The sequence below is a fragment of the Carassius carassius genome, chromosome 7, assembly GCF_963082965.1.
Source record: "Carassius carassius chromosome 7, fCarCar2.1, whole genome shotgun sequence".
Classification (NCBI taxonomy): Eukaryota; Metazoa; Chordata; class Actinopteri; order Cypriniformes; family Cyprinidae; genus Carassius; species Carassius carassius.
In genome coordinates, this window is record NC_081761.1 from 19,144,811 (window position 1) to 19,216,899 (window position 72,089).

The window sequence follows — 72,089 nt, forward strand, 5'->3', positions numbered from 1 at the left end:
AGCTGCAAGCAGCGATGGCGGGCTCAAGCCATCAGTGCAACGCCACCCCGGTGGCATCAGGTAAACTGTGCCCAGCGGGCACATGCATTCACAATAGCCCTCTGGCAGTCAGATTTTAAGGGATACGGCAGTTAAAGGGTTAATTCGAATCATCTAGACTTTGAAATCACATTCACAGAACAATATATATAACTTTAGTAACACATTTTTCAATCTGAGTTAAACCTCTTTTTTTGGGCTTATTTTATCGGTAAAGGACAAAATGCCTACTAATTCTTCACACCTGAATATAAGGAGTTTTGTTTTTCTCTTCCAGGCTTCATGGTCAACTACATATATACCACACTCGTTGCTTTCTATAGTGCAGCTCAACCAATTCTCATCCCATTCGTCCATATTTGTGATATCACAAATCCCGGACAATATTTGTTGTAGTCCAAACTATTTGTTTATTATAGTTTTTAAAAAGTGTTTTTTGTTAAATGAAATATTTCCTTTTGAACTGGACTTTCAGCTTAGTAACTTTGGAGAACTTTTTTTATGCTGAAACAGCAATATTACAGTATAACTAAAGTTGAAAAAGTGAAAAATAATAATAGCACTCCTTTAATAGGCATTATTAAGCAGTTCATAAATACAGCTATAAATGATTTGTTCTTGAGCTATAAAGTTCAATCATTGTATTTTCATACTTTAAGTATAATAACGTTATTCTAGTTGTCAGCAGGGGCGCTGCACAAGATCCCGGGAACCTATGCATAGGCAGTCCTAATGGTAACAGTCCTTTGTGAGCTCATCTAAAGTGAAGACTATTTATACATTTAAAGCATTCACAAAGGAGATTTAAAGGAACATTCATCTACCAAATTAAAAAGTCAGACACAACACAGAGGGATACAGAACACAGAAATATTTTTTCAAGATGGATAAAATGAAACTGTACAGTTGTACACTTGATAAAAATATATATACATGTGTGTGTGTGTGTGTGTGTGTGTGTGTGTACTGGCTTTCCAATGCTGTTGATAATAGGGGTAAGCAAGTTTAAAACACGTACAAGCAGAGTCCATGCAGACGGATGTAGATGCATAACAAATGTCTTTCTTTATTACTTGAACACCATTAAAAATGATCTCAAGCCATACCTTATGGACTGCATACAACCAGAATCCACCTTGAGAGCAAGTCTGCAGTGCACTCAAAAACTGTGCTTCCCAAATACCAACACACACTTTCTGCTCAGGTTCTCTAATTAAATATATCCACAGCACCACCCAGTGGACAAAACCTTTACCATCCCCAAAATGGCTCCTAATATACATACACACATATATATATATATATATATATATATATATATATATATATATATATATATATATATATATATATATATAACATATATATAATTCAAGTGTACGGTTTCCTTTTATTGCATATTGAAATAAATATTTATTTATCAATCTGTGTTGTTTGTTTATTTTTATTTTTCTTAGGAAGATAACTGACCATTTACTCTCCTTTTTTAATATATGTCCTTATAAACCAAGAAAAAGTTTTTTATAGCTGTATTTATAAGCTGCTTACTAATGACTATTAATGCTGGGACAAGACTTTATAAAGCATGAACTGACTATTTACTAATGAGTGCAGTTATTATAAAGTGTTACCAATGCATTTACTCATGTTAGCAAATAAGACATTATTTTACAGTGTTATCAAATCCTTAAATGATTTATAAGAGTTTTGTAATGATTTTATTGACCTATAAGCATTTGTGAAAGTTCTGCTTGCATTACAGCTTAGTCTTAATCTGTGAGCTGAACAGATTTACTGTTACATCCATGAGATCATGTAAATTCAAATAAATATCATGTCACAGGATGTCATAGGTCAGTATCAAATTAGTTTGAAATTATTACTTGCAGCACAAATAAGGTTTTTTAGGATTTTAAAAAATCTTTAAAACTGTCAGAAAAGGATAAGGCCTAAGATATTTCTATGTGGGTGTCTAAATTTATTTTTGTTTTCATAATTATAATACATAAACTATGAAATTGTACAAAATGTATAAAAAAGTAAATAAATAAATACGTACACACATAAAAAAAAGCAGCCAAGACGAATGAGTTTCCTTTTTTATATATATATAGATTAAAATTGAAGACAGAAGCAGCTGGTAAATGCGCTCACTTAATATTCAAATCCAGTAGATCCACTTCAGATTTATTTCTCAACAGTTTATGTTCACGTGGCTGTTTTCGTTTATATTCGCCAAGCTATTATGTATTTTGAAATAATCAGTGTTGGGAAGGTTACTTTGGAAATGTAATAGGTTACAGATTACAAGTTACCCTGTTTAAAATGTAATAGTAGTGTAACTTTTTCAATTACTTTATTAAAGTAATGTAACTTATTACTTTTGAGTACTTTTTGATTACTTTTCTAAATTTGTGAAAATTAAAGAATAGTAAATAAAAGCATATACATCAACTTAAATACAGTTATCTAATAAGCATGTGACGTATTCTGTGTAGTAAACTCCTGAAACGTTGGTGTTTTTTTTCAAACTGCTGTCTCTTTGTATATGATGATAGTTTTCTCAAAATAAGTAAAATGCACATGAAGTGACACAAAGCAGTTCTAGAAATTATGTTTATGTGCTCGTGTACTCCTATATTGAGGCAGCAGAGGTTGAAAACACTGCAAGCTTCAGTAGGCCTTTGTGTAGTAAATGAAACCATGTCTTTGCCATTAATTTACAGGAGGGGCGGACTGGGAAAAAAATTCAGACTGGAAAATTCAAACTCATACAAACAAATTCATGGACAAAACTATTTTTTGTATGGACCTGACATAAAAAAGGTTTAAATCTTTAATTTGGGGACATGCTAAATAATTAAAAGTTCTCTCCTGAACTGCACCTTCACTTCCATTTTCTCTTCAGTCTCTTTATTTTGCCCTGTTATCCATCTCTCTCATGACTTTAATACTCACGATTGAACAAAACTATACTTTACAATACAATACTCCACAATACTACAATATCTTTATAGAAAAATCCTAATACTGTACACGAGTCAGGTTTTTCCCTTACAAAAATTGACCATGCTTTTATTAGCCTATATAAAAGTAAAATAACCTTGGTTTTTTTTTTTTTTTGCAAATGGATTTGTATTTATTTTTAAATAAATACATTTGTAAAATAATTTTTAATTTTTGGTTATCACAGTTAAACAATAGTAACCATTTTCTCTGGATTTATAGTTAAATATTAAAATGTTAATTTTCGTAAGGGTTGTGTTGTTGTCTGTCGTAGCTCCCCCTAAACCTATAAAAAAGAAATCTGATTTTTTTCAGCTAAATTACTACTGTAACATTACAACAGATAATAATGATGTCCTTTATATAGTATTTTGAGTCATAGGCGCCGATTTATGTTTTTCTCCGTGGGTGCTCAAGGGCGCACGCCATTTAAAAAATAAAAAAAATAGACTAGGCTATTCAAAAAATATTGCATTTCAGAACCTTAGGCTAATGGACAGCGGCCGATACAAACAAACACAACAGCGTCACTTCTCAAAAATACAAACAGGATTGGAGATGAAAAGTTTAACTGACACGTAACCGCTAATGCGTTCAGCTTCTTGGGAAATTAATGTTTTGTAAATATTGATTAAAAAACTATTGCGAAAGGACAGCGTTTCCATTAACCGATTGTTGCGACTAAAATAATGAGTTTCTGGGAATGTCTACCTCATTTATGTTTCGAGGTTTCTTTTGATAGTGGCATGGCTTTTCTTTGAGGTTTCGAATCCATTATTCATATATGCTAAAAAAATATATTTTTTATTTTATGTATTTAACAAAGAACTCGTATTCTGTCCAAAAGTAGGCTACTTTTGTGTCCATTACTTTTTCCTCTTTTAAACCGTATATAGGCCTATACTTGAGCAGAAAAATGTTCCCATTTAAACCCTGTTACGAACTTTAAGGAGTCTAGGGAATGTACCATAACATTTACATATTAACGTACTGCTGGGTATGAAATGAGGTGGAAGAACATGACAGACAAAACTTTGAAAGAGAAAAAATACTGGACGTTTATTCACAAAAAGACAAAGCCACTAGATCCAGTAAAATAACAATAATAATGTGCGCTATGTACAAGGTGAAAATGTAAACAAACAAACAATAAAATGGGAAAAGAACGAAAGCGGCGCCAAAGGAAAGAACAAAATATAAGAAAACAATCCTTAATCTAAACCTAATCTAACCCATTGGCGCCCCCAGAAAATGTTAACAGGGGTGGCCAAATGAGGCCACAGTAAATTTTGGGGGTGGCACATTAAAATAAAGAAAGAAAATTAAGGGGTTTGCAAGACAAAAAGTTATATCTCTGTAACTTCTAGGATTTTATCATACTACACTAATAATAATTACACTATTTTGCTGAGTGTTATTGTGCTGATATCTTATTTTTAATTGTGCTGACACCTGAGGTTTTTTTTTTTTTACCTTTACACCATTGTTTCTAAAAGTGTGCACCATATTTTAGGCATTTGGGCTGTTACCAAGCAAATGCAATCAGTATCAACAAAATTGATCTTTGCAATGTAGATAAAACAGAAGCTGCATCTGAAGTGCCATTTAGATGTTTTTACACACTGTTTAATGCAGCTCCGTGGAACATGGAATACTTTAACCTGCAGTTACAAATGAATAAATAATGTTTTGATATTTTAAAGATAAAACATTGAAAACTGATGTTTGAAATTATTAAAAAAATGAAAAGGTTACATTAAATGTGAAATTAAAACCGCCAATAGGTGGCAGCGAGTCACCGTTAATAAGTGAGTCATTGCGATTGAACCGAATCATTTAAACGGTTGATTCATTCAGGAACGAAACACTTTAATGTCTCTTAGACAGGGCCGGCCCTGACCAATTTGCTGCCCTAGGAAAGATTTTACCTGGCGCCCCATGCATCACAGCCCATTTCACCCTGTCATTGTGTTCATGATTTAGCATATATATATATATATATATATATATATATATATATATATATATATATATATATATATATATATATATATATATATATATATATATATATATACACACACACACACACACATTACAGCAGAACTGTTTCCAACACTCATAATAAATCAGAATATTAGAATGATTTCTAAAGGATCATGTGATAGACCGGATGTCACATGTGACACTGAAGAATGGAGTAATGATGCTGAAAATTCAGCTTTGCATCACAGAAATAAATGATAATTTAAAGTATAATAAATTGAAAACAAATTATTTTAAATTGTAATAATATATCACAATATTACATTTTTTTTCTGTAATGTTTCCAAACTTTTGGCCTGTACTGTATCCCCTGCACAACTGTAGAGTAAAACATTAATAAAAAAGTGATAATAAAAAATCCGTCTTAAAACTGACATGATTGTACAAAATCACAGTCTGGGGACTCAGAACTCAGAACAACTGCTAACATTAAGTTTAAGGTAAAAATAACTGCAATGAAATTATAGTATTTTACTCCTATGCAATAAATTGTTCTTTCACTGCATCTCTTTACCTCTGTCTTTATCCTCTTCTCTTCTTTTCGGCACTGTATCTATCGCAGACTATGCTCATTTATAATGTGTCATGTAAATTCGGCCTTCCGTCACAATCAGGAAACTTTCACCGTGTCTAGAACTGGCGCGAGCTGCCAGGCCCGTTTCTACGAGCTGTGTGTTAACAAAAGCAGTGCTGTCTACATTGGATGCGGGGTCGGGCACGCTACACAACAAATTACCAACAACTGATCGTGCGCGCGCTCTGTTTCTGACGCACTTCAAGCACTCAATGGGCGGGGGAAGATTGAAGAGCCGGATAGACATTGTATAGACCAGGGGTTTTCAAACTGTGGGTCGCGACCCACTCGTGGGTCACGGAATGGAACAAGGTGGGTCGCACAAAGTCACTTGGCTGCAGCTAATTTTGCGTTTCAATGACACACAGACACTAACACAGTTCAGTCTAGGGCTGCACGAATGTGACGAGTGGGGCGGGGCCTAGTGCCATGGGAACAGAGCTAGGCCGGTGGAGTGATTGGGAAATGAGCAACACTCACCGGTCTCAAGAACCACGGAGGAGATCGGAAAGATACAAAAGAGGAGCGATGACAGTGAAGGACGAGAGAGGACCAGGCCTGGGTTTTATTTTGTGTTTGTTTTTTATTTGTGCACGGCAGTCATCCGAGAGGGGCTGTCGCGCTGTTTTGTGTTTATTTGGTTATTAAAACTTTGTTTGATTGTCCGCCGGTTCCCACCTCTTTCCACGAAGGAGTCATCGAGGCGGTGGGCTGGAGTGAGTTCGCCCCCCCCCCCCCCCCCCCCCCGGCAACTCACTCCAGCCCACCACATCGAGCACCCTCGGCGGCAGACTCCTTCGCCCTGCTCGATGGCACTGCGGATTCACCCCAGCGGCGAAGGATCTTCGGCAGCGCGCCCCTCCTTCCTCCCTGGCTTCGGCACCAGTGTAAAACATTAAAATCTTCACAATCACAGGAAGAAGGAGGCGGGAACTGGGAACCCACTCATCACAACGATATAGCCCACCAACATTAATAATGAACTGCAATATCCTTAGTGTGATTTTCAAATTGCAATTAAGTCCGTGTGCGTTGCGTGTTTTGAAGGTCTCAGAGCAATGTCATTAAAAGGTTCAATCGGTCTTTTTTTACCTATTTCACAATTATTTTAATCTCCAAACTGTTTTAGATAGTTCTGCTTTGCTTCTTATGCTTTTCTAAAAAAGTGTTGGATTGTGCTCCGTTCTCGCCGACACACACGGAAGGATCATGAATGCAACAAAACACAGCAGCGCAGATCACACTTCACTGGAGTGAGCCTGCTTCACGTTTTTATGGACACTACATATTTTAACGCCAGTAAACAAAAATTAAAACTTGTAAATTTGTAGTGAAATTTTCAGTTGTACTCTAAAATAAAATGGTTATTTTTCTTAAATACTTAATTTCTGTCATAAAAATTTTAAGTAAGATTAGGTTTAAAGTAATTTCACTCGTTGTTTTTTTTTTTTTTTTAATATTTTGGTGGGTCGTGAAATATATTACACTTGTCTAGGTGGGTCGTGGAATGGAAAAGTTTGGGAACCACTGGTATAGACACACTAGGTAAGAAGTGAGCGCCACACATTGTATTTCTGTTTTTGTTAGACAGTTTAGTTAAGGTGCCGGATGCACTGAAGATTTCGGTTTATTTTCTACATTTTGCTTTTGGTTAGATGTATAAACTCTGGCCAGTGGCCACCCCTGCGGCCAACCCTAGTATTATTTACAGTGGGTCCTATTAATTTAAATGCAGAATGTAAATTCACAATAGTTTAAGAAGTGAAAAAAAGTGCAGCACCTGCTGCAGCCACAGTTTTGCGTCTCTGAGCACAGGTCCGGCCCGCGGCATAGGCGGTATAGGCAAATGCTAAGGGCGCCACTCATCCATAGGGGCGCCAGAATGAGTGAACGAGTGAATTTTTTTTTTTTTTTTTACATATTTTTTTTATAATAGGCTACTATTTAAAAACCATTCATTCGAAATACTACCAAATAAAGCAAAAAAAAAAAAAAAGTCCGGCTCTTCAATCTTCCCCCGCCCATTGAGTGCTTGAGGTGCGTCAGAAACAGATCGCGCGCACGATCAGTTGTTGGTAATTTGTTGTATAGCGTGCCCGACCCCGCATCCAATGTAGACAGCACTGCTTTTGTTAACACACAGCTCGTAGAAACGGGCCTGGCAGCTCGCGCCAGTTCTAGACACGGTGAAAGTTTCCTGATTGTGACGGAAGGCCGAATTTACATGACACATTATAAATGAGCATAGTCTGCGATAGATACAGTGCCAAAAAGAAGAGAAGAGGATAATGACAGAGGTAAAGAGATGCAGTGAAAGAACAATTTATTGCATAGGAGTAAGATACTATAATTTCATTGCAGTTATTTTTACCTTAAACTTAATGTTAGCAGTTGTTCTGAGTTCTGAGTCCCCAGACTGTGATTTTGTACAATCATGTCAGTTTTAAGACGCATTTTTTATTATCACTTTTTTATTAATGTTTTACTCTACAGTTGTGCAGGGGATACAGTACAGGCCAAAAGTTTGGAAACATTACTATTTTTAATGTTTTTGAAAGAAGTTTCTTCAGCTCATCAAGCCTGCATTTATTTGATCAAAAATACAGAAAAAAAAATGTAATATTGTGATATATTATTACAATTTAAAATAATTTGTTTTCAATTTATTATACTTTAAATTATCATTTATTTCTGTGATGCAAAGCTGAATTTTCAGCATCATTACTCCATTCTTCAGTGTCACATGTGACATCCGGTCTATCACATGATCCTTTAGAAATCATTCTAATATTCTGATTTATTATGAGTGTTGGAAACAGTTCTGCTGTAATGTGTGTGTGTGTGTGTATATATATATATATATATATATATATATATATATATATATGCTAAATCATGAACACAATGACAGGGTGAAATGGGCTGTGATGCATGGGGCGCCAGGTAAAATCTTTCCTAGGGCAGCAAATTGGTCAGGGCCGGCCCTGTCTGAGCAACATTAAAGTGTTTCGTTCCTGAATGAATCAACCGTTTAAATGATTCGGTTCAATCGCAATGACTCACTTATTAACAGTGACTCGCTGCCACCTATTGGCGGTTTTAATTTCACATTTAATGGAACCTTTTCATTTTTTAAATAATTTCAAACATCAGTTTTCAATGTTTTATCTTTAAAATATCAAAACATTATTTATTCATTTGTAACTGCAGGTTAAAGTATTCCATGTTCCACGGAGCTGCATTAAACAGTGTGTAAAAACATCTAAATGGCACTTCAGATGCAGCTTCTGTTTTATCTACATTGCAAAGATCAATTTTGTTGATACTGATTGCATTTGCTTGGTAACAGCCCAAATGCAAGTATTTGACCTAAAATATGGTGCACACTTTTAGAAACAATGGTGTAAAGGTAAAAAAAAAAAAACCTCAGGTGTCAGCACAATTAAAAATAAGATATCAGCACAATAACACTCAGCAAAATAGTGTAATTATCGTTATCGATAAAATCCTAGAACTTACAGAGATATAACTTTTTGTCTTGCAAACCCTTAATTTTTTTTCTTTATTTTAATGTGCCACCCCCAAAATTTACTGTGGCCTCATTTGGCCACCCCTGTTAACATTTTCTGGGGGCGCCAATGGGTTAGATTAGGTTTAGATTAAGGATTGTTTTCTTATATTTTGTTCTTTCCTTTGGCGCCGCTTTCGTTCTTTTCCCATTTTATTGTTTGTTTGTTTACATTTTCACCTTGTACATAGCGCACATTATTATTGTTATTTTACTGGATCTAGTGGCTTTGGCTTTTTGTGAATAAACGTCCAGTATTTTTTCTCTTTCAAAGTTTTGTCTGTCATGTTCTTCCACCTCATTTCATACCCAGCAGTACGTTAATATGTAAATGTAACGGTACATTCCCTAGACTCCTTAAAGTTCGTAACAGGGTTTAAATGGGAACATTTTTCTGCTCAAGTATAGGCCTATATACGGTTTAAAAGAGGAAAAACTAATGGACACAAAAGTAGCCTACTTTTGGACAGAATACGAGTTCTTTGTTAAATACATAAAATAAAAAAAATATTTTTTTAGCCTATATGAATAATGGATTCGAAACCTCAAAGAAAAGCCATGCCACTATCAAAAGAAACCTCGAAACATAAATGAGGTAGACATTCCCAGAAACTCATTATTTTAGTCGCAACAATCAGTTAATGGAAACGCTGTCCTTTCGCAATAGTTTTTTAATCAATATTTACAAAACATCAATTTCCCAAGAAGCTGAACGCATTAGCGGTTACGTGTCAGTTAAACTTTTCATCTCCAATCCTGTTTGTATTTTTGAGAAGTGACGCTGTTGTGTTTGTTTGTATCGGCCGCTGTCCATTAGCCTAAGGTTCTGAAATGCAATATTTTTTGAATAGCCTAGTCTATTTTTTTTATTTTTTAAATGGCGTGCGCCCTTGAGCACCCACGGAGGAAAAACATAAATCGGCGCCTATGGTACAGTGTATATCGCGATATACTGACCTGCGTTCTCTTCCCTCTGTACTACCAGCTGTTACTCAAGGTCTCATAGCGAATGAATAACTCTTAGTCTGATTAATGATTAGTGATTACGGAAAGCAGTAAATGATTACATATTCGCACGGCACTGTATAGTGGGGGATGGGACGTTTTCAGAAACGCTGTGATTGGTGGATAGGATATGGAACATGCATGCGACTGATTATGTCACTGTCACTGTCAACAACATAACCAATCACAGTGTGGCAGACGCTTCATAGCGCCAACTGCAATGTTTAATTTTAAATAAATGTAGCCTACTGGCAGTCTGGCACTGGCACACGTGGGTGCTCATTTTCCGTGGGTGCTCGGTATTTTCCGTGGGTGCTCGAGCCCCGGAGTACCCACGGTATCGGCGCCTATGACAACAACAACAACAAAAATTACAGTATATTAATACTTCTTTGTAAATTATTGTTTGAAGTAACAAAACCATGGTTAATTTGCAGTTACCATGGCTACAAGAACAATGATTTGTGGTGTTATTGTTAAAGCCATGGGTAATTTTCCTAAAGGAACCTGAAAAAAAAAAAAAAACGTTCACAGGATATAGCCTGAAAGTGATAAACGGGACTCATTTTTACCTAAATGATTTGTAGTTTATTTTAATACATATTAAAAATGTATAAGGTGTGCATTGTAGCTGACACCTAAATGAACACATTTCAATTGTTTTATGATTGCAAATTTGTGTTTGAGCCCATGTGAAAAAGTAGAAGAATTTAAATATGATTTACAGTGTATTTTAATAAATATCAAACATTCAATTCAATTGTGCATTATTCATTTACAAACATTAACAATATTTATATAGCATTCATTCATGTCAGTTAATATTTCAAACTTAAACATTAAAACATTGTTTTATTATGATTTTTTTTCCAAGCACATTTTACCAATTCCAAACCATATCAATCTTAATAACTACCATTATTTTTTATTTAATCATTTATGAGTGATATACAATAGTCCAGGAAAGCTGGAAGAGAAAAACTCTTCGAGAGTTTTTAGGCGTATTTTCTTTTACAGATGAAATGCGCTAAAAAAGAGTTTTAACTCAAACTGTAAATTCGAAAAATATGAAATCCCCATGAGAAATATCAAACACAAATGCAATACAGAAATGGATAAGTTAAGACTTGACCATTGTGCAAAAAATGCTGACTGGGTCATGAGGTCACAAAAGAAAAAGAAAAAAAAAAACAGGTCGAGAAGAACTGACAAAAAGAATTGCAAAAGAATTAGGAATTAATGTGAAGATTAATTTTTAGTCAATTCTGCAAGACAAACTTTTCAGGAAAGGAGATGGAATAAAAATGAGCTCCTAAATCTTAATCCCAGATTCTGGAAGATATATTCCTCAAACCATCGGATAAGAGGAGGTGGTGCTGGTCCTTCACGAGTCACTCTAATCTGTTCATAAAGCCTATATATAAAGTCTTAATATATAGTATTTCACAGTACTTCATGGTATTCTAATTAAATCATTTTTTGGTATCTTAAGTCTCTCAGAACCTGACACAGAGTAATTCTGGAGGCTCCGGGAAAGTGGCAGTTCTGTAAAATGTTGGCGCTGGAGACTAAATGCTCCCTGATAGTTTCACGCCTAATTCTTCACTTTAATTCTTAATTCTTTTCCAGTTAATGTGTTCTGTAAATTAATTAAATTAACTGGTTTAGGATTACAAATTAACTTGTACTATTTTTTTTGTCCCTAAAACTGACAGAAAATGATGAGGCCTAAGATATTTCTTAAGCTGTAATGATGAAAACAACAACAATAACAACAACAACACAAAATTACTGATTTTTTCTGCTGGTGATTAAAGAGATGTTAACTCTGAGATGTTTCTCTCTGTCTCTCTCTCTCTCTCTCTCTCTCTCTCTCTCTCTTAATAATTTATTAGTGTTTTGTAATGATTTTATTGACCTATAGTTCTGGTGATTAAGGAGATGATTAAGTCTCCCTCTCTCTCTCTCTCTCTCTCTCTCTCTCTCTCTCTCTGTTCTGTAAGATAAATTCTTTAAACAGTGGTAAAAGAGGATGTGGTGCTGATCCTTCAAGAGTCACTCAAAACTTATCTGTCCATAAAGCCTATAAAGAACTATTCTTAATATACAGTATTTCACAATACCTCAGCATGTTATTCTAATTAAGTGAAGGTTATTTCATCAGTAAAATACATAAAATACATATTATTTTTCTTTGAAAGATTTCTATAAATGATTTAAATCATACTCGTTTCTACAATAATTATTTAAAAGTAAACCTATAGCTCTATCAGGTGGCCATTATTGGTACTAAGAATTGCAAGCTTGATTTATAAGTTATGATAGCTTTAATTTTATGATGGCTCTTGAACATGATAAAGCTATGAAACTTACTGTGCTTCCTTCAAATGATAACTTCTACGTATAAAAAAAATATGAAGAGTTAGAATGACAAATTTTAAAGATATAGTAAAATAACTATTGTATTGTTTCATGTTACTTTAATAAATCGATATGGCCACACCATTTAAGTAATCCTAAACCCATTCGCAATTTAACATCTTCAGTATATTAGCATCATGTTGAAAAAGTTTGGTGTGAACTACTTGTGTCTTCTTGGAGGAGTATGAATTCATTTACAGGCTGATTTTATCATAAATCCACAATAAAATTTCTGAGTTCTGTATCAATCTGTGTTGCTGTTTGTTTATTTTTATTTTTTTATTTTTGATAGGAAGATAACGGACCCTTTACTCTCCTTTTTAATAAATGTGCTTATATACCAAGAACAAGCTATTTATAGCTGTATTTATTAACTGCTTACTACTGACTATTAATTTTGGGACATGGCTTTATAAAGCATGAACTGACTATTTACTAATGAGTGCAGTTATTATGAAGTGTTATCCATGCATTTGCTAATGTTAACAAATTAGACATTATTTTACAGTGTTATAAAATCCTTTAATGACTTATAAGCATTTGTGAAAGTTCTGCTTGCATTACAGCTTAGTCTTAATCTGTGAGCTGAACAGATTTACTGTTACATCCATGAGATTATGAAAATTCAGATACATGTCATGACACAGGGTGTCAGAGGTCAGTATCAAATGAGTTTGAAATTATTATTTGCAGCACAAATAAGGTGTTTTAGGATCTTTAAAAATCCCTAAAACTGTCAGAAAAGGATAAGGCCTAAGATATTTCTATGTGAGTGGCTAAATTTATTTTTGTTTTTATAATTATAATGCATAAACTATGAAATTATACAAAATGTATAAAAAAAAGTACAACAGTTATTGTTTTCCAATGTTTTTTATTTATTTATTTAATTTATTTTTTTGAATTTACATTTAAAAAAATTAGCCTACTTCAATCATTCTAAACAGCTTGAATAAAACCCGTTAATATTTATTATAGACCACTGTAACTGTCTATAATCTAACAAACAAGTTTATTATGAAAATAAAAGTGTGTACACCAGATAAATTGGACGATAAAGAAATTGCTAACAATAGTATAATAGAGCATGTTTTAGGTTTTTAGGCGTTTAGATGCAGAAATGGACAAATGTAAATAAAATGTACTTGATTTAATTAAATATAGATTAATTCTTGTTAGAGCAAAATAAATAAATAAATACGTACACACATAAAAAAAAGCAGCCAAGACGAATGAGTTTTCTTTTTTATATATATATAGATTAAAATTGAAGACAGAAGCAGCTGGTAAATGCGGTCACTTAATATTCAAATCCAGTAGATCCACTTCAGATTTATCGTTCAGATTCTCGTATTTATCACGTATCACTGACCTCACATCAGTTATTAATGAGCCCTGACCCGGTAATAATCAAATATGTTGGTTTAGCCTGTCAGTGTGAATTAAATCTAAGTATTTATTTGTATTTTTAACCGATTTAAAAGAGAAACTAAAGGAGAGTCAGGGGGCGCCGTAGAGCCCCTGTGCCACGCCCGGGTCCCAGCCTCTGCAGGCTCCTAAAGGCCACAGATTCCAAAGTGTGCGCAAATTTCAAGAGCTTTTGAGTATGTTAAGGACCCCAAAAGCCCCCACAACTTTGACGAAAAATATGAATACTAAACCCTAAATAGCCAACTTCCTGTTGGGCGGAGCCTATGATATGCAATACGAAAGTTGTTTGGATTGATGAGATTTATATGTGTACCGAGTTTCATACGTCTACGAGCAAGTATGCATGATATATGGCCCTCCATATTCCAGGGGGCGCTGTAGAGCCCCTATGCCACGCCCATGTATCAGTCTCTGCCCGGTCCTAATGGCCGCAGGATCCAATGTCCAATTTTCAAGACTTTTTAAGCATGTTAAGGGCCCCAAAAGCCCCCGAGACGTTGGAAAATAATAATAATTAAAGCTGCAAGCAGCGATGAATGGGCCCTCGCACCCGGGCTCACCACCAGCGAGTTGCTTTAGTTGCTTTAGTGAATGGTGAGAAATATGCATTTAATGTCATAAATATAAGTGGAATATATCAAAGTGTGAGCCAATCTTTCTGTTGCCAGCAGGTGGCGCTATAATTATAATGGTATATTGGCCATCAGATGTGTTCAGAACAGGACTCTTATCGAACATGCGGAGTCTGGGGAAGATTGAACATTTTATGCCTGAGTTACAACAACTTCTCTTGCTGTGGCGAGACATCAAATTTTGTCATGGTGCCATGGACACGCCCTTTAACAAAAACTGAAGATCTCCACAATTTAACATTGCACAGGCCTTTAGATTAGACTGACCACAAAAAGTACATTAATGTCAAAAGATTTCTAGGAGTAGTCTGTCGAAGAGTAAAATATGTCACTTCCTGTTGCCTGTAGGTGGCGCTATGACTATAACTGAATATGGGCATGTAAATATGTTCAGGTCAGGAGTCTTATTAAACATGTGAAGTTTTGGGCACATTGGACATTGTATGTCTGAGTTATAGAAACTTCATGTTTCATGGCGAATCATCGAAATTCGCCAGGCCGCCACAGACACGCCCTTTAACGAAAACTCAAAATCTTCGTAATTTAACATCGCAAAGGCCTTTAGATTAGGCATACCCACTCTGGTGTTGATCTGAATTAATCTCTAGGAGGAGTTCGTTAAAATACAACGCATGGAAATGACAAAAATGACACAAAATTTGCTCATAAAATTGAAAATAACCGACTTCCTGTTGGGTTTCGGATTTTGCTCCAAGAGACTTTTTTGTAGGTATTGGAGAGATACATGTGTATACCAATTTTCATACATGTACGTGAAATGTAGCTCGAGGCGCACACCGTTGAACGTGTATAGGTGGCGCTGTCGAGCCATTTTGCCACACCCACTTCTGAAACCCATATCAGACGTAAATTTTCGCCAGTTCTGAGGTGTGTGCAAAGTTTCATGACTTTTCGAGCATGTTTAGGCTCTCAAAAATGCGATTCATCTTGGAGAAGAAGAATAATAATTAAAGCTGCAAGCAGCGATGAACGGGCCCTCGCACCCGGGCTCACCGGCAGCGAGTGGCTTTAGTAAATAGGTGAACGGTGAGAAATATGCATTTAAACTCATAAATATAAGTGGAATATATCAAAGTTTATTCCATATATGTGCCAATCTTTCTGTTGCCAGCAGGTGGCGCTATCATTATAATGGAATATTGGCCTTCAGATGTGTTCAGGCCAGGACTTTTATCACACATGTGAAGTCTGGGGAAGATCGGACATTTTATGCCTGAGTTATAACATCTTTTATTCCCATGGCGAGACTTTGAATTTTGTCACGGTGCCATGGACACGCCCCTTAACGAAAACTCAAGATCTTCACAATTTAACATTGCACAGGCCTTTAGATTAGACTGACCATAAAAAAGACATTGATGTCAAAAAATTTCTAGGAGTAGTCTGTCGAAGAGTAAAATATGTCACTTCCTGTTGCCTATAGGTGGCGCTATGACTATAACTGAATATGGGCATGTAAATATGTTCAGGTCAGGAGTCTTATTAAACATGTGAAGTTTTGGGCACATTGGACATTGTATGTCTGAGTTATAGAAACTTCATGTTTCATGGCGAATCATCGAAATTCGCCAGGCCGCCACGGACACGCCCTTTAACGAAAACTCAAAATCTTCGTAATTTAACATCGCAAAGGCCTTTAGATTAGGCATACCCACTCTGGTGTTGATCTGAATTAATCTCTAGGAGGAGTTCGTTAAAATACAACGCATGGAAATGACAAAAATGACACAAAATTTGCTCATAAAATTGAAAATAACCGACTTCCTGTTGGGTTTCGGATTTTGCTCCAAGAGACTTTTTTGTAGGTATTGGAGAGATACATGTGTATACCAATTTTCATACATGTACGTGAAATGTAGCTCGAGGCGCACACCGTTGAACGTGTATAGGTGGCGCTGTCGAGCCATTTTGCCACACCCACTTCTGAAACCCATATCAGACGTAAATTTTCGCCAGTTCTGAGGTGTGTGCAAAGTTTCATGACTTTTCGAGCATGTTTAGGCTCTCAAAAATGCGATTCATCTTGGAGAAGAAGAATAATAATTAAAGCTGCAAGCAGCGATGAACGGGCCCTCGCACCCGGGCTCACCGGCAGCGAGTGGCTTTAGTAAATAGGTGAACGGTGAGAAATATGCATTTAAACTCATAAATATAAGTGGAATATATCAAAGTTTATTCCATATATGTGCCAATCTTTCTGTTGCCAGCAGGTGGCGCTATCATTATAATGGAACATTGGCCTTCAGATGTGTTCAGGCCAGGACTTTTATCACACATGTGAAGTCTGGGGAAAATTGAACATTTTATGCCTGAGTTACAACAACTTCTCTTGCTGTGGCGAGACATCAAATTTTTTCATGGCGCCATGGACACGCCCTTTAACAAAAACTGAAGATCTCCACAATTTAACATTGCACAGGCCTTTAGATTAGACTGACCACAAAAAAATACATTAATGTCAAAAGATTTCTAGGAGTAGTTTGTTGCAGCGTAAAACATGTCACTTCCTGTTGCCAGCAGGTGGCGCTATGACTATAACTGAATATGGGCATGTAGATCTGTTAAGGGCAGAAGTCTTATCTAACATGTGAAGTTTGGGGCAGATTGGACATTGTATGTCTGAGTTACAGCAACTTCCTTTTTCATGGCGAAACATCGAAATTTGTCAGGCCGCCATGGACACACCCTTTAACGAAACCTCAAGATCTTCGCAATTTAACATCGCAAAGGCCTTTAGATTTAACTGACCAAGTTTGGTTTTGATCTAAATAAATCTCTAGGAGGAGTTCGTTAAAGTACAACCCCTGAAAATGGCAAAAACAACGCCAATTTTGCAGAGAAAATTCTAAATAACCGACTTCCTGTTTGGATCCGGTTTCATACCAAGAGACTTTTTTGTAGGTATTGGTGTGTTACATGTGTGTACCGATTTTTGTACATGTACGTGAAACATAGCTTGAGGCGCACTCCGTTGAAAGTGTATATGCACTCAGTTGAAAGTGTATAGGTGGCGCTATCGAGCCATTTTGCCACACCAAATGGAATATTGGCTTTCAGATCTGTTCAGGCCAGGACCCTTATCACACATGTGAAGTTTGGGCAAGATCAGACATTTTATGCCTGAGTTATAACATCTTTTATTCCCATGGCGACACATCGAACTTCGTCACGGCGCCATGGACACGCCTTTTAACGAAAACTCAAGATCTTCACAACTAAACATCACACTGGCCTTTAGATTAGACTGACCACAAAAAAATACATTAATGTCAAAAGATTTCTAGGAGTAGTTTGTTGCAGCGTAAAACATGTCACTTCCTGTTGCCAGCAGGTGGCGCTATGACTATAACTGAATATTGGCATGTAGATCTGTTCAGGTCAAGAGTCTTATCCAACATGTGAAGTTTGGGGCAGATTGGACATTGTATGTCTGAGTTACAGCAACTTCCTTTTTCATGGCGAAACATCGAAATTTGTCAGGCCGCCATGGACACGCCCTTTAACGAAACCTCAAGTCCTTCGCAATTTAACATCGCAAATGACTTTAGATTACACTGACCAAGTTTGGTGTTCATCCGAATAAATCTCTAGGAGGAGTTCGTTAAAGTACAACCCCTGAAAATGGCAAAAACAACACCAATTTTGCAGGGAAAATTTAAAATAATCGACTTCCTGTTGGGATTAGGATTTCGTACCAAGATACTTTTTTGTAGGTATTGGTGTGTTACATGTGTGTACCAATTTTTGTACATGTACGTGAAACATAGATCGAGGCGCACTCCGTTGAAAGTGTATAGGTGGCGCTATCGAGCCATTTTGCCACACCCGATGGAATATTGGCCTTCAGATCTGTTCAGGCCAGGACTTTTATCAAACATGTGAAGTTTGGGGAAGATCTGACATTTTAGGCCTGAGTTATAACATCTTTTATTCCCATGGCGAGACTTTGAATTTTGTCACGGCGCCATGGACACGCCCCTTAACGAAAACTCAAGATCTTCACAACTTAACATCGCACAGGCCTTTAGATTAGACTGACCACAAAAAAGACATTGATGTCATAAAATTTCTAGGAGTAGTTAGTCGCAGTGTAAAATATGTCACTTCCTGTTGCCAATAGGTGGTGCTATGACTATAACTGAATATGGGCATGTCAATCTGTTCAGGTTCGGAGTCTCATCAAACATGTGAAGTTTGGGGCAGATTGGACATTGTATGTCTGAGTTATAGCAACTTCATTTTTCATGGCGAATCATCGAAATTCGCCAGGCCGCCACGGACACGCCCTTTAACGAAAACTCAAAATCTTCGCAATTTAACATCGCAAAGGCCTTTAGATTAGGCATACCAACTTTGGTGTTGATCTGAATTAATCTCTAGGAGGAGTTCGTTAAAATACAACGCATGGAAATGACAAAAATGACACAAAATTTGCTCATAAAATTAAAAATAACCGACTTCCTGTTGGGTTTCGAATTTTGCTCCAAGAGACTTTTTTGTAGGTATTGGAGAGATACATGTGTATACCAATTTTCATACATGTACGTGAAACGTAGCTCGAGGCGCACACCGTTGAACGTGTATAGGTGGTGCTGTCGAGCCATTTTGCCACACCCACTTCTGAAACCCATATCAGACGTAAGTTTTCGCCAGTTCTGAGGTGTGTGCAAAGTTTCATGACTTTTCGAGCATGTTTAGGCTCTCAAAAATGCGATTCATCTTAGAGAATAATAATAATAATAATAATAATAATAATAATAATAATAATAATAATAATAATAATAATAAACGGAGCAATTCCAAGAGGGTCCTCACACCATCGGTGCTCGGGCCCTAATTAAAGCTGCAAGCAGCGATGAACGGGCCCTCGCACCCGGGCTCACCGCCAGCGAGTGGCTTTAGTAAATTGGCGAACGGCGAGATTTATGCATTTAAAGTCGTAAATATAAGTGGAATATGTCAAAATCATTTATATGTGCCAGTCTTCCTGATGCCAGCAGGTGGTGCTATCATTATAATGGAATATTGGCCTTCAGATGTGTTTAGGCCAGGACTCTTATCACAAATGTGAAGTTTGGGGAAGATCGGACATTTTATGCCTGAGTTACAACAACTTCTTTTCCTGTGGCGAGACATCAAATTTTGTCATGGTGCCATGGACACACCCTTTAACAAAAACTCAAGATCTCCATAATTTAACATTGCACAGGCCTTAAGATTAGACTGACCACAAAAAATACATTAATGTCAAAAGATTTCTAGGAGTACTTTGTCACAGCGTAAAATATGCCACTTCCTGTTGCCAGCAGGTGGCGCTATGACTATAAGTGAATATGGGCATGTGGATCTGTTAAGGGCAGAAGTCTTATCTAACATGCGAAGTTTGGGGCAGATTGGACATTGTATGTCTGAATTACAGCAGCTTCCTTTTTCATGGCGAAACATTGAAATTTGTCAGGCTGCCATGGACACGCCCTTTAACGAAATCTCAAGATCTTCCCAATTTAACTTCGCAAAGACCTTTAGATTTAACTGACCAAGTTTGATGGTGATCTGAATAAATCTCTAGGAGGAGTGCGTTAAAGTACAACCCCTGAAAATGCCAAAAACAACACCAATTTTGCAGAGAACATTCTAAATAACTGACTTCCTGTTTGGATTTGGATTTCGTACCAAGAGACTTTTTCGTAGATATTTGTGTGTTACATGTGTGTACCAATTTTTGTACATGTACGTGAAATATAGCTTGAGGCGCACTGCGTTGAAAGTGTATATGCACTCAGTTGAAAGTGTAAAGGTGGCGCTATCGAGCCATTTTGCCACACCCAATGGAATATTGGCCTTCAGATCTGTTCAGGCCAGGACCCTTATCACACATGTGAAGTTTGGGCAAGATCGGACATTTTATGCCTGAGTTATAACATCTTTTATTCCCATAGTGACACATCGAATTTCGTCACGGCGCCATGGACACGCCTTGTAACGAAAACGCATGATCTTCACAACTAAACATCACACAGGTCTTTAGATTAGACTGACCACAAAAATAACATTGATGTCATAAAATTTCTAGGAGTAGTTTGTCTCAGTGTAAAATATTTCATTTCCTGTTGCCAATAGGTGGCGCTATGACTATAACTGAATATTGGCCTGTAGATCTGTTCAGGTCAAGAGTCTTATCCAACATGTGAAGTTTGGGGCAGATTGGACATTGTATGTCTGAGTTACAGCAACTTCCTTTTTCATGGCGAAACATCGAAATTTGTCAGGCCGCCATGGACACGCCTTTTAACGAAACCTCAAGATCTTCGCAATTTAACATCACAAAGGCCATTAGATTAGGCATGCCAACTTTGGTGTTGATCTGAATGAATCTCTAGGAGGAGTTCGTTAAAATACAACGCATGGAAATGACAAAAATGACAAAATTTGCTCATAAAATTAAAAATAACAGACTTCCTGTTGGGTTTCGGATTTCGTACCAAGAGACTTTTTTGTAGGTATTGGTGTGTTACATGTGTGTACCGATTTTTGTACATGTACGGGAAACGAAGCTCGAGGCGCGCTATGTTGAAAGTGTATAGGTGGCGCTATCGAGCTATTTTGCCACACCCGATGGAATATTGGCCTACAGATGTGTTCAGGCCAAGACTCTTATCACACATGTGAAGTTTAGGGAAGATCTGACATTTTATGCCTGAGTTATAACATCTTTTATTCCCATGGCGAGACATCAAATTTCGTCACGGTGCCATGGACACGCCCCTCAACGAAAACTCAAGATCTTCACAACTTAACATCGCACAGGCCTTTAGATTAGACTGACCACAAAAAAGACATTGATGTCATAAAATTTCTAGGAGTAGTTAGTCGCAGTGTAAAATATGTCACTTCCTGTTGCCAATAGGTGGCGCTATGACTATAACTGAATATGGGCATGCCAATATGTTCAGGTTGGGAGTCTCATCAAACATGTGAAGTTTGGGGCAGATTGGACATTGTATGTCTGAGTTATAGCAACTTCATTTTTCATGGCGAATCATCGAAATTCGCCAGGCCGCCACGGACACGCCCTTTAACGAAAACTCAAAATCTTCGCAATTTAACATCGCAAAGGCCTTTAGATTAGGCATACCAACTTTGGTGTTGATCTGAATTAATCTCTAGGAGGAGTTTGTCAAAATACAACGCATGGAAATGACAAAAATGACACAAAATTTGCTCATAAAATTAAAAATAACCAACTTCCTGTTGGGTTTCGGATCTTGCTCCAAGAGACTTTTTTGTAGGTATTGGAAAGATACATGTGTATACCAATTTTCATACATGTACGTGAAACGTAGCTCGAGGCGCACACCGTTGAACGTGTATAGGTGGCGCTGTCGAGCTATTTTGCCACACCCACTTCTGAAACCCATATCAGACGTAAATTTTCGCCAGTTCTGAGGTGTGTGCAAAGTTTCATGACTTTTCGAGCATGTTTAGGCTCTCAAAAATGCGATTCATCTTAGAGAAGAATAATAATAATAATAATAATAATAATAATTAAAGCTGCAATCAGCGATGAATGGGCCCTCGCACCCGGGCTCACCGGCAGCGAGTGGCTTTAGTCAATAGGTGAACGGTGAGAAATATGCATTTAAACTCATAAATATAAGTGGAATATATTAATGTTTATTCCATATATGTGTCAATCTTTCTGTTGCCAGCAGGTGGCGCTATCATTATAGTGGAAAATTGGCCTTCAGATGTGTTCAGGCCAGGACTCTTATCGAACATGCGGAGTCTGGGGAAGATCGAACATTTTATGTCTGAGTTACAACAACTTCTCTTGCTGTGGCGAGACATCAAATTTTGTCATGGCGCCATGGACACGCCCTTTAACAAAAACTGAAGATCTCCGCAATTCAACATTGCACAGGCCTTTAGATTAGACTGACCACAAAAACATACATTAATGTCAAAAGATTTCTAGGAGTAGTTTGTCGCAGCGTAAAACCTGTCACTTCCTGTTGCCAGCAGGTGGCACTATTACTATAACTGAATATTGGCATGTAGATCTGTTCAGGTCAAGAGTCTTATCCAACATGTGAAGTTTGGGGCAGATTGGACATTGTATGTCTGAGTTACAGCAACTTCCTTTTTCATGGCGAAACATCGAAATTTGTCAGGCCGCCATGGACACGCCCTTTAACGAAAACTCAAAATCTTAGCAATTTAACATCGCAAAGGGCTTTAGATTACACTGACCAAGTTTGGTGTTGATCTGAATGAATCTCTAGGAGGAGTTCGTTAAAATACAACGCATGGAAATGACAAAAATGACACAAAATTTGCTCATAAAATTAAAAATAACCGACTTCCTGTTGGGTTTCGGATTTTGCTCCAAGAGACTTTTTTGTAGGTATTGGAGAGATATGTGTGTATACTGATTTTCATACATGTACATGAAACGTAGCTCGAGGCGCACACCGTTGAAAGTGTATCGGTGGCGCTATCGAGCTATTTTGCCACACCCGATGGAATATCGGCCTTCAGATCTGTTCAGGCCAGGACTTTTATCAAACATGTGAAGTTTGGGGAAGATCGGACATTTTATGCCTGAGTTATAAAATCTTTTATTCCCATGGCGAGACTTTGAATTTTGTCACGGCGCCATGGACACGCCCCTTAATGAAAACTCAAGATCTTCACAACTTAACATCGCACAGGCCTTTAGATTAGACTGACCACAAAAAAGACATTGATGTCATAAAATTTCTAGGAGTAGTTAGTCGCAGTGTAAAATATGTCACTTCCTGTTGCCAATAGGTGGCGTTATGACTATAACTGAATATGGGCATGTCAATCTGTTCAGGTTTGGAGTCTCATCAAAAATGTGAAGTTTGGGGCAGATTGGACATTGTATGTCAGAGTTATAGCAACTTCATTTTTCATGGCGAATCTTCGAAATTCGTCAGGCCGCCACGGACACGCCCTTTAACGAAAACTCAAAATCTTCGCAATTTAAAATCGCAAAGGCCTTTAGATTAGGTATACCAACTTTGGTGTTGATCTGAATTAATCTCTAGGAGGAGTTCGTTAAAATACAACGCATGGAAATGACAAAAATGACACAAAATTTGCTCATAAAATTAAAAATAACCGACTTCCTGTTGGGTTTCGGATTTTGCTCCAAGAGACTTTTTTGTAGGTATTGGAGAGATACATGTGTATACCAATTTTCATACATGTACGTGAAACGTAGCTCGAGGCGCACACCGTTGAACGTGTATAGGTGGCGCTGTCGAGCCATTTTGCCACACCCACTTCTGAAACCCATATCAGACGTAAATTTTTGCCAGTTCTGAGGTGTGTGCAAAGTTTCATGACTTTTCGAGCATGTTTAAGCTCTCAAAAATGCGATTCATCTTAGAGAATAATAATAATAATAATAATAATAATAATAATAATAATAATAATAATAATAATAAACGGAGCAATTCCAAGAGGGTCCTCACACCATCGGTGCTCGGGCCCTAATTAAAGCTGCAAGCAGCGATGAACGGGCCCTTGCACCCGGGCTCACCGCCAGCGAGTGGCTTTAGTAAATTGGCGAACGGCGAGATTTATGCATTTAAAGTTGTAAATATAAGTGGAATATGTCAAAATCATTTATATGTGCCAGTCTTCCTGATGCCAGCAGGTGGTGCTATCATTATAATGGAATATTGGCCTTCAGATGTGTTTAGGCCAGGACTCTTATCACAAATGTGAAGTTTGGGGAAGATCGGACATTTTATGCCTGAGTTACAACAACTTCTTTTCCTGTGGCGAGACATCAAATTTTGTCATGGTGCCATGGACACACCCTTTAACAAAAACTCAAGATCTCCATAATTTAACATTGCACAGGCCTTAAGATTAGACTGACCACAAAAAATACATTAATGTCAAAGGATTTCTAGGAGTAATTTGTCACAGCGTAAAATATGCCACTTCCTGTTGCCAGCAGGTGGCGCTATGACTATAAGTGAATATGGGCATGTGGATCTGTTAAGGGCAGAAGTCTTATCTAACATGCGAAGTTTGGGGCAGATTGGACATTGTATGTCTGAATTACAGCAACTTCCTTTTTCATGGCGAAACATTGAAATTTGTCAGGCTGCCATGGACACGCCCTTTAACGAAATCTCAAGATCTTCCCAATTTAACTTCGCAAAGGCCTTTAGATTTAACTGACCAAGTTTGATGGTGATCTGAATAAATCTCTAGGAGGAGTGCGTTAAAGTACAACCCCTGAAAATGCCAAAAACAACACCAATTTTGCAGAGAACATTCTAAATAACTGACTTCCTGTTTGGATTCGGATTTCATACCAAGAGACTTTTTGCGTAGATATTGGTGTGTTACATGTGTGTACCGATTTTTGTACATGTACGTGAAACATAGCTTGAGGCGCACTCCGTTGAAAGTGTATATGCACTCAGTTGAAAGTGTATAGGTGGCGCTATCGAGCCATTTTGCCACACCCAATGGAATATTGGCCTTCAGATCTGTTCAGGCCAGGACCCTTATCACACATGTGAAGTTTGGGCAAGATCGGACATTTTATGCCTGAGTTATAACATCTTTTATTCCCATGGCGACACATCGAACTTCGTCACGGCACCATGGACACGCCTTTTAACGAAAACTCAAGATCTTCACAACTAAACATCACACAGGTCTTTAGATTAGACTGACCACAAAAATAACATTGATGTCATAAAATTTCTAGGAGTAGTTTGTCGCAGCATAAAATATTTCACTTCCTGTTGCCAATAGGTGGCGCTATGACTATAACTGAATATTGGCATGTAGATCTGTTCAGGTCAAGAGTCTTATCCAACATGTGAAGTTTGGGGCAGATTGGACATTGTATGTCTGAGTTACAGCAACTTCCTTTTTCATGGCGAAACATCGAAATTTGTCAGGCCGCCATGGACACGCCCTTTAACGAAAACTCAAAATCTTAGCAATTTAACATCGCAAAGGGCTTTAGATTACACTGACCAAGTTTGGTGTTGATCTGAATGAATCTCTAGGAGGAGTTCGTTAAAATACAACGCATGGAAATGACAAAAATGACACAAAATTTGCTCATAAAATTAAAAATAACCGACTTCCTGTTGGGTTTCGGATTTTGCTCCAAGAGACTTTTTTGTAGGTATTGGAGAGATATATGTGTATACTGATTTTCATACATGAAACTCTTATCGAACATGTGAAGTTTGGGGAAGATCAAACATTTTATGCCCGAGTTACAACAACTTATCTTGCTGTGGCGAGACATCAAATTTTGTCATTTTTGCCATGGACACGCTCTTCAACAAAAACTCAAGATTGCCACAATTTTACAGTACACAGGCCTTTAGATTAGACTGACCACAAAAATACATTAATGTAAAAAATCTCTAGGAGTAGTTTGTCTCAGCGTAAAATATGTCACTTCCTGTTGCCAGCAGGTGGCGCTATGACTATAATTGAATATGGGCATGTAGAACTTCGCAAAGGCCTTTAGATTTAACTGACCAAGTTTGATGTTGATCTGAATAAATCTCTAGGAGGAGTTCGTTAAAGTACAACCCCTGAAAATGCCAAAAACAACACCAATTTTGCAGAGAAAATTCTAAATAACTGACTTCCTGTTTGGATTCGGATTTTGTACCAAGAGACTTTTTCGTAGATATTGGTGTGTTACATGTGTGTACCGATTTTTGTACATGTACGTGAAACATAGCTTGAGGCGCACTCCGTTAAAAGTGTATATGCACTCTGTTGAAAATGTATAGGTGGTGCTATCGAGCCATTTTGCCACACCCAATGGAATATTGGCCTTCAGATCTGTTCAGGCCAGGACCCTTATCACACATGTGAAGTTTGGGCAAGATCGGACATTTTATGCCTGAGTTATAACATCTTTTATTACCATGGCGACACATCAAACTTCGTCACGGCGCCATGGACACGACTTTTAACGAAAACTCAAGATCTTCACAACTAAACATCACACAGGTCTTTAGATTAGACTGACCACAAAAATAACATTGATGTCATAAAATTTCTAGGAGTAGTTTGTCGCAGTGTAAAATATTTCACTTCCTGTTGCCAATAGGTGGCGCTATGACTATAACTGAATATTGGCATGTAGATCTGTTCAGGTCAAGAGTCTTATCCAACATGTGAAGTTTGGGGCAGATTGGACATTGTATGTCTGAGTTACAGCAACTTCCTTTTTCATGGCGAAACATCGAAATTTGTCAGGCCGCCATGGACACGCCCTTTAACGAAACCTCAAGTCCTTCGCAATTTAACATCGCAAATGGCTTTAGATTACACTGACCAAGTTTGGTGTTCATCCGAATAAATCTCTAGGAGGAGTTCGTTAAAGTACAACCCCTGAAAATGGCAAAAACAATGCCAATTTTGCAGAGAAAATTCTAAATAACTGACTTCCTGTTTGGATTCGGATTTTGTACCAAGAGACTTTTTCGTAGATATTGGTGTGTTACATGTGTGTACCGATTTTTGTACATGTACGTGAAACATAGCTTGAGGCGCACTCCGTTAAAAGTGTATATGCACTCTGTTGAAAATGTATAGGTGGCGCTATCGAGCCATTTTGCCACACCCAATGGAATATTGGCCTTCAGATCTGTTCAGGCCAGGACCCTTATCACACATGTGAAGTTTGGGCAAGATCGGACATTTTATGCCTGAGTTATAACATCTTTTATTCCCATGGCGACACATCAAACTTCGTCACGCGCCATGGACACGACTTTTAACGAAAACTCAAGATCTTCACAACTAAACATCACACAGGTCTTTAGATTAGACTGACCACAAAAATAACATTGATGTCATAAAATTTCTAGGAGTAGTTTGTCGCAGTGTAAAATATTTCACTTCCTGTTGCCAATAGGTGGCGCTATGACTATAACTGAATATTGGCATGTAGATCTGTTCAGGTCAAGAGTCTTATCCAACATGTGAAGTTTGGGGCAGATTGGACATTGTATGTCTGAGTTACAGCAACTTCCTTTTTCATGGCGAAACATCGAAATTTGTCAGGCCGCCATGGACACGCCCTTTAACGAAACCTCAAGTCCTTCGCAATTTAACATCGCAAATGGCTTTAGATTACACTGACCAAGTTTGGTGTTCATCCGAATAAATCTCTAGGAGGAGTTCGTTAAAGTACAACCCCTGAAAATGGCAAAAACAATGCCAATTTTGCAGGGAAATTTCAAAATAACCGACTTCCTTTTGGGATTAGGATTTCGTACCAAGAGACTTTTTTGTAGGTACTGGTGTGTTACATGTGTGTACCGATTTTTGTACATGTACTTGAAACGTAGCTCGAGGCGCGCTATGTTGAAAGTGTATAGGTGGCGCTATCGAGCCATTTTGCCACACCCGATGGAATATTGGCCTACAGATGTGTTCAGGCCAGGACTATTATCACACATGTGAAGTTTGGGGAAGATCGGACATTTTATGCCTGAGTTATAACATATTTTATTCCCTTGGCGAGACATCGAACTTCGTCACGGCGCCATGGACACGCCCCTTAACGAAAACTCAAGATCTTCACAACTTAACATCGCACAGGCCTTTAGATTAGACTGACCACAAAAAAGACATTGATGTCATAAAATTTCTAGGAGTAGTTAGTCGCAGTGTAAAATATGTCACTTCCTGTTGCCAATAGGTGGCGTTATGACTATAACTGAATATGGGCATGTCAATCTGTTCAGGTTCGGAGTCTCATCAAAAATGTGAAGTTTGGGGCAGATTGGACATTGTATGTCCGAGTTATAGCAACTTCATTTTTCATGGCGAATCATCGAAATTCGTCAGGCCGCCACGGACACGCCCTTTAACGAAAACTCAAAATCTTCGCAATTTAACATCGCAAAGGCCTTTAGATTAGGCATACCAACTTTGGTGTTGATCTGAATTAATCTCTAGGAGGAGTTCGTTAAAATACAACGCATGGAAATGACAAAAATGACACAAAATTTGCTCATAAAATTAAAAATAACCGACTTCCTGTTGGGTTTCGGATTTTGCTCCAAGAGACTTTTTTGTAGGTATTGGAGAGATACATGTGTATACCAATTTTCATACATGTACGTGAAACGTAGCTCGAGGCGCACACCGTTGAACGTGTATAGGTGGCGCTGTCGAGCCATTTTGCCACACCCACTTCTGAAACCCATATCCGACGTAAATTTTCGCAAGTTCTGAGGTGTGTGCAAAGTTTCATGACTTTTCGAGCATGTTTAGGCTCTCAAAAATGCGATTCATCTTAGAGAATAATAATAATAATAATAATAATAATAATAATAATAATAATAATAATAATAATAATAATAAACGGAGCAATTCCAAGAGGGTCCTCACACCATCGGTGCTCGGGCCCTAATTAAAGCTGCAAGCAGCGATGAACGGGCCCTCGCACCCGGGCTCACCGGCAGCGAGTGGCTTTAGTAAATAGGTGAACGGTGAGAAATATGCATTTAAACTCATAAATATAAGTGGAATATATCAAAGTTTATTCCATATATGTGCCAATCTTTCTGTTAACAGCAGGTGGCGCTATCATTATAATGGAATATTGGCCTTCAGATATGTTCAGGGCTGCACTCTTATCGAACATGTGAAGTTTGGGGAAGATCAAACATTTTATGCCTGAGTTACAACAACTTCTCTTGCTGTGGCGAGACATCAAATTTTGTCATTTTTGCCATGGACACACTCTTTAACAAAAACTCAAGATCTCCACAATTTAACATTACACAGGCCTTTAGATTAGACTGACCACAAAAATACATTAATGTCAAAAAATCTCTAGGAGTAGTTTGTCTCAGTGTAAATATGTCACTTCCTGTTGCCAGCAGGTGGTGCTATGACTATAATTGAATATAGGCATGTAGATCTGTTAAGGGCAGAAGTCTTATCTAACATGCAAAGTTTGGGGCAGATTGGACATTGTATGTCTGAGTTACAGCAACTTCCTTTTTCATGGTGAAACATCGAAATTTGTCAGGCCGCCATGGACACTCCCTTTAACGAAATCTCAAGATCTTCCCAATTTAACATAGCAAAGGCCTTTAGATTTAACTGACCAAGTTTGATGCTGATCTGAATAAATCTCTAGAAGGAGTTCGTTAAAGTACAACCCCTGAAAATGGCAAAAACTACACCAATTTTGCAGAGAAAATTCTAAATAACTGACTTCCGGTTTGGATTCGGATTTCGTACCAAGAGACTTTTTCGTAGATATTGGTGTGTTACATGTGTGTACCGATTTTTGTACATGTATGTGAAACATAGCTTGAGGCGCACTCCGTTGAAAGTGTATATGCACTCTGTTGAAAGTGTATAGGTGGCGCTATCGAGCCATTTTGCCACACCCAATGGAATATTGGCCTTCAGATCTGTTCGGGCCAGGACCCTTATCACACATGTGAAGCTTGGGCAAGATCGGACATTTTATGCCTGAGTTATAACATCTTTTATTCCCATGGCAACACATCGAACTTCGTCACGGCGCCATGGACACGCCTTTTAACAAAAACTCAAGATCTTCACAACTATACATCACACAGGTCTTTAGATTAGACTGACCACAAAAATGACATTGATGTCATAAAATTTCTAGGAATAGTTTGTCGCAGTGTAAAATATTTCACTTCCTGTTGCCAATAGGTGGCGCTATGACTATAACTGAATATTGGCATGTAGATCTGTTCAGGTCAAGAGTCTTATCCAACATGTGAAGTTTGGGGCAGATTGGACATTGTATGTCTCAGTTACAGCAACTTAATTTTTTATGGCGAAACATCGAAATTTGTCAGGCCGCCATGGACACGCCCTTTAACGAAACCTCAAGTCCTTCGCAATTTAACATCGCAAATGGCTTTAGATTACACTGACCAAGTTTGGTGTTCATCTGAATAAATCTCTAGGAGGAGTTCGTTAAAGTACAACCCCTGAAAATGGCAAAAACAACGCCAATTTTGCAGGGAACATTCAAAATAACCGACTTCCTGTTGGGATTAGGATTTCGTACCAAGAGACTTTTTTGTAGGTACTGGTGTGTTACATGTGTGTATCGATTTTTGTACATGAACAAGAAACGGAGCTCGAGGCGTGCTATGTTGAATGTTTATAGGTGGCGCTATCGAGCCATTTTGCCACACCCGATGGAATATTGGCCTACAGATGTGTTCAGGCCAGAACTCTTATCACACATGTGAAGTTTGGGGAAGATCGGACATTTTATGCCTGAGTTATAACATCTTTTATTCCCTTGGCGAGACATCAAACTTCGTCACGGCGCCATGGACACTCCTTTTAACGAAAACTCAAATCTTCACAACTTAACATCGCACAGGCCTTTAGATTAGATTGACCACAAAAAAGACATTGATGTCATAAAATTTCTAGGAGTAGTTAGTTGCAGTGTAAAATATGTCACTTCCTGTTGCCAATAGGTGGCGCTATGACTATAACTGAATATGGGCATGTCAATCTGTTCAGGTTCGGAGTCTCATCACACATGTGAAGTTTGGGGCAGATTGGACATTGTATGTCTGAGTTATAGCAACTTCATTTTTCATGGCGAATCATCGAAATTCGCCAGGCCGCCACGGATACGCCCTTTTAACGAAAACTCAAATTCTTCGCAATTTAACATCGCAAAGGCCTTTAGATTAGGCATACCAACTTTGGTGTTGATCTGAATTAATCTCTAGGAGGAGTTCGTTAAAATACAACGCATGGAAATGACAAAAATGACACAAAATTTGCTCATAAAATTAAAAATAACCGACTTCCTGTTGGGTTTCGGATTTTGCTCCAAGAGACTTTTTTGTAGGTATTGGAGAGATACATGTGTATACCAATTTTCATACATGTACGTGAAACGTAGCTCGAGGCGCACACCGTTGAACGTGTATAGGTGGCGCTGTCGAGCCATTTTGCCACACCCACTTCTGAAACCCATATCAGACGTAAATTTTCGCCAGTTCTGAGGTGTGTGCAAAGTTTCATGACTTTTCGAGCATGTTTAGGCTCTCAAAAATGCGATTCATCTTAGAGAATAATAATAATAATAATAATAATAATAATAATAATAATAATAATAATAAACAGAGCAATTCCAAGAGGGTCCTCACACCATCGGTGCTCGGGCCCTAATTAAAGCTGCAAGCAGCGATGAACGGGCCCTCGCACCCGGGCTCACCGGCAGCGAGTGGCTTTAGTAAATAGGTGAACGGTGAGAAATATGCATTTAAACTCATAAATATAAGTGGAATATATCAATGTTTATTCCATATATGTGCAAATCTTTCTGTTGCCAGCAGGTGGCGCTATCATTATAGTGGAAAATTGGCCTTCAGATGTGTTCAGGCTAGGACTCTTATCGAACATGCAAAGTCTGGGGAAGATCGAACATTTTATGCCTGAGTTACAACAACTTCTCTTGCTGTGGCGAGACATCAAATTTTGTCATGGCGCCATGGACACGCCCTTTAACAAAAACTGAAGATCTCCGCAATTTAACATTACACAGGCCTTTAGATTAGACTGACCACAAAAAAATACATTAATGTCAAAAGATTTCTAGGAGTAGTTTGTCTCAGCGTAAAACATGTCACTTCCTGTTGCCAGCAGGTGGCACTATGACTATAACTGAATATGGGCATGTAGATCTGTTAAGGGCAGAAGTCTTATCTAACATGTGAAGTTTGGGGCAGATTGGACATTGTATGTCTGAGTTACAGCAACTTCCTTTTCATGGCGAAACATCGAAATTTGCCAGGCCGCCATGGACACGCCCTTTAACGAAACCTCAAGATCTTCGCAATTTAACATCGCAAAGGCCTTTAGATTTAACTGACCAAGTTTGGTGTTGATCTGAATGAATCTCTAGGAGGAGTTTGTTAAAGTACAACCCCTGAAAATGGCAAAAACAACGCCAATTTTGCAGAGAAAATTCTAAATAACCGACTTCCTGTTGGGATTCGGATTTCATACCAAGAGACTTTTTTGTAGGTATTGGTGTGTTACATGTGTGTACCGATTTTTGTACATGTACGTGATACATAGCTTGAGGCGCACTCCGTTGAAAGTGTATATGCACTCAGTTGAAAGTGTATAGGTGGCGCTATCGAGCCATTTTGCCACACCCAATGGAATATTGGCCTTCAGATCTGTTCAGGCCAGGACCCTTATCACACATGTGAAGTTTGGGCAAGATCGGACATTTTATGCCTGAGTTATAACATCTTTTATTCCCATGGCGACACATCGAACTTCGTCACCGTGCCATGGACACGCCTTTTAACGAACACTCAAGATCTTCACAACTAAACATCACACAGGTCTTTAGATTAGACTGACCACAAAAATAACATTGATGTCATAAAATTTCAAGGAGTAGTTTGTCGCAGCGTAAAACATGTCACTTTCTGTTGCCAGCAGGTGGCGCTATGACTATAACTGAATATGGGCATGTAGATCTGTTAAGGGCAGAAGTCTTATCTAACATGTGAAGTTTGGGGCAGATTGGACATTGTATGTCTGAGTTACAGCAACCTCCTTTTTCATGGCGAAACATCGAAATTTGTCAGGCCGCCATGGACACGCCCTTTAACGAAAACTCAAAATCTTCGCAATTTAACATCGCAAAGGCCTTTAGATTAGGCATACCAACTTTGATGTTGATCTGAATGAATCTCTAGGAGGAGTTCGTTAAAATACAACGCATGGAAATGACAAAAATGACACAAAATTTGCTCATTAAATTAAAAATAACCGACTTCCTGTTGGGTTTCGGATTTTGCTCCAAGAGACTTTTTTGTAGGTATTGGAGAGATACATGTGTATAATGATTTTCATACATGTACATGAAACGTAGCTCGAGGCGCACAACGTTGAAAGTGTATAGGTGGCGCTATCGAGCCATTTTGCCACACCCGATGGAATATTGGCCTACAGATCTGTTCAGGCCAGGACTTTTATCAAACATGTGAAGTTTGGGGAAGATCGGACATTTTATGCCTGAGTTATAACATCTTTTATTCCCATGGCGAGACTTTGAATTTTGTCACGGCGCCATGGACACGCCCCTTAACGAAAACTCAAGATCTTCACAACTTAACATCGCACAGGCCTTTAGATTAGACTGACCACAAAAAAGACATTGATCTCAAAAAATTTCTAGGAGTAGTGTGTCGAAGTGTAAAATATGTCACTTCCTGTTGCCTATAGGTGGCGCTATGACTATAACTGAATATGGGCATGTAAATATGTTCAGGTTCGGAGTCTCATCAAACATGTGAAGTGTGGGGCAGATTGGACATTGTATGTCTGAGTTATAGCAACTTCATTTTTCATGGCGAATCATCGAAATTCGCCAGGCCGCCACGGACACGCCCTTTAACGAAAACTCAAAATCTTCGCAATTTAACATCGCAAAGGCCTTTAGATTAGGCATACCAACTTTGGTGTTGATCTGAATTAATCTCTAGGAGGAGTTCGTTAAAATACAACGCATGGAAATGACAAAAATGACACAAAATTTGCTCATAAAATTAAAAATAACTGACTTCCTGTTGAGTTTCGGATTTTGCTCCAAGAGACTTTTTTGTAGGTATTGGAGAGATACATGTGTATACCAATTTTCATACATGTACGTGAAACGTAGCTCGAGGCGCACACCGTTGAACGTGTATAGGTGGCGCTGTCGAGCCATTTTGCCACACCCACTTCTGAAACCCATATCAGACGTAAATTTTCGCCAGTTCTGAGGTGTGTGCAAAGTTTCATGACTTTTCGAGCATGTTTAGGCTCTCAAAAATGCGATTCATCTTAGAGAAGAAGAATAATAATAATAATAATAATAATAATAATAATAATAATAATAATAATAATAATAAAAGGAGCAATTCCAAGAGGGTCCTCACACCATCGGTGCTCGGGCCCTAATAATAATAATAATAATAATAATAATAATAATAATAATAATAATAATAATAATAATACACGGAGCAATTCCAAGAGGGTCCTCACACCATCGATGCTCGGGCCCTAATTAAAGCTGCAAACAGTGATGAACTGGCCCTCGCACCCGGGCTCACCAGCAGCGAGTGGCTTTAGTAAATAGGTGAACGGTGAGAAATATGCATTTAAACTCATAAATATAAGTGGAATATATCAATGTTTATTCCATATATGTGCCAATCTTTCTGTGGCCAGCAGGTGGCGCTATCATTATAGTGGAAAATTGGCCTTCAGATGTGTTCAGGCCAGGACTCTTATCGAACATGCGGAGTCTGGGGAAGATCGAACAATTTATGCCTGAGTTACAACAACTTCTCTTGCTGTGGCGAGACATCAAATTTTGTCATGGTGCCATGGACACACCCTTTAACAAAAACTGAAGATCTTCGCAATTTAACATTGCACAGGCCTTTAGATTAGACTGACCACAAAAACATACAATAATGTCAAAAGATTTCTGACATTAGATTATACTGACCACAAAAAAGACATTGATGTCATAAAATTTCTAGGAGTAGTTAGTCGCAGTGTAAAATATGTCACTTCCTGTTGCCTTTAGGTGGCGCTATGACAATTACTGAATATGGGCATGTCAATCTGTTCAGGTCAGGAGTCTTATTAAACATGTGAAGTTTTGGACACATTGGACATTGTATGTCTGAGTTATAGCAACTTAATTTTTCATGGCAAATCATCGAAATTCGCCAGGCCGACACGGACACGCCCTTTAACGAAAACTCAAAATCTTCTCAATTTAACATCGCAAAGGCCTTTAGATTAGGCATACCAACTTTGGTGTTGATCTGAATTAATCTCTAGGAGGAGTTCGTTAAAATACAACGCATGGAAATGACAAAAATGACACAAAATTTGCTCATAAAATTAAAAATAACCGACTTCCTGTTGGGTTTCGGATTTTGCTCCAAGAGACTTTTTTGTAGGTATTGGAGAGATACATGTGTATACCAATTTCCATACATGTACGTGAAACGTAGCTCGAGGCGCACACCGTTGAAAGTGTATAGGTGGTGCTATCGAGCCATTTTGCCACACCCGATGGAATATTGGCCTACAGATCTGTTCAGGCCAGGACTTTTATCAAACATGTGAAGTTTGGGGAAGATCGGACATTTTATGCCTGAGTTATAACATCTTTTATTCCCATGGCGAGACTTTGAATTTTGTCACGGCGCCATGGACACGCCCCTTAACGAAAACTCAAGATCTTCACAACTTAACATCGCACAGGCCTTTAGATTAGACTGACCACAAAAAAGACATTGATGTCAAAAAATTTCTAGGAGTAGTGTGTCGAAGTGTAAAATATGTCACTTCCTGTTGCCTATAGGTGGCGCTATGACTATAACTGAATATGGGCATGTAAATATGTTCAGGTTCGGAGTCTCATCAAACATGTGAAGTGTGGGACAGATTGGACATTGTATGTCTGAGTTATAGCAACTTCATTTTTCATGGCGTATCATCGAAATTCGCCAGGCCGCCACGGACACGCCCTTTAACGAAAACTCAAAATCTTCGCAATTTAACATCGCAAAGGCCTTTAGATTAGGCATACCAACTTTGGTGTTGATCTGAACTCCTCTCTAGGAGGAGTTCGTTAAAATACAACGCATGGAAATGACAAAAATGACACAAAATTTGCTCATAAAATTAAAAATAACTGACTTCCTGTTGGGTTTCGGATTTTGCTCCAAGAGACTTTTTTGTAGGTATTGGAGAGATACATGTGTATACCAATTTTCATAAATGTACGTGAAACGTAGCTCGAGGCGCACACCGTTGAAAGTGTATAGGTGGCGCTGTCGAGCTATTTTGCCACACCCACTTAGACGTAAATTTTCGCCAGTTCTGAGGTGTGTGCAAAGTTTCATGACTTTTCGAGCATGTTTAGGCTCTCAAAAATGCGATTCATCTTAGAGAATAATAATAATAATAATAATAATAATAATTAAAGCTGCAAGCAGCGATGAACGGGCCCTCGCACCCGGGCTCACCGGCAGCGAGTAGCTTTAGTAAATAGGTGAATGGTGAGAAATATGCGTTTAAACTCATAAATATAAGTAGATTATATCAATGTTTATTCCATAAATTTGCCAATCTTCCTGTTGCCAGCAGGTGGCGCTATCATTATAATGGAATATTGGCCTTCAGATGTGTTCAGGGCTGCACTCTTATCGAACATGTGAAGTTTGGGGAAGATCAAACATTTTATGCCTGAGTTACAACAACTTCTCTTGCTGTGGCGAGACATCAAATTTTGTCATTTTTGCCATGGACACGCTCTTTAACAAAAACTCAAGATTGCCACAATTTAACATTACACAGGCCTTTAGATTAGACTGACCACAAATATACATTAATGTCAAAAAATCTCTAGGAGTAGTTTGTCTCAGCGTAAAATATGTCACTTCCTGTTGCCAGCAGGTGGCGCTATGACTATAATTGAATATGGGCATGTAGATCTGTTAAGGGCAGAAGTCTTATCTAACATGCAAAGTTTGGGGCAGATTGGACATTGTATGTCTGAGTTACAGCAACTTCCTTTTTCATGGCGAAACATCAAAATTTGTCAGGCCGCCATGGACACTCCCTTTAACGAAATCTCAAGATCTTCCCAATTTAACTTCGCAAAGGCCTTTAGATTTAACTGACCAATTTTGATGTTGATCTGAATAAATCTCTAGGAGGAGTTCGTTAAAGTACAACCCCTGAAAATGCCAAAAACAACACCAATTTTGCAGAGAACATTCTAAATAACTGACTTCCTGTTTGGATTCGGATTTCGTACCAAGAGACTTTTTCGTAGATATTGGTGTGTTACATGTGTGTACCAATTTTTGTACATGTACGTGAAACATAGCTTGAGGCGCACTCCGTTGAAAGTGTATATGCACTCAGTTGAAAGTGTATAGGTGGCGCTATCGAGCCATTTTGCCACACCCAATGGAATTTTGGCCTTCAGATCTGTTCAGGCCAGGACTCTTATCACACATGTGAAGTTTGGGCAAGATCGGACATTTTATGCCTGAGTTATAACATCTTTAATTCCCATGGCGACACATCGAACTTCGTCACGGCGCCATGGACACGCCTTTTAACGAAAACTCAAGATCTTCACAACTAAACATCACACAGGTCTTTAGATTAGACTGACCACAAAAATAACATTGATGTCATAAAATTTCTAGGAGTAGTTTGTCGCAGTGTAAAATATTTCACTCTCTGTTGCCAATAGGTGGCGCTATGACTATAACTGAATATGGGCATGTAAATATGTTCAGGTCAGGAGTCGTATTAAACATGTGAAGTTTTGGGCAGATTGGACATTGTATGTCTGAGTTATAGCAACTTCCTTTTTCACGGCGAAACATCGAAATTTGTCAGGCCGCCATGGACACGCCCTTTAACGAAACCTCAAGTCCTTCGCAATTTAACATCACAAAGGCCGTTAGATTAGGCATACCAACTTTGGTGTTGATCTGAATGAATCTCTAGGAGGAGTTCGTTAAAATACAACGCATGGAAATGACAAAAATGACACAAAATTTGCTCATAAAAATAAAAATAACCGACTTCCTGTTGGGTTTCGGATTTCGTACCAAGAGACTTTTTTGTAGGTATTGGTGTGTTACATGTTTGTACCGATTTTTGTACATGTACGGAAAACGGAGCTCGAGGCGCGCTATGTTGAAAGTGTATAGGTGGCGCTATCGAGCCATTTTGCCACACCCGATGGAATATTGGCCTACAGATGTGTTCAGGCCAAGACTCTTATCACACATGTGAAGTTTGGGGAAGATCGGACATTTTATGCCTGAGTTATAACATCTTTTATTCCCATGGCGAGACATCGAACTTAGTCACGGTGCCATGGACACGCCCCTTAACGAAAACTCAAGATCTTCACAACTTAACATCGCACAGGCCTTTAGATTAGACTGACAACAAAAAAGACATTGATGTCATAAAATTTCTAGGAGTAGTTAGTCGCGGTGTAAAATATGTCACTTCCTGTTGCCAATAGGTGGCGCTATGACTATAACTGAATATGGGCATGTCAATCTGTTCAGGTTCGGAGTCTCATCAAGCATGTGAAGTTTGGGGCAGATTGGACATTGTATGTCTGAGTTATAGCAACTTCATTTTTCATGGCGAATCATCGAAATTCGCCAGGCCACCACGGACACGCCCTTTAACGAAAACTCAAAATCTTCGCAATTTAACATCGCAAAGGCCTTTAGATTAGGCATACCAACTTTGGTGTTGATCTGAATTAATCTCTAGGAGGAGTTCGTTAAAATACAACGCATGGAAATGACAAAAAAGACACAAAATTTGCTCATAAAATTAAAAATAACCGACTTCCTGTTGGGTTTCGGATTTTGCTCCAAGAGACTTTTTTGTAGGTATTGGAGAGATACATGTGTATACCAATTTTCATACATGTACGTGAAACGTAGCTCGAGGCGCACACCGTTGAACGTGTATAGGTGGCGCTGTCGAGCCATTTTGCCACACCCACTTCTGAAACCCATATCAGACGTAAATTTTCGCCAGTTCTGAGGTGTGTGCAAAGTTTCATGACTTTTCGAGCATGTTTAGGCTCTCAAAAATGCGATTCATCTTAGAGAATAATAATAATAATAATAATAATAATAATAATAATAATAATAAACGGAGCAATTCCAAGAGGGTCCTCACACCATCGGTGCTCGGGCCCTAATAATAATAATAATAATAATAATAATAATAATAATAATAATAATAATAAACGGAGCAATTCCAAGAGGGTCCTCACACCATCGGTGCTCCGGCCCTAATTAAAGCTGCAAGCAGCGATGAACGGGCCCTCGCACCCGGGCTCACCGGCAGCGAGTGGCTTTAGTAAATAGGTGAACGGTGAGAAATATGCATTTAAACTCATAAATATAAGTGGAATATATCAATGTTTATTCCATATTTGTGCCAATCTTTCTGTTTCCAGCAGGTGGCGCTATCATTATAGTGGAAAATTGGCCTTCAGATGTGTTCAGGCCAGGACTCTTATCGAACATGCGAAGTCTGGGGAAGATCGAACATTTTATGCCTGAGTTACAACAACTTCTCTTGCTGTGGCGAGACATCAAATTTTGTCATGGCGCCATGGACACGCCCTTTAACAAAAACTGAAGATCTCCGCAATTTAACATTGCACAGGCCTTTAGATTAGACTGACCACAAAAAAATACATTAATGTCAAAAGATTTCTAGGAATAGTTTGTCTCAGCGTAAAACATGTCACTTCCTGTTGCCAGCAGGTGGCACTATGACTATAATTGAATATGGGCATGTAGATCTGTTAAGGGCAGAAGTCTTATCTAACATGTGAAGTTTGGGGCAGATTGGACATTGTATGTCTGAGTTACAGCAACTTCCTTTTCATGGCGAAACATCGAAATTTGCCAGGCCGCCATGGACACGCCCTTTAACGAAACCTCGCGATCTTCGCAATTTAACATCGCAAAGGCCTTTAGATTTAACTGACCAAGTTTGGTGTTGATCTGAATAAATCTCTAGGAGGAGTTTGTTAAAGTACAACCCCTGAAAATGGCAAAAACAACGCCAATTTTGCAGAGAAAATTCAAAATAACCGACTTCCTGTTGGGATTCGGATTTCATACCAAGAGACTTTTTTGTAGGTATTGGTGTGTTACATGTGTGTACCGATTTTTGTACATGTACGTGATACATAGCTTGAGGCGCACTCCGTTGAATGTGTATATGCACTCAGTTGAAAGTGTATAGGTGGCGCTATTGAGCCATTTTGCCACACCCAATGGAATATTGGCCTTCAGATCTGTTCAGGCCAAGACCCTTATCACACATGTGAAGTTTGGGCAAGATCGGACATTTTATGCCTGAGTTATAACATCTTTTATTCCCATGGCGACACATCGAACTTCGTCACGGCGCCATGGACACGCCTTTTAACGAAAGCTCAAGATCTTCACAACTAAACATCACACAGGTCTTTAGATTAGACTGACCACAAAAATAACATTGATGTCATAAATTTTCAAGGAGTAGTTTGTCGCAGCGTAAAACATGTCACTTCCTGTTGCCAGCAGGTGGCGCTATGACTATAACTGAATATAGGGGCATGTAGATCTGTTAAGGGCAGAAGTCTTATCTAACATGTGAAGTTTGGGGCAGATTGGACATTGTATGTCTGAGTTACAGCAACTTCCTTTTTCATGGCGAAACATCGAAATTTGTCAGGCCGCCATGGACACGCCCTTTAACGAAAACTCAAAATCTTCGCGATTTAACATCGCAAAGGCCTTTAGATTAGGCATACCAACTTTGGTGTTGATCTGAATGAATCTCTAGGAGGAGTTCGTTAAAATACAACGCATGGAAATGACAAAAATTACACAAAATTTGCTCATAAAATTAAAAATAACCGACTTCCTGTTGGGTTTCGGATTTTGCTCCAAGAGACTTTTTTGTAGGTATTGGAGAGATACATGTGTATACTGATTTTCATACATGTACATGAAACGTAGCTCGAGGCGCACACCGTTGAAAGTGTATAGGTGGCGCTATCGAGCCATTTTGCCACACCCGATGGAATATTGGCCTTCAGATCTGTTCAGGCCAGGACTTTTATCAAACATGTGAAGTTTGGGGAAGATCGGACATTTTATGCCTGAGTTATAACATCTTTTATTCCCATGGAGAGACTTTGAATTTTGTCACGGCGCCATGGACACGCCCCTTAACGAAAACTCAAGATCTTCACAATTTAACATTGCACAGGCCTTTTGATTATACTGACCATAAAAAAGACATTGATGTCAAAAAATTTCTAGGAGTAGACTGTCGAAGTGTAAAATATGTCACTTCCTGTTGCCTATAGGTGGCGCTATGACTATAACTGAATATGGGCATGTAAATATGTTCAGGTCAGGAGTCTTATTAAACATGTGAAGTTTTGGGCACATTGGACATTGTATGTCTGAGTTATAGCAACTTCATTTTTCATGGCGAATCATCGAAATTCGCCATGCCGCCACGGACACGCCCTTTAACGAAAACTCAAAATCTTCGCAATTTAACATCGCAAAGGCCTTTGGATTAGGCATACCAAATTTGGTTTTGATCTGAATAAGTTTCTAGGAGGAGTTCGTTAAAATACAACTCATGGAAATGGCAAAAATGACACAAAATTTGCTCATAATATTAAAAATAACTGACTTCCTGTTGGGTTTAGAATTTTGCTCTAAGAGACTTTTTTGTAGGTATTGGAGAGTTACATGTGTGTACCGATTTTCATACATGTACGTGAAACATAGCTCGAGGCGCACACCGTTGAACATGTATAGGTGGCGCTGTCGAGCCATTTTGCCACACCCACTTCTGAAACCCATATAAGATGTACATTTTCGCCGGTTGTGAGGTGTGTGCAAAGTTTCATGACTTTTTGAGTATGTTTAGGCCCTCAAAAATGCGATTCATCCTGGAGAAGAATAATAATAATAATAATAATAATAATAATAAACGGAGCAATTCCAAGAGGGTCCTCACACCATTGGTGCCCGGGCCCTAATAATAATAATTAAAGCTGCAAGCAGCGATGAACGGGCCCTCGCACCCGGGCTCACCGGCAGCGAGTGGCTTTAGTAAATAGGTGAACGGTGAGAAATATGCATTTAAACTCATAAATATAAGTAGAATATATCAATGTTTATTCCATATATGTTCCAATCTTCCTGTTGCCAGCAGGTGGCGCTATCATTATAATGGAATATTGGCCTTCTGATGTGTCCAGTGCTGCACTCTTATCGAACATGTGAAGTTTGGGGAAGATCAAACATTTTATGCCTGAGTTACAACAACTTCTCTTGCTGTGGCGAGACATCAAATTTTGTCATTTTTGCCATGGACACGCTCTTTAACAAAAACTCAAGATTGCCACAATTTAACATTACACAGGCCTTTAGATTAGACTGACCACAAAAATACATTAATGTCAAAAAATCTCTAGGAGTAGTTTATCTCAGCGTAAACTATGTCACTTCCTGTTGCCAACAGGTGGAGCTATGACTATAATTGAATATGGGCATGTAGATCTGTTAAGGGCAGAAGTCTTATCTAACATGCAAAGTTTGGGGCAGATTGGACATTGTATGTCTGAGTTACAGCAACTTCCTTTTTCATGGCAAAACATCGAAATTTGTCAGGCCGCCATGGACACGCCCTTTAACGAAATCTCAAGATCTTCCCAATTTAACATCGCAAAGGCCTTTAGATTTAACTGACCAAGTTTGATGCTGATCTGAATAAATCTCTAGGAGGAGTTCGTTAAAGTACAACCCCTGAAAATGCCAAAAACAACACCAATTTTGCAGAGAACATTCTAAATAACTGACTTCCTGTTTGGATTCGGATTTCGTACCAAGAGACTTTTTCGTAGATATTGGTGTGTTACATGTGTGTACCGATTTTTGTACATGTACGTGAAACATAGCTTGAGGCGCACTCCATTGAAAGTGTATATGCACTCAGTTGAAAGTGTATAGGTGGCGCTATCGAGCCATTTTGCCACACCCAATGGAATATTGGCCTTCAGATCTGTTCAGGCCTGGACCCTTATCACACATGTGAAGTTTGGGCAAGATCGGACATTTTATGCCTGAGTTATAACATCTTTTATTCCCATGGCGACACATCGAACTTCGTCACGGCACCATGGACACGCCTTTTAACGAAAACTCAAGATCTTATCAACTAAGCATCACACAGGTCTTTAGATTAGACTGACCACAAAAATAACATTGATGACATAAAATTTCTAGGAGTAGTTTGTCGCAGTGTAAAATATCTCCCTTCCTGTTGCCAATAGGTGGCGCTATGACTATAACTGAATATTGGCATGTAGATCTGTTCAGGTCAAGAGTCTTATCTAACATGTGAAGTTTGGGGCAGATTGGACATTGTATGTCTGAGTTACATCAACTTCCTTTTTCATGGCGAAACATCGAAATTTGTCAGGCCACCATGGACACGCCCTTTAACGAAACCTCAAGTCCTTCGCAATTTAACATTGCAATTGGCTTTAGATTACACTGACCAAGTTTGGTGTTCATCTGAATAAATCTCTAGGTGGAGTTCGTTAAAGAACATCCCCTGAAAATGGCAAAAACAACACCAATTTTGCAGGGAAAATTCAAAATAACCGACTTCCTGTTGGGATTAGGATTTCGTACCAAGAGACTTTTTTGTAGGTATTGGTGTGTTACATGAGTGTACCAATTTTTGTACATGTACGTGAAACATAGCTCGAGGTGCACTCCGTTGAAAGTGTGTAGGTGGCGCTATCGAGCCATTTTGCCACACCAGATGGAATATTGGCCTTCAGATCTGTTCAGGCCAGGACTTTTATCACACGTGTGAAGTTTGGGGAAGATCGGACATTTTATGCCTGAGTTATAACATCTTTTATTCCCATGGCGAGACTTTGAAATTTGTCACGGCGCCATGGACACGCCCCTTAACGAAAACTCAAGATCTTCACAATTTAACATTGCACAGGCCTTTAGATTATACTGACCATAAAAAAGACATTGATGTCAAAAAATTTCTAGGAGTAGTCTGTCGAAGTGTAAAAAATTTCACTTCCTGTTGCCTATAGGTGGCGCTATGACTATAACTGAATATGGGCATGTAAATATGTTCAGGTCAGGAGTCTTATTAAACATGTGAAGTTTTGGGCACATTGGACATTGTATGTCTGAGTTATAGCAACTTCATTTTTCATGGCGAATCATCGAAATTTGCCATGCCGCCATGGACACGCCCTTTAACGAAAACTCAAAATCTTCGCAATTTAACATCGCAAAGGCCTTTAGATTAGGCATACCAACTTTGGTGTTGATCTGAATTAATCTCTAGGAGGAGTTCGTTAAAATACAACGCATGGAAATGGCAAAAATGACACAAAATTTGCTCATAATATTAAAAATAACTGACTTCCTGTTGGGTTTCGGATTTCGCTCCAAGAGACTTTTTTGTAGGTATTGGAGAGATACATGAGTATACCAATTGTCATACATGTACGTGAAACGTAGCTCGAGGCGCACACCGTTGAACGTGTATAGGTGGCGCTGTCGAGCCATTTTGCCACACCCACTTCTGAAACCCATATCAGACGTAAATTTTCGCCAGTTCTGAGGTGTGTGCAAAGTTTCATGACTTTTCGAGCATGTTTAGGCTCTCAAAAATGCGATTCATCTTAGAGAAGAAGAATAATAATAATAATTAAAGCTGCAAGCAGCGATGAACGGGCCCCCGCACCCGGGCTCACCGCCAGCGAGTGGCTTTAGTAAAGAGGTGAACGGTGAGAAATATGCGTTTAAACTCATAAATATAAGTAGAATATATCAACGTTTATTCCATATATGTGCCAATCTTCCTGTTGCCAGCAGGTGGCACTATCATTACAATGGAATATTGGCCTTAAGATGTGTTCAGGGCTGCACTGTTATCGAACATGTGAAGTTTGGGGAAGATCAAACATTTTATGCCTGAGTTACAACAACTTCTCTTGCTGTGGCGAGACATCAAATTTTGTCATTTTTGCCATAGACACGCTCTTTAACAAAAACTCAAGATTGCCACAATTTAACATTACACAGGCCTTTAGATTAGACTGACCACAAATATACATTAATGTCAAAAAATCTCTAGCAGTAGTTTGTCTCAGCGTAAAATATGTCACTTCCTGTTGCCAGCAGGTGGCACTATGACTATAATTGAATATGGGCATGTAGATCTGTTAAGGGCAGAAGTCTTATCTAACATATGAAGTTTGGGGCAGATTGGACATTGTATGTCTGAGTTACAGCAACTTCCTTTTTCATGGCGAAACATCAAAATTTGTCAGGCCGCCATGGACACTCCCTTTAACGAAATCTCAAGATCTTCCCAATTTAACTTCGCAAAGGCCTTTAGATTTAACTGACCAAGTTTGGTGTTGATTTGAATAAATCTCTAGGAGGAGTTCGTTAAAGTACAACCTCTGAAAATGCCAAAAACAACACCAATTTTGCAGAGAACATTCTAAATAACTGACTTCCTGTTTGGATTCGGATTTCGTACCAAGAGACTTTTTCGTAGATATTGGTGTGTTACATGTGTGTACCGATATTTGTACATGTACGTGAAACATAGCTTGAGGCGCACTCCGTTGAAAGTGTATATGCACTCAGTTGAAAGTGTATAGGTGGCGCTATCGAGCCATTTTGCCACACCCAATGGAATTTTGGCCTTCAGATCTGTTCAGGCCAGGACTCTTATCACACATGGGAAGTTTGGGCAAGATCGGACATTTTATGCCTGAGTTATAACATCTTTAATTCCCATGGCGACACATCGAACTTCGTCACGGCGCCATGGACACGCCTTTTAACGAAAACTCAAGATCTTCACAACTAAACATCACACAGGTCTTTAGATTAGACTGACCACAAAAATAACATTGATGTCATAAAATTTCTAGGAGTAGTTTGTCGCAGTGTAAAATATTTCACTTCCTGTTGCCAATAGGTGGCGCTAAGACTATAACTGAATATGGGCATGTAAATATGTTCAGGTCAGGAGTCGAATTAAACATGTGAAGTTTTGGGCAGATTGGACATTGTATGTCTGAGTTATAGCAACTTCCTTTTTCACGGCGAAACATCGAAATTTGTCAGGCCGCCATGGACACGCCCTTTAACTAAACCTCAAGTCCTTCGCAATTTAACATCACAAAGGCCGTTAGATTAGGCATACCAACTTTGGTGTTGATCTGAATGAATCTCTAGGAGGAGTTCGTTAAAATACAACGAATGGAAATGACAAAAATGACACAAAATTTGCTCATAAAATTAAAAATAACCGACTTCCTGTTGGGTTTCGGATTTCGTACCAAGAGACTTTTTTGTATGTATTGGTGTGTTACATGTGTGTACCGATTTTTGTACATGTATGGGAAACGGAGCTCGAGGCGCGCTATGTTGAAAGTGTATAGGTGGCGCTATCGAGCCATTTTGCCACACCCGATGGAATATTGGCCTACAGATGTGTTCAGGCCAAGACTCTTATCACACATGTGAAGTTTGGGGAAGATCGGACATTTTATGCCTGAGTTATAACATCTTTTATTCCCATGGCGAGACATCGAACTTCGTCACGGTGCCATGGACACGCCCCTTAACGAAAACTCAAGATCTTCACAACTTAACATCGCACAGGCCTTTAGATTAGACTGACCACAAAAAAGACATTGATGTCATAAAATTTCTAGGAGTAGTTAGTCGCAGTGTAAAATATGTCACTTCCTGTTGCCTATAGGTGGCGCTATGACTATAACTGAATATGGGCATGTCAATCTGTTCAGGTTCGGAGTCTCATCAAGCATGTGAAGTTTGGGGCAGATTGGACATTGTATGTCTGAGTTATAGCAACTTCATTTTTCATGGCGAATCATCGGAATTCGCCAGGCCGCCATGGACACGCCCTTTAACGAAAACTCAAAATCTTCGCAATTTAACATCGCAAAGGTCTTTAGATTAGGCATACCAACTTTGGTGTTCATCTGAAGTAATCTCTAGGAGGAGTTCGTTAAAATACAACGCATGGAAATGACAAAAATGACACAAAATTTGCTCATAAAATTAAAAATAACCGACTTCCTGTTGGGTTTCGGATTTTGCTCCAAGAGACTTTTTTGTAGGTATTGGAGAGATACATGTGTATACCAATTTTCATACATGTACGTGAAACGTAGCTCGAGGCGCACACCGTTGAACGTGTATAGGTGGCGCTGTCGAGCCATTTTGCCACACCCACTTCTGAAACCCATATCAGACGTAAATTTTCGCCAGTTCTGAGGTGTGTGCAAAGTTTCATGACTTTTCGAGCATGTTTAGGCTCTCAAAAATGCGATTCATCTTAGAGAAGAAGAAGAAGAAGAAGAAGAAGAAGAAGAAGAATAATAATAATAATAATAATAATAATAATAATAATAATAATAATAATAATAATAATAAACGGAGCAATTCCAAGAGGGTCCTCACACCATCGGTGCTCGGGCCCTAATAATAATAATAATAATAATAATAATAATAATAATAATAATAATAATAATAAACGGAGCAATTCCAAGAGGGTCCTCACACCATCGGTGCTCGGGCCCTAATAATAATAATAATAATAAACGGAGCAATTCCAAGAGGGTCCTCACACCATCGGTGCTCGGGCCCTAATAATAATAATAATAATAATAATAATAATAATAATAATAATAATAATAATAATAATAATAATAATAAACGGAGCAATTCCAAGAGGGTCCTCACACCATCGGTGCTCGGGCCCTAATAATAATAATAATAATAATAATAATAAACGGAGCAATTCCAAGAGGGTCCTCACACCATCGGTGCTCGGGCCCTAATAATAATAATAATAATAAACGGAGCAATTCCAAGAGGGTCCTCACACCATCGGTGCTCGGGCCCTAATAATAATAATAAACGGAGCAATTCCAAGAGGGTCCTCACACCATCGGTGCTCGGGCCCTAATAATAATAATAATAACAATAATAATAATAATAATAAACGGAGCAATTCCAAGAGGGTCCTTACACCATCGGTGCTCGGGCCCTAATAATAATAATAATAATTATAATAAATGGAGCAATTCCAAGAGGGTCCTCGCACCATCGGTGCTCGGGCCCTAATAATAAACGGAGCAATTCCAACAGGGTCCTCACACCATCGGTGCTCGGGCCCTAATAATAATAATAATAATAAACGGAGCAATTCCAAGAGGGTCCTCACACCATCGGTGCTCGGGCCCTAATAATAATAATAATAATAATAATAAACAGATCAATTCCAAGAGGGTCCTCACACCATCGGTGCTCGGGCCCTAATAATAATAATAATAATAATAAACGGAGCAATTCCAAGAGGGTCCTCACACCATCGGTGCTCGGGCCCTAATAATAATAAATATAGCTGCAAGCAGCGATGGCGGGCTCAAGCCATCAGTGCGAACGCCACCCCGGTGGCATCAGGTAAACTGTGCCCAGCGGGCACATGTATTAACAATATCCCTCTGGCAATGAGGTTTTAAAGGATACGGCAGTTAAAGGGTTAATCCGAATCATCTAGACTTTAAAATCACATTCACAGAACAATATATATAACTTTAGTAACACTTTACAATAAGATTTCATTTATAAACATTAACTATGTTAACATGAACAATATTAATATAGCATTCATTCTTGTCAGTTAATATTCCAAACTTAAACATTAAAACATTGTTTTATTATGATTTTTTTTTCCAAGCACATTTTACCAATTCCAAACCATATCAATCTTAATAAGTACCATTATTTTTTATTTAATCATTTATGAGTGATATACAATAGTCCAGGAAAGCTGGAAGAGAAAAACTCCTTATATTCATGTGTGCAGAATTTCTAGGCATATTTTCTTTTACAGATGAAATGCGCTAAAAAAGAGTTTGAACTCAAACTGTAAAGTCGAAAATTATGAAATCCCCATGAGAAATATCAAACACAAATGCAATACAGAAATGGATAAGTTAAGACTTGACCATTGTACAAAAAATGCTGACTGGGTCATGAGGTCAGAAAAGAAAAAGAAAAAAAAACAGGTCGAGAAGAACTGACAAAAAGAATTGCAAAAGAATTAGGAATTAATGTGAAGATTAATTTTTAGTCAATTCTGCAAGACAAACTTTTCAGGAAAGGAGATGGAATAAAAATGAGCTCCTAAATCTTAATCCCAGATTCTGGAAGATATATTCCTCAAACCATCGGACAAGAGGAGGTGGTGCTGGTCATTCACGAGTCACTCTAATCTGTTCATAAAGCCTATATATAAAGTCTTAATATATAGTGTTTCACAGTACTTCGTGGTATTCGAATTAAATCATTTTTGGGAATCTTAAGTCTCTCCTGACACCGAGTAATTCTGGAGACTCCAGGAAAGTGGCAGTTCTGTAAAATGTTGGCACTGGAGACTAAATGCTCCCTGATAGGTTCACACCTAATTCTTCACTTTAATTCTTAATTCTTTTCCAGTTAATGTATTATGTATATTAATTAAATTAACTGGTTTAGGATTACAAATTAACTTGTACTAGTTTTTTGTGTCCCTAAAACTGACAGAAAACGATGAGGCCTAAGATATTTCTTAAGCTGTAATGATGAAAACAACAACAATAACAACAACACAAAATTACAGATTTTTTTTCTGCTGGTGATTAAAGAGATGTTAACTCTGAGATGTTTCTCTCTGTCTCTCTCTCTCTCTCTCTCTCTTTCTCTCTTAATAATTTATTAGTATTTTGTAATGATTTTATTGACCTATAATTCTGGTGATTAAGGAGATGATTAAGTCTCCCTCCCTCTCTCTCTCTCACACACACACACACACACACACACACACACACACACACACACATTACCCACAGTGACAGAGGGACAGGGTGACATCAGATGTATTATAGTTTTTTAATTTTCTATCATCCATATAGTGTTGTATAGTCATGAAACTATGCATATTTCCTCAGAATGACTTGTCTTCTATGTGTACATTTTTTTGAAGTGTTTAGAAGCTGCAGTTTAAAAAAATTTAATACATTTACTGGTTCCTTTTTTACTGTTATTTCAAAAAATCACCACGACAAAACCATTCAAGCTATCCAAAATTCATTCGCACCTGTTCTGTAAGATAAATTCTTTAAACAGTGGTAAAAGAGGATGTGGTGCTGATCCTACAAGAGTCACTCAAAACTTATCTGTCCATAAAGCCTATAAAGAACTATTCTTAATATACAGTATTTCACAATACTTCAGCATGTTATTCTAATTAAGTGAGGGTCATTTCATCAGTAAAATACATATTATTTTTCTTTGAAAGATTTCTATAAATGATTTAAATCATACTCGTTTCTACAATAATTATTTAAAAGTAATCCTATAGCTCCATCTGCTGGCCATTATTGGTACTAAGAATTGCAAGCTTGATTTATAAGTTATGATAGTTTTAATTTTATGATGGCTCTTGAACATGATAAAGCTATGAAACTTACTGTGCTTCCTTCAAATGATAACTTCTACGTATATAAAAAATATGAAGAGTTAGAATGACAAATTTTAAAGATATAGTAAAATAACTATTGTATTGTTTTATGTTACTTTAATAAATCGCTATGGCCACACCATTTAAGGTATCCTAAACCCATTCACAATTTAACATCTTCAGTATATTAGCATCATGTTGAAAAAGTTTGGTGTGAACTACTTGTGTATTCTTGGAGGAGTATGAATTCATTTACAGGCTGATTTTTTTTTTATAATAAATCCACAATAAAATTTCTGAGTTCTGTATCAATCTGTGTTGCTGTTTGTTTATTTTTATTTTTTTATTTTTGATAGGAAGATAACGGACCCTTTACTCTCCTTTTTAATAAATGTGATTATATACCAAGAACAAGGTATTTATAGCTGTATTTATAAACTGCTTACTACTGACTATTAATATTGGGACAAGGCTTTATAAAGCATGAACTGACTATTTACTAATGAGTGCAGTTATTATGAAGTGTTATCAATGCATTTGCTAATGTTAACAAATTAGACATTATTTTACAGTGTTATAAAATCCTTTAATGACTTATAAGTGTTTTGTAATGATTTTATTGACCTATAAGCATTCGTGAAAGTTCTGCTTGCATTACAGCTTAGTCTTCATCTGTGAGCTGAACAGTTTTACTGTTACATCCATGAGATTATGAAAATTCAGATACTAGTCATGTCACAGGGTGTCAGAGGTCAGTATCAAATGAGTTTGAAATTATTATTTGCAGCACAAATAAGTTTTTTTAAAGATTTTTAAAAATCCCTAAACTGTCAGAAAAGGATAAGGCCTAAGATATTTCTATGTGAGTGGCTAAATTTATTTTTGTTTTTATAATTATAATACATAAACTATGAAATTATACAATATGTATAAAAAAGTACAACAGTTATTGTTTTCCAATGTTTTTTATTTATTTATTTATTTTTTTTTTTTTGGATTTACATTTAAAAAATGTGCCTACTTCAATCATTCTAAACAGCTTGAATAAAACCCGTTAATATTTATTATAGACCACTGTAACTGTCTATAATCTAACGAACAAGTTTATTATGAAAATAAAAGTGTGTACACCAGATAAATTGGACGATAAAGAAATTGCTAACAATAGTATAATAGAGCATGTTTTAGGTTTTTAGGCGTTTAGATGCAGAAATGGACAAATCAAATGTAAAATAAAATGTACTTGATTTAATTAAATATAGATTAATTCTTGTTAGAGCAAAATAAATAAATAAATACGTACATACATTAAAAAAAACAGCCAAGACGAATGAGTTTTCTTTTTTATATAGATTAAAATTGAAGACAGAAGCAGCTGGTAAATGCGGTCACTTTAATATTCAAATCCAGTAGATCCACTTCAGATTTATTTCTCAACAGTTTATGTTCACTGGCTGTTTTCGTTTATATTCGCCAAGCTATTATGTATTTTGAAATAATCTTGTCCGTGATGTGTTCGTTCATATGACGAAAGGCAGAATCCTGCAGCTCAAGAGATATATGTTATTCTGCCAGTCGCGGTTTCAAATAGTCTTTCACACTTAAACGGGTCACAAACACCTGCATTTAGCTCTTGTTGTGCTATAATGGGTGTATTGTGTGCATTTGTGGTAATATTTTATTTTAAAAAGCTCTTAAACAAGAATAAATTCGTTAGTTTTGAGCTCGACACTGTGCGCGCTGATCTGAGCGGTGATTTCAGATAGGCAGCCACAAATATTTCATTTTCACACTAACAGTTCAAAAACATCTGAATTTAGCTCTTGGTGTGTTCTAATTGGTGAACTGTGTGATATCGCTGTAAAATTTTATTTTTAATAGCTATAAAACAAGAATAAACTCGTTTTTTCTGAGCTGGTCATTCCACACGCTCCTGCTCAGAGCGGTGATTCATCTCTCGTATTTCTCACTTATCACTGACCACACATCAATTATTAATGAGCCCTGAGCCGGTAATAATCAGATATGTTGGTTTAGCTTGTCAGTGTGAATTAAATCTAAGTATTCATTTGTATTTTTAACCGATTTAAAAGAGAAACTAAAGGAGAGTCTCCTCCCTTTTTTACTCCGGGAATTGCACCTGTAGGGGCGCTATTTCTCTCAGACAATGGGAGTCTAAGCACATATACTCAAACAAGAGGGACAGAGTGAGATGAGATGTCTGACAGTTTTTTAAATTTCTGTTATCCATACAGTGTTGTAAAGTCGTGAAACTATGCATATTTCCTCAGAATTACTTTTACATCTGTATGAAAAAATTATTTGACGTGTTTGGAATTTAAAAATACAATACAATTTATGATTCCCTTTTTACGGTCATTTCAAAAAATCACCACGGCAAAACCATTCAAGCTATCCAAAACCCATTCACAATTTAAGTTCCTCAATGTTTTTTCAACATGTAGACAAAGTTTGGTGTGTCAAGTGTACTTCTCCTCTGAGCACTATGCATTAATTCACAGCAGAATTTTCCCAAAAATCCATATTCAAGTCAAAATAGCCAAATTCCTGTTGGTCGTAGCTGATGACTGTAAATTAGAAAGTTATCCGTCTTGATAAGACAAATATATGTACTGAGTTTGGTGTCTGTAGCTAAAACTAACCCCCCCACTTTTGACAAAAGGTGGCGCTATAGAGTGCCTCCTTCACGCCCTTTTAAAAGCTTTTGTGATTGTCTAGCTGTCACTAATACTGATATGTGTTCTGAATTTCGTGAAATTCTAAGTAAGTTATATGCCTCAAAATCACCTGAAAACCTTTCCAGTTTGACATGTTGCCATGGCAACAATATTTTTAGATATCGATATCCGCCCAGCAGATTTATATAGGCTTTGTTTTAACATTATTCTGATGAAGTTTGAAGCAAATTGAGTAAAAATAAGATGCTGAATTCAAAGCATTTTGAAAAGGACACACTTCCTGCTGCCAGTTGGTGGCGCTATAACTTTGACTCCTAATTGTCACATATATGCGATCGACATCATACAACGAATAATCTGATGAAGTTTGATTAAAATCAGGAAATGTATGTGGATGCTATTAGACACCTCCTGTTTCTCATTTCTCGCCATAATTTCAACACCTCGCCACGAGCAAACCGTTCGAGATACCAAAAATCCCCTGGCAATTTTTCATCCCCAATGTCTTGAGATCATGTTGACCGAGTTTGGTGGCAATCGGCAAAAAAACCTATGACAAGTATTTCAAATTCCAGAGCATGCGCTTTTTACATAACTCTAAATAGCTGACTTCCTGTTGGGCGGAGCCTATGACATGCAATACGAAAGTTGTTCGGCACGATGAGATCTATATGTGTACTGAGTTTCATATGAATATGTGCAAGTATGTGTGAGCTATACATCAACATTTCCGACTGAGATCCAGGGGGCGCCGTAGAGCCCCTGTGCCACGCCCGGGTCCCAGCCTCTGCGGGCTCCTAAAGGCCACATATTCCAAGGTGTGTGCAAATTTTCAAGAGTTTTTGAGTATGTTGAGGGTCCCAAAAGCCCGCAAAACTTTGACGGAAAATACGAATAATAAACCCTAAGTAGCCAACTTCCTGTTGGGCGGAGCCTATGATAAGCAATACGAAAGTTGTTTGTATTGATGAGATCTATATGTGTACCGAGTTTCGTACGTCTACGTGCAAGTATGTATGATATATGGCCCTCCATATTCCAGGGGGCACTGTAGAGCCCCTGTGCCACGCCCGTGTATCAGTCTCTGCCCGGTCCTAATGGCCGCAGATTCCAAGGTGTGTGCCAATTTTCAAGAGTTTTCAAGCATGTTAAGAGCCCCAAAAGCCCCCGAAACCTTGAAGAAAAATAATAATAATAAATAATTAAAAAAATAATAATAATAATAATAATAACAAATAATCCTAAGGAAAACAATAGGGCTCTCGCCCTCCAGGCTTGAGCCCTAATAATAAATATAGCTGCAAGCAGCGATGGCGGGCTCAAGCCATCAGTACGAACGCCACCCCGGTGGCATCAGGTAAACTGTGCCCAGCGGGCACATGCATTAACAATATCCCTCTGGCAGTGAGGTTTTAAAGGATACGGCAGTTAAAGGGTTAATCCAAATCATCTAGACTTTAAAATCACATTCACAGAACAATATATATAACTTTAGTAACACTTTACAATAAGATTTCATTTATAAACATTAACTATGTTAACATGAACAAAATTTATATAGCATTCATTCATGTCAGTTAATATTCCAAACTTAAACATTAAAACATTGTTTTATTTTGATTTTTTTTCTAAGCACATTTTACCAATTCCAAACCATATCAATCTTAATAACTACCATTATTTTTTATTTAATCATTTATGAGTGATATACAATAGTCCAGGAAAGCTGCAAGAGAAAAACTCCTTTTTATTCATGTGTGCAGATTTTCTAGGCGTATTTTCTTTTACAGATGAAATGCACTAAAAAAGAGTTTTAACTCAAACTGTAAAGTCGAAAATTATGAAATCCCCATGAGAAATATCAAACACAAATGCATTACAGAAATGGATAAGTTAAGACTTGACCATTGTACAGTAAATGCTGACTGGGTCATGAGGTCAGAAAAGAAAAAGAAAAAAAAACAGGTCGAGAAGAACTGACAAAAGAATTGCAAAAGAATTAGGAATTAATGTGAAGATTAATTTTTAGTCAATTCTGCAAGACAAACTTTTCAGGAAAGGAGATGGAATAAAAATGAGCTCCTAAATCTTAATCCCAGATTCTGGAAGATATATTCCTCAAACCATCGGACAAGAGGAGGTGGTGCTGGTCCTTCACGAGTCACTCTAATCTGTTCATAAAACCTATATATAAAGTCTTAATATATAGTATTTCACAGTACTTCATGGTATTCTAATTAAATCATTTTTTTGGAATCTTAAGTCTCTCAGAACCTGACACCGAGTAATTCTGGAGACTCCAGGAAAGTGGCAGTTCTGTAAAATGTTGGCGCTGGAGACTAAATGCTCCCTGATAGTTTCACACCTAATTCTTCACTTTAATTCTTAATTCTTTTCCAGTTAATGTGTTTTGTAAATTAATTAAATTAACTGGTTTAGGATTACAAATTAACTTGTACTAGTTTGTTTTTGTCCCTAAAACTGACAGAAAATGATGGCCTAAGATATTTCTTAAACTGCAATGATGAAATCAACAACGACAACAACAACACAAAATTACAGATTTTTTTTCTGCTGGTGATTAAAGAGATGTTAACTCTGAGATGTCTCTCTCTGTCTCTCTCTCTCTCTCTCTCTCTCACACACACACACACACACAAACACACACATTACCACAGTGACAGAGGGACAGAGTGACATCAGATGTATGATAGTTTTTTAATTTTCTATCATCCATATAGTGTTGTATAGTCATGAAACTATGCATATTTCCTCAGAATGACTTGTCTTCTATGTGTACATTTTTTTGAAGTGTTTAGAAGCTGCACTTTAAAAAAATTAAAGACATTTACTGGTTCCTTTTTTACTGTTATTTCAAAAAATCACCACGACAAAACCATTCAAGCTATCCAAAATTCATTCACACCTGTTCTGTAAGATAAATTCTTTAAACAGTGGTAAAAGAGGATGTGGTGCTGATCCTTCAAGAGCCACTCAAAACTTATCTGTCCATAAAGCCTATAAAGAACTATTCTTAATATACAGTATTTCACAATACTTCAGCATGTTATTCTAATTAAGTGAGGGTCATTTCATCAGTAAAATACATATTATTTTTCTTTGAAAGATTTCTATAAATGATTTAAATCATACTAGTTTCTACAATAATTATTTAAAAGTAATCTTATAGCTCCATCTGGTGGCCATTATTGCTACTAAGAATTGCAAGCTTGATTTATAAGTTATGATAGTTTTATTTTTATGATGGCTCCTGAACATGATAAAGCTATGAAACTTTCTGTGCTTCCTTCAAATGATGACTTCTACGTATATAAGAAAATATGAAGAGTTAGAATGAAAAATTTTAAAGATATAGTAAAATAACTATTGTATTGTTTTATGTTACTTTAATAAATCGCTATGGCCACACCATTTAAGGTATCCTAAACCCATTCACAATTTAACATCTTCAGTATATTGGCATCATGTTGAAAAAGTTTGGTGTGAATTACTTGTGTCTTCTTGGAGGAGTATGAATTCATTTACAGGCTGATTTTTATCATAAATCCACAATACAATTTCTGAGTTCTGTATCAATCTGTGTTGTTGTTTGTTTATTTTTATTTTTTTATTTTTCATAGGAAGATAACGGACCCCTTCACTCTCCTTTTTAATAAATGTGCTTATAAACCAAGAACAAGCTATTTATAGCTGTATTTATAAACTGCTTACTACTGACTATTAATATTGGGACAAGGCTTTATAAAGCATGAACTGACTATTTACTAATGAGTGCAGTTATTATGAAGTGTTATCAATGCATTTGCTAATGTTAATAAATTAGACATTATTTTACAGTGTTATAAAATCCTTTAATGACTTATAAGCATTTGTGAAAGTTCTGCTTGCATTACAGCTTAGTCTTGATCTGTGAGCTGAACAGATTTACTGTTACATCCATGAGATTATGAAAATTCAGATACATGTCATGTCACAGGGTGTCAGAGGTCAGTATCAAATGAGTTTGAAATTATTATTTGCAGCACAAATAAGGTTTTTTAGGATTTTTAAAAATCCCTAAACTGTCAGAAAAGGATAAGGCCTAAGATATTTCTATGTGAGTGGCAAAATTTATTTTTGTTTTTATAATTATAATGCATAAACTATGAAATTATACAAAATGTATAAAAAAGTACAACAGTTATTGTTTTCCAATGTTTTTTATTTATTTATTTAATTTATTTTTTTTGGATTTACATTTCAAAAAATTAGCCTACTTCAATCATTCTAAACAGCTTGAATAAAACCCGTTAATATTTATTATAGACCTCTGTAACTGTCTATAATCTAACAAACAAGTTTATTATGAAAATAAAAGTGTGTACACCAGATAAATTGGAAGATAACAATAGTATAATAGAGCATGTTTTAGGTTTTTAGGCGTTTAGATGCAGAAATGGACAAATCAAATGTAAAATAAAATGCACTTGATTTAATTAAATATAGATTAATTCTTGTTAGAGCAAAATAAAAAAATAAAAAAATACGTACACACATAAAAAAGCAGCCAAGACGAATGAGTTTCCTTTTTTTATATAGATTAAAATTTAAGACAGAAGCAGCTGGTAAATGCAGTCACTTTAATATTCAAATCCAGTAGATCCACTTCAGATTTATTTCTCAACGGTTTATGTTCACGTGGCTTCTTTTCATTTATATTCGCCAAGCTATTATGTATTTTGAAATAATCTTGTCCGTGATGTGTTCGTTCATACGACGAAAGGCAGAATCCTGCATCTCCAGAGATATATGTTATTCTGCCAGTCGCGGTTTCAAATAGTCTTGCACACTTAAACGGGTCACAAACACCTGCATTTAGCTCTTGTTCTGTTATAATGGGTGTATTGTGTGCATTTGTGGTAATATTTTATTTTAAAAAGCTCTTAAACAAGAATAAATTCGTTAGTTTTGAGCTCGACACTGTGCGCGCTGATCGGAGCGGTGATTTCAGATAGGCAGCCACAAATATTTCATTTTCACACAAACAGTTAAGAAACATCTGAATTTAGCTCTTGGTGTGTTCTAATTGGTGAATTGTGTGATATCGCTGTAATATTTTATTTTTAAAAGCTATAAAAGAAGAATAAACTAGTTTTTTCTGAGCTCGTCATTCCCAGTGGCGGATTTAGCAAATTGGGGGCCCAAGGCGAAGGTATGTATGGGGCCCCCCCATCCGATTTTTAAAAAAAGAGCGAAAAAAAAAAAAAAGACTGAATTGTGGATAGGCAGGTAAAGCTAATCTACGGGGAAGTGAAGTTTGAAGAGGAGAAAAAAAAAACTTCCCCTTTGAACCCTGCATACACTTCTTTACCCCAAAATGAAGATGGAAAGCAGAGACCACACAAAGTGTAGCACTACACAAACTAATAGTCACGATTGAACCCAACAGATAACAGATAACAAAATTTGCCAAAATGCCAGGAAAACCAGCACTGTTTATTATTTTTTATAAGAGCAAATTAACATAACCAGCAAGACAAGTAGTAAGGGTAAACCCCCACAAACAGCCATATACTTAGCAAATATTGCATTCTACAAACAAACCCATGTACAAGATACAGGATATTGTAAGTGAATTGACATTACATTTGAGATTGAACATTTCAAACATTCTACAAACAAACCTATGTACATGATATACATGATATACATAATAGTGTGTGTGTGTGTGTGAGAGAGAGAGGGCTGAAGTTGCAATTGCCATTGCATAAGCAGACCCATGTACAGGATACAGGGTATGACAGAAAGTGTGTGTGTGTGTGTGTGTCATTGTCTGAGTGAGTGAGTGAGTGTCTGTGAGTGAGTGTGAGTGTCTGAGTGAGTGAGTGAGTGAGTGTCTGTGAGTGAGTGTGAGTGTCTGAGTGAGTGAGTGTCTGTGAGTGAGTGTGAGTGTCTGAGTGAGTGAGTGTCTGTGAGTGAGTGTGAGTGTCTGAGTGAGTGTCTGTGAGTGTCTGAGTGAGTGAGTGTCTGTGAGTGAGTGTCTGTGAGTGAGTGTGAGTGTCTGAGTGAGTGAGTGTCTGTGAGTGAGTGTGAGTGTCTGAGTGAGTGAGTGTCTGTGAGTTTCTGAGTGAGTGTCTGTGAGTGAGTGTCTGTGAGTGTCTGAGTGAGTGTCTGTGAGTGTCTGTGAGTGAGTGTCTGTGAGTGTCTGTGAGTGAGTGTCTGTGAGTGAGTGAGTGAGTGTCTGTGAGTGTCTGAGTGAGTGAGTGTCTGTGAGTTTCTGAGTGAGTGTCTGAGTGAGTGAGTGTCTGTGAGTGTTTGAGTGAGTGAGTGTCTGTGAGTGTCTGAGTGAGTGAGTGTCTGAGTGAGTGAGTGTCTGTGAGTGTCTGAGTGAGTGTCTGAGTGAGTGAGTGAGTGTCTGTGAGTTTCTGAGTGAGTGTCTGTGAGTGAGTGTCTGTGAGTGTCTGAGTGAGTGTCTGAGTGAGTGAGTGAGTGAGTGTCTGTGAGTTTCTGAGTGAGTGTCTGTGAGTGAGTGTCTGTGAGTGTCTGAGTGAGTGACTGTGAGTGTCTGAGTGAGTGAGTGAGTGAGTGTCTGAGTGAGTGAGTGTCTGTGAGTGTCTGAGTGAGTGAGTGAGTGTCTGTGAGTTTCTGAGTGAGTGTCTGTGAGTGAGTGTCTGTGAGTGTCTGAGTGAGTGACTGTGAGTGTCTGAGTGAGTGAGTGAGTGAGTGTCTGAGTGAGTGAGTGTCTGTGAGTGTCTGAGTGAGTGAGTGTGAGTGTCTGAGTGAGCGAGTGTGTGAGTGAGTGAGTGAGTGAGTGTCTTTGAGTAAGTGAGTGAGTGTCTGAGTGAGCGAGTGTCAGTGAGTGAGTGTCTGAGTGAGTGAGTAAGTGGCCTCAGCAAATTTTCTAACTATGGAGTCTGTATCAACAGTTTCCACTATGTCATGTTCGATGGAAATGACAGCCAGGGATGACAGTCTTTCTTGGGACATAGATGAGCGCAGATATGTTTTCAGTCGTTTCAATGTAGAGAAACTTCTCTCACCTGATGCAACTGTAACAGGAAGAGTAAGCAAGAGCCGCAGGGCTATGCTAAGATTTGGATACAGATCTAGGAGATTCTCTTTGTATATGTAGTTAAGAACTTCCAATGGTGATGAGATGTGTGGGGGGAAAGACTTAACAGCACCTGTAATTTCCATTTTTAGGTCCCCTGCATCCACATCCTCCATTGCCTTCTCAAACCTGTTGCAGCATTCATCTAGATTGCCTGCCTGTATGGTGCTTTTCATTATATCAGTGGAGTAGAGAAATCCATACAACTTAAAGAAGTTCTCCATGTAGGAGAATCTCTCCCTAGTCTTGACCAGGGCAGTATCAACTAGGTGTAAGAAGAACTCTCTTCTGAAACGTTCCTCTGCAGTTGAAGTAGTCTCCTCTGTGCCCTCATAGTCAAACTGCCTTTTTGTTTTTTTCTGCCGAATGTCTGCCCAGATCATCTCCACCTCCATCTTCTCTGCAATTTCCCTGGCATCTATTTTGGCGGCATTGAATCCGTGCTCCCTGAAATCTTGGAGGAAGTCTATGACTGCAGAGATTTCCCTCTTCATGGTCTCAATGCTCACTTTGGGGCCCTGTAGGATCTTACTAACTTTGTTGATAACGTACAATACATTGTACCACACCACACAACTTACCATAAATGGCCATTTCTTCAGTTCCCGGCAGAGGCTTGAAGCACTGGATGCACACTCTGAATCACTCTTTTCTATGGCAAAGTCATGTAAAGCCTCCAGGGCATTCAAAATTTCTGGAAGCTGATACCGTACAGCTTTTACAGCCTCCACACGGCATTCCCATCTGGTGGTTGACAAGGCCTTGATGGTAAAATCCTTCACATTCGCCTGGAGAATGGCCCACCGCTGAACAGAGCCACTAAAAAGATTGTAGAGTCTCTGTAACACACCATAGAAGTTGAGGGATATTGTGGATGATTTGGCAGCATCCCCAATGACCAGGTTCAGTGTGTGACTTCCACACGGGACACAGAGGGCTTTGGAGTTGAGGTCAAGGACCCTCTTTTGTACCCCCTGCTTCTTTCCCTGCATGTTACTGCCGTTATCATAAGATTGACCACGGCAGTCAGAGATATCCAGGTGCAGTGTTTCCAGATGTCCAAGAAAAAGTTCGAGTAGGCCTTTGCCAGTTGTGTCCTCTGCCAAAAGAAAGCCTACAAAATGCTCGTGGATGGACACGTCTTTGTGCAGCTCGCAATTAACTAGGCGCAGGACCACAGACAGCTGTTCATTGTGGCTGATGTCAGGTGTGCAATCCATTATGACTGCATAATATTTGGCCCTCTTCACTTTTTCAACAATGGCATCAAGGGTGCTCTTTGCCACATGTGATATCAATTCATTCTGGATGTGCTTACTCAAATAAGTGTCTGACAGCTCTTTTTCTTGGATTCTTCTTAAATGTTCTTTCATGAATGGGTCAAATTTTGCCATCAGCTGTACTTGTCCTAGGAAGTTTCCATTGCCATGCTCATATAATTTCTCCGTATGCCCACGGAAAGCAAGATTTCGCTCAGCTAGATGGGTAATTATGGCAAGCAATCTTTTTAAAATATTTCTCCATCTCTCAATTTCTGCCATCATTGCATTTTGGTTCAGCTGATCAATGGCTGTGCCTGTCTGAAGTCTTTGGGTAAGTGTGTGCCAGGACTCCATATGAGACACATGTTCAGCGGACCTCTCATGCTGTTTCAGGTGAGCTCCGAGGTTTCTCCAATTGTTAAAACCATCTGAACTTAAATGTGTGTTCCCCTCTCCAAAAAGTCGGCAACAAAAGCACATAACACAGTCCCCTGATTCACTGTAGATAAGCCACGTCCTATTAATCTTCTCCCCGTTCTTCATTTGGATGCAGTAATTATTACTGGTAAATCTCCGCCCCTCTTGATTTTTGGGGAATTCTACACCGGCTTGTATGGGACCTTTGCGAACGATCGCACATCTCTCCTCGGCTGTGAGCTTCTTAGGCCAGAGAGCCGGGTCATCTGTCAGCAAGCCCACAGTGCTTTGGTTGGTGGCAGCAGGATTAGCACAGCTAGGGCTATTACTACACTGTAAAAAAAAGAATTGTAATTTTAACAGTAAAAAACTGTAAAAAAGCAACGGAAATGCTTAACAGTATGTTAATTAATTGCTTAACAGTATGTACCCTTACAGTGAAAAACTGTAATAGCTCTCACAGGACATTTCATGTAATTTTACTGTAAAATACTGTTAAATGTACAGATTTTGGAAGAACACTGTTAAAAAAAAATACCATAAACTTACCATTGCATTTACCGTACCTTACCGTAAAAATAAAAATAAAATTTAAGGTATAAAACTGGAAGCTGTGGTTGCCAATACTTTACCGTAAAAAATACTTTAGAAACATTTATGTTTAATGGCATTGAACTAAATTTTACCGTAAAAAAACATTGTGGCTATTTATTGATGATGGCATAATCGTCATGTAGTGGCCTGATTCACTGAGCTCATAAAGAGTCTTATCTTTCATTGTATGGGGAATGTTTAATACTAATTAATATTTCATGTTTTTGAGTATTATAGCTCTGTGACCCTACCGCATGCAAGCTAGCAGTGACAAACAGGTAATCTGAAGAACTTTAAAAACACACGATGTACAAAAAAGGATTAAAACTTCTAACGTTATATGAGTTAGCCTAGATCAACACAGACATCAAGAATCGGCGTATGAATCTCAACAACGGTGACAATCAACAAAATAATCAGATAAAACTCTGAACATCACAAAACAAGTTACTAAAAAGTTGCAACAAAAACAACAGCAAAAATAAAAGCAGATAATAATAATAAAAGAAAATACTAAGGCAATTCAGCATAATTTATTCATGCTGCAATGCATGTTGGGAGATATTGATTGAGTTTTGATTGATGGCTCCCATCATGCACTGCACTTATATCCCCGTTGTTGAGATTCATATGCTGAATCTTGATGTCTGTGTATGTCTGAAAAATACAGTAGTTCAAACCTTTATTGTGCAAATTTTTTTTACAGATTCTTCAGATTATCACAACACGGATGGATCACATGCTGTAGAATCATAAGTCTACTACAATTAACTTAGTTTAAAAAAAAAAGGTAAATTTCACAGGGTTATTTTAAATTGTGTTGTTGTTGTTGTTTTTTTGCCCGTAAATTTAAGTCCCGTAAAACATAAAAGGTTGCCACCATTTTTTTTTCATGGTAAAATACATCAGCCACATCTGCCGTTTTTTTTTTTTTTACCGTAAATTTCACCGTTTTTACACTAACAGTAGAACTAGGCTAGGCGGTTGACTCACCAAATCCCCGTCATCGGTGTCAAAATGGCCATCACTGGACAACTCTTCCACCTCATCTGTGTCAACCTCGATAACTCTGTCGGTGACGGCGGGCAGCAACAACGTGATGTCCTCATTGTCTTGGTCAGCGTTATCCTCCTCCTCACCTAGCGCCACTTCACAGCTAACGTTAGCTGCTGCTGCTGCTGCTGTAATGTTAGCGCTTTGGATGTTGTTGTTCCAGTCTGTATTAGCAGCCGTAAAAAAGTGTGTCAACTTTGGCAGCGTTGCCAAATATTTATTGGCGTCTTTTCGCTTTTTTCTTTTAATTGACCCGCTTTCGTAACTTCTTTTCATTTTCCCGTTTTGATTTGCCTTGCGTCGTCTCTGTGTATTTCTCAGTCCTCCTTCTTCTTCTTCTTCTTTGTTTTTAACGGCGGTTGGCAACCAGCTTTTGGTGCATTACCGCCCCCTTCTGCTCCGGAGTGTGAATCAGACAATAGGCTTACAATCTAGTTTCTACATAAAAAAAAAAAAAAAAAAAAAAAAACACTTTCATTCATTACCCAACACACTTACCCATATCCCTATTTTATCTTCATAACCTATTGAACAAACCAGTTTCCCTTAAGAAAGTTAACAATATCCTAACCTGTGCTCTATCACCTATGCTCAACACTCCTTTTAATGTTAAATCCTGCACCCCTATTTCCCTCAAATTATTCCTCATTGTTACTCTCTGTTCCTCATACCTCCTGCATCTTATAATTATGTGCTCCACTGACTCCTCTTCCTGACACCACTCACACAAGCCTGTCTCGTGTTTTCCTATCATTTTCAGTGATCTGTTTAAAGCACCATGCCCCAGCCTTAACCTTGTCACTACAGTTTCCTCTCTCCTGTGCCCACCACCTAACCTATTTATTTTTACACTCTTTTGAATTTGATATAAATGCCTTCCTTTCTCCTCTCTGTCCCACCTTTCTTGCCAAATTTGGTTAGTTTTTTCCCAGATGATACTTTTGACCTCTGCTTTACTTATTTTAATTTGCATTTCTATATTTCCCTTCTTTAAAGCCCTCTTTGCCAATTCATCCACCTGCTCATTCCCTTTCACCCCTACATGTGCTGGAACCCACATAAATTGTACCTGTCCTCCTTGATTTGTTATTCTTGTTACTGACTGAAGGACTTCATATAATACATCTTGACGGCTAGAGTGAAAAGACCTTAAACTTCTCAGTCCTCCTGTCACTGACTGTGTGTTTATCTTTCGCGCCGCGCAGCGTTATGGACTAGTCCATTTCATTGTGAAAACAGGGGGTGTATGTGTAGGGACAGATAACCATGAACTGGACATTTTAACCACTACTTCAACGTTTCAACGTATTTCTTAAGAATATTAATAAAGTGTACCTTGCTTTTGAAGCATTCATGATGATAAGGGGCCTTTTCTTTTTTTTTTTTTTTTTGAGGTTTGTTGGGGGCCCCCCTTCTACGACCGCTGGTAGGGGGCCCCAAGCAGCCGCCTACCTATGCCTCTATGTTAAGACCGCCACTGGTCATTCCACACGCTCCTGCTCAGAGCAGTGATTCATCTCTCATATTTCTCACGTATCACTGACCACACATCAGTTATTAATGAGCCCTGAGCCGGTAATAATCAGATATGTTGGTTTAGCTTGTCAGTTTGAATTAAATCTAAGTATTTATTTGAATTTTAACCGATTTAAAAGTGAAACCAGAAGAAGAGTCTCCTCCCTTTTTTACTCCGGGATTTGCACCTGTAGGGGCGCTATTTCTCTCAGACAATGGAAGTCTAAGCACATATACTCAAACAGTTTTTTAATTTTCTGTTATCCATACAGTGTTGTAAAGTCGTGAAACTATGCATATTTCCTCAGAATGACTTTTACATCTGTATGAAACAATTATTTGACGTGTTTGGAATTTAAAAATACAATACAATTAATGATTCCCTTTTTACGGTCATTTAAAAAAATCACCATGGCAAAACCATTCAAGCTATCCAAAATCCATTCGCAATTTAAGTTCCTCAATGTTTTTGCATCATGTAGACAAAGTTTGGTGTGTATAGTGTTACTCTCCTTTGAGCAGTATGCATTAATTCACAGCTAAATGAAAAATAAATCCACATTCAAATCAAAATAGCCAACTTCCTGTTGGTCGTAGCTGATGACTGTGAATTAGAAAGTTGTCCGTCTTGATAAGAACAATTTATGTACCGAGTTTGGTGTCTGTAGCTAAAACTAACCCCCCCACTTTTGACAAAAGGTGGCGCTATAGAGTGCCTCTTCCACGCCCTCTTATGAACTTTTGCCAGTGTCTAGTCATCATTAATACTGATATGTGTTCTGAGTTTGATGAAATTCTAAGCATGTTATATGCCTCAAAATCATCTGAGAAGTATTCCAGTTTGACATGTTGCCACGGCAACAATATTTTTAGATATCAATATCCCCCCCAGCAGATTTATATCGGCTGTGTTTTAACATTATTCTGATGAAGTTTGAAGCAAATCGAGTAAAAATAAGATGCTGAATTCAAAGCATTTTGAAAATGACACACTTCCTGCTGCCAGTTGGTGGCGCTATAACTTTGACTCCTAATAGTCACATATATGCGATCGACATCATACAACGAATAATCAGATGAAGTTTGATTAAAATCAGGAAATGTATGTGGATGCTATTAGACACGTCCTGTTTCTCATTTCTCGCCATAATTTCAACACCTTGCCACGAGCAAACCTTTCGAGATATCAAAAATCCCCTGGCAATTTTTCATCCCCAATGTCTTGAGATCATGTTGACCGAGTTTGGTGGCAATAGGCTAAAAAACCTATGACAAGTATTTCAAATTCCAGAGCATGCGCTTTTTACATAACTCTAAATAGCTGACTTCCTGTTGGGCGGAGCCTATGACATGCAATACGAAAGTTGTTCGGCACGATGAGATCTATATGTGTACTGAGTTTCATATGAATATGTGCAAGTATGTGTGAGCTATGAATCAACATTTCTGACTGTGATCCAGGGGGCGCCGTAGAGCCCCTGTGCCACGCCCGGGTCCCAGCCTCTCCAGGCTCCTAAAGGCCACAGATTCCAAAGTGTGCGCAAATTTCCAAGAGTTTTTGAGTATGTTAAGGAACCCAAAAGCCCCCACAACTTTGACGAAAAATATGAATACTAAACCCTAAATAGCCAACTTCCTGTTGGGCGGAGCCTATGACATGCAATACGAAAGTTGTTTGGTTTGATGAGCTCTACATGTGTACAGAGTTTCATGTGTCTACGTGCAAGTATGTATGATATATGGCCCTCAGTATTCCAGGGGGAGCTGTAGAGCCCCTGTGCCACGCCCATGTATCAGTCTCTGCCCGGCCCTAATGGCCGCAGGTTCCAATGTGTGTGCCAATGTTCAAGACTTTTTAAGCATGTTAAGGGCCCCAAAAGCCCCCGAGACGTTGGAAAATAATAATAATAATAAGAAGAAGAATAATAATAAAAAATAATCCTAAGGGAAACAATAGGCCTCTCGCCCTTTGGGCTTGAGCCCTAATAATCCTAAGGAAAACAATAGGCCTCTCGCCCTTTGGGCTTGAGCCCTAATAATAATAAAAAATAATCCTAAGGAAAACAATAGGCCTCTCGCCCTTTGGGCTTGAGCCCTAATAAACGGAGCAGTTCCAATAGGGTCCTCGCACTGCAGTGCTCGGGCCCTAATAATAATAATAAACAGAGCAATTCCAATAGGGTCCTCGCACTGCAGTGCTCGGGCCCTAATAAACAGAGCAATTCCAATAGGGTCCTCGCACTGCAGTGCTCGGGCCCTAATAAATGGAGCAATTCCAATAGGGTCCTCGCACTGCAGTGCTCGGGCCCTAATAAACGGAGCAGTTCCAATAGGGTCCTCGCACTGCAGTGCTTGGGCCCTTATAATAAACGGAGCAGTTCCAATAGGGTCCTCGCACTGCAGTGCTCGGGCCCTAATAAACGGAGCAGACACAATAGGTTCCTCACACCTTCGGTGCTCGGGCCCTAATAATAAACGAAGCAGATACAATAGGGTCCTCGCACCCCGGTTCTCGAGCCCTAATAAACAGAGCAGATACAATAGGGTCCTCACACCTTCGGTGCTCGGGCCCTAATAAACTGAGCAATTCCAATAGGGTCCTCGCACTGCAGTGCTCGGGCCCTAAATATTCTTGGAGTCAACCACTGCACGCCATTTCAGACTGCACAAAAGAGGCAATTTCCTCAATGTCTGTCTGATTTTTCCTTCTGAAAAAATTACATTTCTCACATAACCGCTGCAGTGTCCTTTTACTAATAACAAATTCATGCTGAGGCACCAAAAGACAAAGAATTTCCTTATTGCTAAATCTTTACCTAAAGTGGGATTTTACCAAATCGTCCACATCTATTGTTTCTCGCAATTCTGTGATTTTTCTCAAAATATTACTACTTTAATCTTGTATTGCTATTACTTTTTTTCTTAAAATATTATGTTTATTCTAGTAATTTCTACTTTATTCTCATAACATTAAGACTTTATTCTGAGTTTCGACTTTATTCTCAAAATGTTATGACTTTTATCCTCATAACATTAAGATTTTATTCTCTGAGTTTCGACTTTATTCTCGTAACATTTTGACTTTATTGTCAAAGTTTCGACTTTATTCTCAAAATGTTATGACTTTTATCCTTGTAACATTTCAACATTATTCTCATAACATTAAGACTTTATTCTCTGAGTTTCGACTTTTTTTCATTAATTTTCAACTTTATTGTCATAGTTTCGACTTTATTCTCAAAATGTTATGACTTTTATCATGAAATCATTGAATTTTATTTATTTTATTTTATTTTTTGCACTAAAACGCAGTCGTAAAAACCAAACAAAGTTAACCACAAAATTTGACTGACGAATCAACATACTGGAACAAATTAGAACGATTTCCAAAATGATCTAAACTATCCTCAATGTACTGAACTTCATTGATTGGACTGTTAGACAGTGTTTTCTCTACTTCCTGTTGGCCTTCTGTAGCAAATTGTAGCTCCGTGTAGCTGTTTTTATTTTATTTTATTTTTTTCTCTAGAATCTTTATCTTACTATCACTCTCTGTTTTTTAAAGTGGTAAAATATAACTTAATTCACACCATATTTCTGATATTATCGATCAATCTTATCAGATTAACTTTGATCGTTCACTTTTATTTTATTTCCGTGAGTGCAGTACACCTGCAAAGCGTTAGCACTCGTTAGCTTGTCATTACCGTCTCTCCCTCGCTCCAGTTTTTCACAAGTTCATCAAACAACCGCAGTAAGAATTTTCATCAAGCACGTTGAGTAATGGCTTCTCCTATCATTGTTTCTTGCACCTCTTGCCACATGTACAGTTTATCTATCTCTGTCGCTGATGAGGGATTCACATGTGATAAATGCAGGGAAATAGTTAGGCTGACAGAGAAGATTTCAGAATTAGAGACACGCATCCAAACTTTAATTGAGGATAGTAAAAATGTTAGGGCTCTAGATACGGCTTTGGATGCGTCTAGCTCAGGGATTCCTGTACATTGTTCGGTTCCGGAAACAGAGCCCCAGCAGCAGGGCAACTGGGTGACGGTGAGGCAGCGTAGTCGTGGGTCAAAACACCGCTCTTCTGTTCCGATCAAAACATTAAACAGGTTCTCCCCACTCAGTGATGCACCCACTGAGAAACCTGATGAAAGTGCTCTAGTTATTGGTGATTCTATTGTACGGAACGTGAATATAGAGACACCAGCCACCATAGTCAAATGTTTACCGGGAGCCAGAGCGCCTGACATCTTGGCAAATTTAAAAGTGCTGGCTAATGCTAAACGTAAATACAGTAAGATTGTTATTCATGCCGGCGCTAATGATGTTCGACTTCGCCAGTCGGAGATCACTAAAAATAACATTAAAGAGGTGTGTGAACTTGCAAGCATGATGTCAGACACTGTAATATGCTCTGGTCCCCTCCCTGCTTACCTAATGATGAGATGCATAGCAGATTGTCATCACTCAATGGCTGGATGTCTAAGTGGTGCCCACAGAATAACATAGGTTTCATAGACAATTGGACGAGCTTTTGGGGCAGACCTGACCTGTTTAAAAGAGATGGTCTTCATCCCTCCTGGGGTGGCGCCACTCTTCTCTCTAGAAATATGGCAAATAGTCTTAGTGTTTATACTTGACTAACTGGGGCCCAGGTCAGGAAGCAGACAGACTGGCTAAACCGACCATCTGCTAGCTGCCTCCCGTCACAGAGGTCAGTTAATTCTCAGCACATAGAGACTTTTTCACCTAGATATCACACTATAGAGACTGTGTCTGTTCCCCGAACTAGAAAAAACAAAAAACGTCCAAACCAAGTTAAGATTAACAATTTAATTGAGGTTCAACAAATAAAAAACAGAAGCAATATGGATAAACAAATGATAAAGCTTGGCTTATTGAATATCAGATCCCTTTCTACGAAAACACTTTTTGTAAATAATATGATCACTGATCATAATATAGATGTACTATGTTTGACAGAAACCTGGCTAAAACCTGATGATTACATTATTTTAAATGAGTCCACCCCCCAAGATTACTGTTATAAACATGAGCCACGTCTAAAAGGCAAAGGTGGAGGTGTTGCTTCAATTTATAACAACGTTTTCAGGATTTCTCAGAGGGCAGGCTACAAGTATAACTCGTTTGAAGTAATGGTACTTCATATAACATTATCCAAAGAAACAAATGTTAATGATAAATCCCCTGTTATGTTTGTACTGGCTACTGTATACAGCCCACCAGGGCACCATACAGACTTTATTAAAGAGTTTGGTGATTTTACATCTGAGTTAGTTCTGGCTGCAGATAAAGTTTTAATAGTTGGTGATTTTAATATCCATGTTGATAATGAAAACGATGCATTGGGATCAGCATTTATAGACATTCTGAACTCTATTGGTGTTAGACAACACGTTTCAGGACCTACTCATTGTCGAAATCATACTCTAGATTTAATACTGTCACATGGAATTGATGTTGATGGTGTTGAAATTATTCAGCCAAGTGATGATATCTCAGATCATTATTTAGTTCTTTGCAAAATTCATATAGCCAAAATTGTAAATTCTACTTCTTGTTACAAGTATGGAAGAACCATCACTTCTAACACAAAAGACTGCTTTTTAAGTTATCTTCCTGATGTATCCAAATTCCTTAGCATATCCAAAACCTCAGAACAACTTGATGATGTAACAGAAACTATGGACTCTCTCTTTTCTAGCACTTTAAATAAAGTTGCTCCTTTACGCTTAAGGAAGGTTAAGGAAAACAGTTTGACACCATGGTATAATGAGCATACTCGCACCCTAAAGAGAGCAGCCCGAAAAAAGGAGCGCAGCTGGAGGAAAACAAAACTAGAGGTATTTCGTATTGCTTGGCGGGAAAGTAACATATCCTACAGAAAAGCATTAAAAACTGCTAGATCCGATTACTTTTCTTCTCTTTTAGAAGAAAACAAACATAACCCCAGGTATTTATTCAATACAGTGGCTAAATTAACGAAAAATAAAGCCTCAACAAGTGTTGACATTTCCCAACACCACAGCAGTAATGACTTTATGAACTACTTTACTTCTAAAATCGATACTATTAGAGATAAAATTGCAACCATTCAGCCGTCAGCTACAGTATCACATCAGACAGTGCACTATAGAGCCCCTGAGGAACAGTTCCACTCATTCTCTACCATAGGAGAGGAAGAATTGTATAAACTTGTTAAATCATCTAAACCAACAACATGTATGTTAGACCCTATACCATCTAAGCTCCTGAAAGAGGTGCTTCCAGAAGTCATAGATCCTCTTCTGACTATTATTAATTCCTCATTGTCATTAGGACATGTCCCCAAAACCTTCAAACTGGCTGTTATTAAGCCTCTCATCAAAAAACCACAACTTGACCCCAAAGAACTAGTT

At 38.1% G+C, this 72,089-nt stretch overlaps 1 long non-coding RNA gene across 4 annotated transcripts; it reads right to left on the bottom strand.

Annotated features, from left to right (window-relative positions):
- Positions 1-11,030: 11,030 nt before the first annotated feature.
- Positions 11,031-51,223, bottom strand: LOC132143076 (uncharacterized). 4 transcript variants are annotated; one of them, XR_009434183.1, is made up of 4 exons: positions 50,355-51,223; positions 49,906-49,978; positions 11,431-11,764; positions 11,031-11,219 (listed from the first exon to the last, which is right to left on the bottom strand). It is a non-coding gene; the product is annotated as an uncharacterized LOC132143076 (long non-coding RNA). The 4 variants fall into 4 exon arrangements; XR_009434185.1 differs by lacking the exon at positions 11,031-11,219 and having other exon boundaries at positions 11,233-11,764; positions 50,363-51,223; XR_009434182.1 differs by lacking the exon at positions 11,031-11,219 and having other exon boundaries at positions 11,233-11,764.
- Positions 51,224-72,089: the final 20,866 nt, after the last annotated feature.